Genomic DNA, 72089 nt, shown 5'->3' on the forward strand with positions numbered 1-72089 from the left:
CCAGTAATGTTAGTGACATGCAAAAAGCAGTGTGGGCATTGTTCCTTCATACTGCCTCTTCCAATGAATACCCTCAACACAGCCTGTGCCCAAAAGATTCCTGGTGCAAATATAATGCAAAAAATGACTATGATCACAAACATGGTTTGCCAGCAGCTGTGATAAATGCAATAAAACCTATTTTTCATGACGTAGTACAGCCGGAATTGTTACACAAATGTCTACACAGAAAGACGCAGAATCCTAAGAGAGCATAAACAATTTGACTTTGAAATTGATTCCTAAAAGGGTGTTTGTAAGTATAAAAACACAGCACTTTGGCATTTATGATGCAATAGCAACCTACAACCAAGGGAACAGTGTGAAGTGTGAAGTTCTGAAGGCATTAGGATTTACAGCTGGGGTGAACACTGTACGAATACTAAGAAATATTGACAGAGAAGGGATAAGAGGAGCGGAAAGAAGAGAAAGGCATATGAGGTATGATGGAACAATAGGCCATAAAAGAAGACAGAAGAGGAAGCTTTTGGAGCATGGAGAAGGAGACCCTGATAATCCATCCTATAGTGCAGGAATGTATTGAGAAACTTTGATAGCCATTTCCCATCAAGTAGAATATTTCGAATATAAGGAACATTTTCTCAAAATCCACTCTATTTGTTAGTTTATTCATAAATGTTCCTAAAGCTAAGTGATTTTAACATGGGCAGCATAGGCACATAAGATTTCACACACATATGAACATTTTTTTGCTTCCGCTGGCACTATGGCAGGTAGTGTGGCATTATTCTGCTGGAGTCCTGTCTCGATGAGGGTTGCCCTGTCTGCCCTGCACACCAGTGGGCGTGTCCGGCAAGATTTACTGAGGGATGGGCTCGCCGCCATTTGCTTTCAACTCCCAACAAGCTGTTTCTACGAGCTAACAAACGCAAAAATGGCTAATACTTTTAGTGCCCCACCAGGCTCCAGGTGTGTCAGGTTGTAATGATATCTTTAATAATGTTTCGTATGCGAAAAATAGGTGAGTGAGTAACTTGTCCCATCTCAGCGTAATTTACAGGAAAACATCTACAGTGGCTGCCTCTCGTTAATATTGTATAATTTGTTCTACACACATAAAGACTAGCGATCATTACGTAGCTTTAGGAGTTATGGAACGCAGTATCTCCATATAAACAAAATTAACGTATTTAGTATTAGAGAGAAATACCTGCCTCTTTTAATGCAATTCCAGAAGGAAAATCAGTGTGTGTCAGCGCAATAATGAAACGAACATCTGTTGCTGCACTGCAATTATTATTTACTGACTATAAAAAATGTTTTGATTGAGCAAAGAATAATATTGAGAATTCTTATGCTGTTTTTGTCACAACAACATATGCACCATCCGTCCAAATAGTTCCTAGACTGATGTTATTCCTCACGTATTAGCCACATCAGCACAGGGGCAGTTTCATCTAACAACTGTAAGGAACAGTTATTCCTTATCAAGCAGCGTTAATTTTTTGGTGTGTCAGTGTTGTTGTATCACATATCGTAATGGTGTAACATTTCTAAATCAAGTATTGAAGACATTTTCCACAAAGTTTTGAAGAAGAGAAAGGTTCGTGCTGTGTTTGCCTCCCACACCTTTACTGCCAAAAGGAAACAACACCTTGTACGCTGGCCGCGATTTTATTGAAGTATAAAACCAAGACTTTTCTGATGACACTTAGCGTTAACAGTACCAAACTACCACGAAACGACAAAGTATAGAAATTATCATGAAGTGTCCAACTTCTGACAACATGTCCGATATTCAAGCCAGTGTAATACGCGAGATGATCGACATCCCAAAGAAGAAGTTAATTCTGATAGTTTCACAGGGTAGTTTGAACGTTCTGTTCTGCTTTACTGAAGTGCGAGGGAAATGGGGTTGAAAAGGACAACGTCTGAAGCGTTAGTACCTACATTTAACTTTCTCTGTATTTTAGTGCCAGTCTCGATACTTTACGAATAGAGGTGTTTTATGTTGACATCTTTCTTACATTGCGGTTCGTATTCCCGCCATAAAATATTAAGATTTTATACGATTTCTCTAAATGCATCCAAGCACATAGCACAGCTTACGAAATAAAAGTGACTGGGACTGAAGTGTCAGTTAACTAATGAAGCACGCTGTAGCTAATAACTGAAGGATACTAAAAGAAAAATTTCACCCAAAGTTAACATAACCACTACAAACTCGCTGGGAAATATGTAGCTCATATTTCCGTCATTTTTTTGCGTTGGGAATAGTGATGCCTTGACCCTGCTGCTTTTGTATGCAATAAGACTTACCATTTATAGCACCAACTTTTGCTAGGATTGTTGACGTGTAAAGAGATGCCCAACAACACTCAGGGATCCATTCACAGCCAGCATGGATGAAGGAATGAGGCATTAATCTTCTTAGAACTGACAGACTGAGAAGTAAGGGAAGTAATCTCTGTCCTTCTAGTGGAAAGGCATATAGAATAAAACAAAACTAAGAGGGACAAGTATGCCAACGTGCAACATTTGCTTCCACAATGTCGCACCGCTTCCATGCCCCACCATTACCGTTAACCTTATAGGTACACATTATACTTATCAAGGTAAACTTTTATTTGGAGTAGAATGTGGCAGAACTTCTGTGGAATCCATGTTGGTGATGTTGAACAACATAGTGAAGTTGTCAATGTATTGTACTCGTAATTATGATGATCGTCTCACAGACGTAAAACTGTAAGATCTCCATGGTTTCCCAGAACTGCATAAGTAAAATGGTAGCTGGTTTCTCTGAGGGCACTACCGAATTCATTCCACATTCTGGTTTAATCTGCCTCGTCGACAGGATATTGCTTTCGTCCTTCTTCACTCTAGCGACAGCGTGGATAGTTATTGGCTACTGCATTCCCTCCTTACCTACAGCAGGAAGTACTTACTGACGTTGAGTAATGAGAAATGGTCGATAATTTTAATATCCAAACTGGTGGCCTTGACATCCAGCTGTGACACTGGGAAGCAGTTAGTGGTGGGCTGAAATTGTGCAGAGAGGTGCACTGTCGAAATTGCGGACTTACCATACACTTCATCAAATTGTTTGTGCCTAGCAAACATGTGCAGAATGATAGGGATTATCAGAGAGTAGAAACCTTAATATCCTCTTTCCTATGCGTCAAATATAGCGTTACACAATCGTCTCGTCATAAGAGTTTCTGGTTGCGCTTCCAAAGGGTCGTGAATTTTGGTACCACTTTGGCTGCATTCCATAAATTATAGCTTTCAGCTCGTAGTCTAACCGGCAGCATAATCACTTTTAACATTACTTTATCGTATCATTCACACACTTACTATAGTTAATCATGTTTGTCACTCTTTAAAAACTAACGAGAAGCATTTAGTGGACAAACTAAGCGGTCGCTGCAAAACAGAGTTACGAAGCCCAATTGTTACCTTCATCTATCGTTCTGATGGATGTTTTCTAATAAAGCGCAATGACAATACATACTGCTGTGTGAGGATCAATACTAACTCACTTTCTAAACAATCTTTTTCAAACACAATTATGTGCTATAAAGGGTCGCCCCATCTTGTATTGACGATTTTTGGAAAAATCAGCTTGTATGTTCACGTTAGAACAGTTAGTGGATTTATTGTTGAACGAGTGTACGAGGCGTGTTTTTTAAGAAAGTACCGTGTTGAAATTAAAGCAGTACATGCTAAGATATCTCAATAATTTTATTTTTACATGAAGGCCTCTACCTCAATCTAATTTTCTAAATAATTTCCGTCAATATTGAGGCACTTCTCATAACGTTGTACCAGTTCTTGAATACCCTTCTCATAGCAGTCTGCCGCCTGACTTGACTTGTTAACGACTGCATCACCACTGTTTTGACGTCGTCATCGTCTTGAAGACGCTGACCGCCCAGGTATTTCATCAAGTGCAGGAACAGATGGCAGTCTCTGGGCCGCAATATCGGGGCTGTACGGAGGATGATCTAGAGTTTCCCATCGAAACGATGTGACGAGATCTTTGGTCGGATTCGCCATATGTGGACGGACATTGTCTTGCAGCTAACCGATGCCCTTGCTCAACTTCCATGGACTGTTGCTTTGATTCTGGTGTGACGTAGGCCACCCATGTTTCATCGCCCGTAACAATTTGGCTTAAGAAATCATCACCGTCATAGTGGAACAGCTCAAGGAAAGTCAATGCACTGTCTAAACGTTTGGTTTTGTGCACATCCGTCAGCATTTTCGGTACCCAACGTGCGCACAATTCTCGGTAATTCAAGTGCTCGGTCACTCTAGGAGAAACATTAGGCAAGTCAACCCGCAAGGAGGAAATCGTAAAGCGTCTGTTTTCTCCCACGTTATTGTCCACTTCCCGCACCAAACTTTCATTAACGACCGAAGGACGCCCACTCCGTTGTTCATCGTGCACATTTGTGCGGCCATCTTTAAATGCTCTCACCAACTTTCTTACTATTCCATCACTCATAATGTTTTCTCCGTAAACTTCACAGATCTCACGATGAATATCGATCGCTTTTAGGCCTTTAGCTCTAAGAAATCTTATAACACCCCGTACTTCACAGTCGGCGGGACTCAAGATTATCGGAGGCATCTTAAACACTCAGTATACAACGTACACAAGGAAGAAATAGACCGTAATGGCGTCAGTGCGTAGATTAAGGTACAGGCTTTCATGTAAAAAAAAAAAATATTGAGCTATCTTAGCACGTCTTTTTTTTAATTTCCAAACGATACTTACTTAAAAAAAACACGCCTCGTAATTAATGTATTTTAAACCAGAATGTGACCTACAGACATCAAAATTACTTCGTACAGAAGTTTCACTTGAGGAAACTTGTAAATATAAGTGAAGTTAGAACTGGTCTTTAGGCATCAGTTACTTTAATCATGGACTTCGAGTCAATGAATTTAAACCAATAAAGGCCAATCGAAAACTGAAACAAGGCGCCTGGTGAAAGCTGTGCGACTCCATTTCTTACATTAAAACACAACAGTGTCATTGCTTTATGTGGTTCAACTCTCCAACCAGAAATTATTAACATTAAGATAGGGTTTAAGCCATATTAAAGAGGCGCTTCAAACGAAATAGTAATTCTCATTACAACTCACTGTCTGTGTATTAAATTAAAACCGCTCTCCACAAAATCAGAATTAACGTAAGTTTGTCACTCTACGTAATACTAAAGAACAAAGTATCTATAGCTTGCCTTGTATGACGGAAAGCAGATGAGTACACGGTGCTAAGATACTCCTGCATATACTTCACCTCTGTAATGAACTTAGTAGGCCGAAGTACCATAAAGTCTACTCTTGAACAGCATACTTGAAATAAGATGGTGTAACATTTGTAAGACCTAATAATGCCAGGAATACACAACCAAGCCAGAAATATAACAGAGACGCCTTTGATATACAGAAATTCTGGTTATTTCTTATTACCGTCAACCAAGTGCTCAGTGTCTTGTAGAACATGACCTCACTGTCAGTACCAGCACTTTACTCACTACAGACCAGGCTTTCTGCTGTATATCTCTTAGTAGACAAAAGTCGTTCCCAAAACGAGAAAAGCCAAGGCGCACCTTCCACCTAATGTCGACGCAGTCCACTGGGTCAACCTACGGCGCGTTAACTTTGTAGGGGAGATGTTTTTGGAGGAAGGACAAGGAGAACGGCTTGGTCGTTCTCAGGCCTAATGGCTTCCGCAGTTATTTTGCAGAATACTATGCGTTGCGTAATAATTATTATAAACACTCTTAGGACGAGCTGATATTATTTACATTTAGTGTTCACTTGTAGACCTATGGCCAGAAAAACGGATAAATACACAATATGAAGGCATTACAGTTTCACAAGGTGTTGATTACATCTTTCACTGTTCAAATAATTGAAATGGCTCTGTGCACTATGGGATTTAACATCTGAGGTCATCAGTCCCCTAGAACTTAGAACTACTTAAACCTAACTAACCTAAGGACATCACACACATCCATGCCCGAGGCAGGATTCGAACCCGCAACCTTAGTGGTCGCGCGGTTGCAGACTGAAGCGCCTAGAACCGCTCGGCCACATCCGGCAGGCAATCTTTCTGTGTAACCGTCATTAAATATTCATAAATCAATCAAATCACATTTTTACAAGGCCTTAAAGCAATGCGACATCACACTGTTCCGTTATAGGAGGTACTTTCTGGACTTGGTGGTCGCAGAATGTTACGAGAAAAGAAAAGACAGTAGCTTATACCGAATATAGGACAGAAACCGTAGAATATTCACTTCAACTCACCTAGATCTTTATGTCTAAGCATTCCGCCTAGTTTAGAATTATTCCCCTTCTATGTGCGATATTTTAAAACTCTTTCTAGTCAAAGCGTTCGATCTGTGAAATCGAATTGTTGCAAGTCTGAAAGAAAACAAACAACGTTTCATATTAGCCCATTATTCAACTCTAAACATTTCTCGGCCACAAAATTCCTTAATTGTAGGCCTTTATGAAATTTGTACGGTGAAAATGCTAGTGACAGAGTGGATATTCCAGCTGTTGTACTCCACTGATAAAAAACGGTTTCCTTTTATGATATTTCCGGTTGCTTCTTAAATGGTTCAAATGACACTGAGCACTATGGGACTTAACTTCTAAGGTCATCAGTCCCCTAGAACTTAGAACTACTTAAGCCTAACTAACCTAAGGACACCACACATATCCATGCCCGAGGCACGATTCTAACCTGCGACCGCAGCGGTCGCGCGGCTCCAGACTAATGCGCCTAGAACCGCTAGGCCACCCCGGCCGGCATGCTTCTGGCGTTGCTTCTTACGTTACTGTGTTTATAAAGTAATCTATTAATAGCGTCTCTTTGGCATCTCAGGAAACAATTACGTTTGCCTTTATTGTAAATTCGATATCTATTAACTGTTTTTATAGGTCCAGTGGTTTCCACTCACTGGTCTGATGACCATTTTCTGCGTGTTGTGGTAAATAAGTCTGATTCACAGTAAGAAATCTTGGTACAGATTCGCAAAAATATGATAATCGTGTTCGGAAATGTGTTTCTGCATTTGTTTTTGTTCGAACTTCAACAAATGTGGCAACAGAGCGACTGCTACGGTCAAAGGTTCGACTCCTGCCTCGGGCATGGATGTGTGTGATGCCCTTAGGTTAGTTAGGTTGAAGTAGTTCTAAGTTGTAGGGGACTGAAGACCTCAGATGTTGAGTTTCATAGCGCTCAGAGCCATTTTGAACAAATGTAGCGCCATTTGTATTTTTAATCCATGGTCACTTACCACCGATACCATATTACTCAGTTTTCGATTTGTCAATCTAGGAGACTGAGCACTGCTGGTAGAGGCGGGGTATGGGGGGAGGGGGGTGCAAGGTGTTTTATCTGCCTGAGGTCCCTATGTAGAGTGAATGCAAAAGACGTACAGCGGTATCACCCTTCATCTACATCTACATCTACATCCATACTCCGCAAGCCACCTGACAGTGTGTGGCGGAGAGTACCCTGAGTACCTCTATAGGTTCTCCCTTCTATTCCAGTCTTGTATCGTTCGTGGAAAGAAGGATTGTCGGTATGCTTCTGTGTGGGCTCTAATCTCTCTGATTTTATCCTCATGGTCTCTTCGCGAGATGTACGTAGGAGGGAGCAACATACTGCTTGACTCTTCGGTGAAGGTATGTTCTCGAAACTTCAGCAAAAGCCCGTACCGAGCTACTGAGCGTCTCTCTTGCAGAGTCTTCCACTGGAGTTTATCTATCATCTCCGTAACGCTTTCGCGATGACTAAATGATCCTGCAACGAAGCGCGCTGCTCTCCGTTGGATCTTCTCTATCTCTTCTATCAACCCTATCTGGTACGGATCCCACACTGCTGAGCAGTATTCAAGCAGTGGGCGAACAAGCGTACTGTAACCTACTTCCTTTGTTTTCGGATTGCATTTCCTTAGGATTCTTCCAATGAATCTCAGTCTGGCATCTGCTTTATCGACGATCAACTTTATATGATCATTCCATTTTAAATCACTCCTAATGCGTACTCCCAGATAATTTATGGAAATAACTGCTTCCAGTTGCTGACCTGCTATTTTGAAGCTAAATGATAAGGGATCTACCTTTCTATGTATTCGCAGCACATTACACTTGGCTACATTGAGATTCAGTTGTCATACCCTGCACCATGCGTCAGATCCCCCTGCATTTCAGTACAATTTTCCATTGTTACAACCTCCCGATACACCACAGCATCATCTGCAAAAAGCCTCAGTGAATTTACGATGTCATCCACAAGGTCATTTATGTATATTGTGAATAGCAACGGTCCTAAAACACTCCACTGCGGCACACCTGAAATCACTCTTATTTTGGAAGACTTCTCTCCATTGAGAATGACATGCTGGGTCTGTTATTTAGGAACACCTCAATCCAATCACACAATTGGTCTGATAGTCCATATGCTCTTACTTTGTTCATTAAACTACTGTGGGGAACTGCATAGAACGCCTTGCGGAAGTCAAGAAACACGGCAACTACCTGTGAATCCGTGTCTATGGCCCTCTGAGTGTCGTGGGCGAATAGCGCGAGCTGGGTTTCACACGACCGTCTTTTTCGAAGCCCATGCTGATTCCTACAGAGTAGATTTCTAGTCTCCAGAAAAGTCATTATACTCGAACTTAATATGTGTTCCAAAATTCTACAACTGATAGACGTTAGAGATATAGGTCTATAGTTCTGCACATCTGTTCGACGTCCCTTCTTGAAAACGGGGATGACCTGTGCCCTTTTCCAATCCTTTGGAACGCTACGCTCTTTCAGAGACCTACGGTACACCGCTGCAAGGAAGGGGGCAAGTTCCTTCGCGTACTCTGTGTAAACTGGTGTTTGTTGCTATTCTGGCGATCCTGGCAGTTAAGGCAGTATCTCTGTGGCATGTAACTCTCCACAGCCAGGCTAAACAATGGTCACTGAAGCAAGAACCTAAACTTATGGTTACAAAGAACTGGCGGCGCTCACCAATAGTAATGAGATATTACTCTATCACGGTTTGAATTCCAAATGGGCCATTCCACTTGTTCAACTGCTTATAATGTACTGTATACATGATAAAGTGTTTAAATGGCCAAATATCGTCACTTGGGATACGTTGTAACTTAACGATGTTATTTGATTGTGTTAATCGTAATATTCTGTTCTGGAATACGTACTGCAGAAAATACATGGTTCAGTTCTTCTTAATGAAACATAATACAGAAAGTTACCATAGGCCATTTAAGTAATACAGAGAGAGTACTCCCATAATGTGCACATGGAGAAATTACATTGGGTGTCCGGCAAGGCCCTATCACTGGCTCACTACCGTTCTCACTACATTTTAATGACCTGCTATTTTGTTTACATCTGCAAGCAGAATTAGTCATGTTCGGAGAAAATACAAGTGTTGCCGTGAAGCTGAGCAAAGCATCAACACAGAAAATGGAAAATGGCGTTCTTGTGAAAGTTACTGAATTGTTTCGGACAAATGAGCTAGCTTTAAACTTGGGAAAAACGCTGTTCTGCCAGTTTTATACTTTCAAAAATTTCTCTAATCCACTTAACCTAGTGTACCAATGATAACTAGTAAACAGGGCAGAAAATTGATAGTTCTTAAATGTGCATATTGACGAAAACTTAAACTGGAAAATCCATAAAACGTTTAAATTAGGATGCTTTTGCGAAAAGACTAAGAGCCTACATTGGCGTTGTAGAATTCAGTAAGTGGACATATTTTGGATATTTTCACCCACTGATGTCTTATGAGTTGATAAGCAAGAAGATTTCTTTGCACAAAAGAAAGTAATGAGAATTACACACCTACATTTAACAGGTACCTCTATAATCGGCTGGGAATATTAACCACAGCCTCACAGTAAATTTATTCGCACATGAAGTTTTTTGTCAACAATCACTCTCAGTCTGAGAATAACACAAGTACAGCACTAAAAGGAAAAATAATCTGTACAAACCTTCAATGAATCTAACTTTGTCGCAGAAAGGGGTGAGTTTGACAATCCATCCATGGAAGTAAAATATCTGACAGACATCAGGAGTCTTTTCAAATGTAGATTAAGATGCATCTCCTTAAGAATTCCTTCTGTGTCATAGAGGATTTCTTGAGCAGAGAAAATTATTCATTTTCAAAACATAGAAGAAGAAATCTACGACGTTTCCAGCATGCAGCCTTATAAATATTATTTTACACTTTTTTATTCAGACGAATGTAACTGGCCTGTGTTTGTTCTCTTGACACGTTCCACATCTAAATATTTATCGATATTTGATCTACAGAACAAGTAACAAGCAATTATGTAACCATTCCCAAACTCAGGAACCCAAGTATTACTAAACCTGTTGGCTGAAAACTATATCTTACCATCCATAACAAGGTCTTGAAGGTAAAGACCAGAATTTACAATGCTGGCTCTTATTTCCATGGCTAATATTTCTGAAAAAAACACATACAGATTCCCAACAGTATAACGAGAAAATGACAAGAAGTACATTCTAGAAAAAGTAAGGTGTGATGGAAAACGACTGTTAGAAGACAGTCAAGAATAATCTTACTATGCACAGCAGCTTGTATATACACTGAAGAATCAAAGGAACTGGTACACCAGCCTGATATCGTGTAGGGCCCACGCGAGAACACTGAAGTACCGTAATACGACGTGGCGTGGACTCGACTAATATCTGAAGTAGTGTTGCGGGGAAACTGACACCATGAATCCTGAAGGACTGTCCATAAATCCGTAAGGGTAGGAGGTTGGAGATCTCTTCTCCACAGCACTTTGAAAGGCATCCCAGATATGCTTAATAATGTTCATGTCCGTGGAGTTTGGTGGCCAGCGAAACAGTTCAAACTCAAAAGAGTGTTCCTGGAGCCACTCTGTAGCAATTCTGGACGTGTGGGGTGTCGCATTGTCCTGCTGGAATTGCCCAAGTCCGTCGGAATGCACAATGGACATGAATGGATGCAGGCGATTCGACAGGATGCTTACTTAAGTGTTACCTGTCAGAGTCGTATCTAGAGGTATCAGGGGTCCCAAATCACTCCAACTACACACCACCAACCCCATTACAGAGCCTCCACCAGCTTTAAAAGTACTCTGCTGGTATGCAGGATCCATGGTTTCATGAGGTAGTCTCCATACGCGTGGATGTCCATACAATTTGCAATAAGGCTCGTCCGACCAGGCATGTGTTTCCCGTCATCAACAGTCCAATGTCGTTGTTGATGGGCCCACGTGAACCGTAAAGCTTTGTGTCGTGCAGTCATCAAGGGTACACTTATTGGTTTTAGGCTTCGAAAGCGCATATCGATGATGTTTCGTTCAATGGTTCGCAAGCTGACACTTGTTGATGGCCCAGCATACTGCAACAATTTTCGGAAGCCATGCGCTTCTGTCACATTGAAAGATACTAATCTGTCGTCGTTGGTCCCGTTCTTCCAGGATCTTTCTCTGGCAGCCAGGATGTTTTAGCGTATTCCTGATATTCACGGTACACCCGTGAAATGGTCGTACGGGAAAATCACCACTTCATCGCTACCTCGGAGATGCGGTGTTCCATCGCTCGTGCTCCGACTGTAACACCATGTTCAAAATCACTCAAAATCTTGATAACCTGCCATTGTAGCAGCAGTAACCGATCTAACAAATGCGTCGGACACTTGTTGTCTTATATAGGCTTTGCCAATCGAAGTGCCGTAATCTGCCTGTTTACATATCATTGTATTTGAATACGCATGCCTATACCAGTTTCACCAGTTTCTTTGGTGCTTCATTGTAGTAGTTGAGATTGTTTCCAACAGGAAGACCGTGTTAAAGGTCTCTATGGTGCGTTAATGAAACCTTTATAGTTCAGCTAATGTAGATGAATGTAGTTGACAAATACTTCGAGAAGGAATACGCTTCTGAAATACAGAATGAAGCACCGAGAAGACATGGTCAGATATCAGTGTGAGTTTGTGAACCGACACACTACATACTAGCATGCAAACGACCCAAAATTGCATTTCTTTGCGACAGGTTGAATAGCAACCATAGGGCATTAGCTTTTTCTTCTGTATTGTGTTATTACCTGATCTGGTTTGGTATATAAAAGACGTTTACTGTACACTGCGAAGGACGCAGATATGACGTGTACTCCTGTGAGACTGAGTAAACAGTAACTGACAGGGTTTTAAAGGGGCCTTATCGTGGGCCTCTATTAGGTTTTCTGGTCTAATCGTGCACTATCCTGATTTGTGGGGCATTCGGATATCACAGAGGCTAGGTGTTGGAATACTTGGAAACTTGAGAGCAGAAATACTCGTCGTCAAGATTACGGTCTACCAAGTCTGACCAAACTAGGTAGGATCACCATATCGTGTGCCAAGCACGTCGTATTCCCTTCACATTTGCGGTTGATACACAAAACAGCCTATGGAATCCTAACGAGTATGGTGGTGACCTGGGGAGAGGTCCCACTGTTCCACTTCTTTGCAGAGGCGTGGTGTTAATGCTCCTGGGAAGACTGTGGGCCACAGTGTGCCATCGCATATGACTTCAGGTCATGCCAAGGCGTGACAAAGGGAACTCTACTGCAGAACTGTACACCACCGCCATACTGCGTCGGCATCTGTTGCCTCTCATCCGACAGCATCGTTGTGCCGCTATTTCAGTAGACAATACTCGTTCACACAACTCACATGTCTCTATGAACTGACTGCATGTTACTGAGGTTCCATGTCGATTCGTCCGCAGCTCGTGGTCTAGTCGTTAGCGTTGCTCCGTCTAGATCACGGTGTCCCGGGTTCGATTCCCATGTGTGTGTGTGTGTGAGTGTGTGTGTGTTAGTGTGTTTTTATGTGTGTGTGTTTGTGTGTGTGTGTGTGTTTGTGTGTGTGTGTGTCGAGGATTTTATCCGCCCACTTACGGGGTGCTTGTGTCGTCCTCATCATGTCATCACCTTTTGGGCAAATGGCGAGACTGGGCAGTGAAAAGATTGAGATTATGTACGAGCGCTGATAACCACTCCGTTGAGCTCTCCACAAAGCAAATATCATCATCATTACAATCATCATCATCCGTCTCGAGTAAGGTCACCGGATCTGCCCTCTATCGAAAACATATGTGATCAGTTCGGACGTCAAATGCCTCCCAGTGCCAGTTAAACAGGTGTAACAGTCGCACGCCATCTTGCCTAAGTAGAGGATACAACGGCTCTATGATATCATTCGACCCTCAGAAAGCATGCGTTTGGGATGAGGTGGTGCAACGTCGCACTGACAAGTTGGCTCATACCAACAAGTTCATTATAAATGTGACTCGATTTTGTAATCACTGAAATAACATCACTTACCCTGTCAATCCGTGAGGTTTCATTCCGTTTCCTCTTCCTCTTCTGGGTGCATCATTTTTTTTTTCTTTTGAAGAAAAGGACAAACTCATCCGACTAATGGAATAAGAATGAAATAACATGATAACGTTAGAGCTGATCAGGGCCATTCGACTGGTGAACTAAAATTATGCTCATCTAAGATTGTTATTGTGTAGTTACGGATTGTTGTTGTTGTTGTCTTCAGTCCTGAGACTGGTTTGATGCAGCTCTCCATGCTACTCTATCCTGTGCAACCTGCTTCATCTCCCAGTACCTTCTACAACCTACATCCTTCTGAATCAGCTTAGTGTACTCATCTCTCGGTCTCCCTCTACGATTTTTACCCTCCACGCTGCCCTCCAATGCTAAATTTGTGATCCCTTGATGCCTCAAAACATGTCCTACCAACCGATCCCTTCTTCTAGTCAAGTTGTGCCACAAACTTCTCTTCTCCCCAATCCTATTCAATACCTCCTCATTAGTTACGTGATCTATCCACCTTATCTTCAGTATTCTTCTGTAGCACCACATTTCGAAAGCTTCTATTCTCTTCTTGTCCAAACTAGTTATCGTCCATGTTTCACTTCCATACAGGGCTACACTCCAAACAAATACTTTCAGAAACGACTTCCTGATACATAAATCTATATTCGATGTTAACAAATTTCTCTTCTTCAGAAAAGCTTTCCTTGCCATTCCCAGTCTACATTTTATATCCTCTCTACTTCGACCATCATCAGTTATTTTACTTCCTAAATAGCAAAACTCCTTTACTACTTTAAGTGTCTCATTTCCTAATCTAATTCCCTCAGCATCACCCGATTTAATTTGACTACATTCCATTATCCTCGTTTTGCTTTTGTTGATGTTCATCTTATATCCTCCTTTCAAGACACTGTCCATTCCGTTCAACTGCTCTTCCAAGTCCTTTGCCGTCTCTGACAGAATTACAATGTCATCGGCGAACCTCAAAGTTTTTACTTCATCTCCATGAATTTTAATACCTACTCCGAATTTTTCCTTTGTTTCCTTTACTGCTTGCTCAATCAACAGATTGAATAACGTCGGGGAGAGGCTACAACCCTGTCTCACTCCTTTCCCAACCACTGCTTCCCTTTCATGCCCCTCGACTCTTATAACTGCCATCTGGTTTCTGTACAAATTGTAAATAGCCTTTCGCTCCCTGTATTTTACCCGTGCCACCTTTAGAATTTGAAAGAGAGTATTCCAGTCAACATTGTGAAAAACTTTCTCTAAGTCTACAAATGCTAGAAACGTAGATTTGCCTTTTCTTAATCTTTCTTCTAAGATAAGTCGTAAGGTCAGTATTGCCTCACGTGTTCCAACATTTCGACGGAATCCAAACTGATCCTCCCCGAGGTCCGCATCTACTAGTTTTTCCATTCGTCTGTAAAGAATTTGCATTAGTATTTTGCAGCTGTGACTTATTAAACTGATAGTTCGGTAATTTTCACATCTGTCAGCACCTGCTTTCTTTGGGATTGGAATTATTATATTCTTCTTGAAGTCTGAGGGTATTTCGCCTGTCTCATACATCTTGCTCACCAGCTGTTAGAGTTTTGTCATGACTGGCTCTCCCAAGGCCGTCAGTAGTTCTAATGGAATGTTGTCTACTCCGGGGGCCTTGTTTCGACTCAGGTCTTTCAGTGCTCTGTCAAACTCTTCACGCAGTATCGTATCTCCCATTTCGTCTTCATCTACATCCTCTTCCATTTCCATAATATTGTCCTCAAGTACATCGCCCTTGTATAAACCTTCTATATACTCCTTCCACCTTTCTGCCTTCCCTTCTTTGCTTAGAACTGGGTTGCCATCTGAGCTCTTGATATTCATACACGTGGTTCTCTTCTCTCCAAAGGTCTCTTTAATTTTACTGTAGGCAATATCTATCTTACCCCTAGTGAGATAAGCTTCTACATCCTTACATTTGTCCTCTAGCCATCCCTGTTTAGCCATTTTGCACTTCCTGTCGATTCATTTTTCAGACGTTTGTATTCCTTTTTGCCTGCTTCATTTACTGCATTTTTATATTTTGTCCTTTCATCAATTAAATTCAATATTTCTTCTGTTACCCAAGTATTTCTAACAACCCTCGTCTTTTTACCTACTTTATCCTCTGCTGCCTTCACTACTTCATCCCTCAGAGCTACCCATTCTTCTTCTACTGTATTTCTTTCTCCTATTCCTGTCAATTGTTCCCTTATGCTCTCCCTGAAACTCTGTACAACCTCTGGTTCTTTCAGTTTATCAAGGTCCCATCTCCTTAATTTACCACATTTTTGCAGTTTCTTCAGTTTTAATCTACAGGTCATAACCAATAGATTGTGGTCAGAGTCCACATCTGCCCCTGGAAATGTCTTACAACTTAAAACCTGGTTCCTAAATCTCTGTCTTACCATTATATAATCTATCTGATACCTTTTAGTATCTCCAGGATTCTTCCATGTATACAACCTTCTTTCATGATTCTTAAACCAAGTGTTGGCTATGATTAAGTTGTGCTCTGTGCAAAATTCAACTAGGCGGCTTCCTCTTTCCTTTCTTAGCCCCAATCCATATTCACCTACTATGTTTCCTTCTCTCCCTTTTCCTACACTTGAATTCCAGTCACCCATTACTATTAAATTTTCGTCTCCCTTCACTATCTGAATTTCTTTTATTTCATCGTACATTTCTTCAATTTCTTTGTAATCTGCAGAGCTAGTTGGCATATAAACTTGTACTACTGTAGTAGGTGTGGGCTTCATATCTATCTTGGCCTCAATAATGCGTTCACTATGCTGTTTGTAGTAGCTTACTCGCATTCCTATTTTCCTTTTCATTATTAAACCTACTCCTGCATTACCCCTTACTTGATTTTGTGTTTATAACGCTGTAGTCACCTGACCAGAAGTCTTGCTCCTCCTGCCACCGAATTTCACTAATTCCCACTGTATCTAACTTGAACCTATCCATTTCCCTTTTTAAATTTTCTAACCTACCTGCCCGATTAAGGAATCTGACATTCCACGCTGCGATCCATAGAACGCCAGTTTTCTTTCTCCTGATAACGACATCCTCTTGAGTAGTCCCCGCCCGGAGATCCGAATGGGGGACTATTTTACCTCCGGAATATTTTACCCAAGAGGACGCCATCATCATTTAATCATACAGTAAAGCTGCATGTCCTGGGGAAAATTACGGCTGTAGTTTCCCCTTGCTTTCAGCAGTTCGCAGTACCAGCACAGCAAGGCCGTTTTGGTTAATGTTGCAAGGCCAGATGTGTCAATCATCCAGACTGTTGCCCCTGCAACTACTGAAAAGGCTGCTGCCCCTCTTCAGGAACCCCACGTTTGTCTGGCCTCTCAACAGATACCCCTCCGTTGTGGTTACACCTACGGTACGGCCATCTGTATCGCTGAGGCATGCAAGCCTCCCCACCAACGGCAAGGTCCATGGTTCATGGGGGATTACGGATTAACAATACGAAATTTCAGTAAACCAGGCATGTTTCTGGAGCCGCAATTTTCAGTCTTGCTAGCACAGGCTGACACTGTTGGAATTCAAAGTGATAAATCGGTGAGATGCCCAATCGCAAAGGCTTTTCCTTATGAGTACATTGTTTTTGAGCGCACTAGTTTAATGTTACTCATTGTGAGCTATGAATGTATGTACATGTGTGTTTGTGTGTGTGTGTGTGTGTGTGTGTGTGTGTGTGTGTGTGTGTGTGTGTGTTTAGTGTTCGTGTATTTTAATTACAGTTCGTTCTATGGAGGGAAAGGAGAGCATTAAATCGTGCACCTTCAACAGGCAAATCCTCTCTAAAAGCAGAAAGATTGCTTTCGACTTTAACTTTTCTATGCGATGGACGGATCATGATGAACGGTGTTCAGTACGCCCTAACTCAGTGTCAATTTCGTGACTTGAACTAAGGAAGTTTGTGTACAACCTAGTAATCGGTTATTTGTACCTCAATTTCTTCTCCTGTTGTTACTCAAATAATGGTGGTCCCGAAATTTTTGTGCTAACAGAAATCGAACCTCCTACCACCTCAACCCAATGCCGTGAATCATTTGCATTTAGCAACGATACGTGTTATATTGTGGTTCAGATTTTCTTCTGAAACAGAACAACACAACAAAAGCATTGCGACGCTATTCATTACGAACCGTACTTTAGTTCGAAATCTGTTTTCTAGGTTTCATTTAATTTGGTTTGAGCCAAAGTCCATTTCAGAAGATAAGGTTACTTCATGTTATACAAACAAGACATTAGCGTGGCTTCATTAGAAAATATGCAACATAACTGAACGAGGCAGTCAACAACGTGCATTGGTCTGGTTGCACCATTACAGAAGAAGCAACGATATCTTAACGTAAACATCAGTTATTTGTATATGTAATGAAACATAAGAAAATAGTCTCAAATATTAAAGATCCCTTTTACAAACACGGATTAAATTGTAAGTACATGTGGCAACAGACCTTTTAGTGGAACTAAGAGGTAACCCAAGGAAAATATAGACCTTAATTTTTACAATAATTGTTCTTGTTTGATCGTATTTATTACATTCTAGAAGCATATGTGGAACGTATTCGTCAATGAATCAGGAATTGCAGCTTTGAGAAGGAATTAGTTTTATGAAACAAACACACATAACACTGCTGCAATATTGTATAATATTTATTATTTGTTACTCGAACCGGTTATCGGATGTTCCGCCATCATCAGGTACAAAGATAAGTATATGGTGCAGTGAAATTTTATTGGATCAATGATTTTAAACTACTGCCTGTACGTAGTACCTCCATTTCCAGAGACGGAAGTGTTTATGTCAGAATAGGAAGAAAACAAGCGAAGTTCATTCAGAGTAAATGCGATGTAAGATTATTAAACTAATATAAAATATGTGACCCATTATCTAATGGACATATGTCATTAATTCCCATAATTTCAAGACGGTTAATAAACACATGTCCATCAACCCAAGCCTAGTACTAAATAACCAGACACAGTTCCCTTACTCACTAATTCTAACTGCAAATACTACCCATAGTCTCATTCGCGCCGTGCTATAAATTACCCCTTCTTCTGACATGCCACATTTCCTTTATTTCTGTTGCTGTAAATCTCGTCGCTCTGATGGATAAAACAAATTACTTCCTATAATCACAGCGGCTTCATTCAGCTGCTTCATGTCAGTGTTATATCTTATATGTTTGTAATTTTGAATCTATAAAAGACGAAATTATTTTGTTCAGTCACATCTTGGGAATATGTCAACGAAGCTTATTGTTCAATTATATTCTCCTATGAACAACTGTAGTAATTTGTCTGTGGTTCATTATTTAATGTGTCTCGTATTTTATTTAGTTAGATAATCTTGCATCGCATTTACGCTAACATAACCTCACTTGTTTTATTCCTATTCTAACTTTAAAATTTTCATCTCTGAAAATGGAGACACTCTTTGTATGTGCACTAGTTTAAAATCCTTGATCCAATAAAATTTCATTGCACCACATACTTATCTTTGTACCTGATGATGGCGTAACAGCCGAAAACCGGTTCATGTAACAAATAATAAATATTATCCAGTATTACACCAGCGTTGTGTGTGTTTTGTCTGTAATGTACACAATATCCTATCATGGTCCGACGGAACATTCAGTCAATGGAATTGATTTTAAACAAATGTATCGTTTTTTAGTATTCGTATGCCTTGCTCTTTGTCTGTTAATGGTAACCATTTCCCATCTCGTAAGCGCTGAGCTGAAAAAATAAGGGTGGCCTGGGACCTGTTGCTGAATCACCAAATAGCATGAACCTCTGACGTTCCGGTCCGCCAACATTGTCCATTCCGTTTTTAATTGTTTGAGACACTTTTAACTTTCTGAACTCTTTGAATAAAGAGTCATTTTAGAAACAAAATTATGGCCTTGGCAGTAATGAAGTTATTCGAACTAGCGTTATCATCTGCATATATTTCACGTAATTCCGTGCAAACTAGTTTACACGTTCTTCTATCATGTTTACTGAAAAATATAGCGCTTATCATATTTACACATAACTTGAACCTCTTGCAACAGACAAATCTTACTTTTACTAGTCTGTTTCCTAATTCACCGAGCTATGTTTAATTTCGCAACTTAAATGCTGTGTTTTAGATAGTCTGGACCATGAAGTACCGAGAAACGGATGATACAAGCGATGTATGATATCAGTTTGTTTCTGCGTCTCGGCACGTTACACCACCCATGGGTAGCAGGGCGATAAGATGAACGTGCTCCCAGCACATACCGTTGTAGAGCTGATGATGCCAGCTCCAGGTACAAAAAGTGCTCGTTTCGCATCTCCAGGCCACCTTGAGGCTACAGTCGAGCGAGGTAAGTAAACTTCCAACCTCTGCTTAAGCCTTCTTCGTTTGGATGGATAAATTAGTGCACTTGCTAGTTAACAATACAAGAAACCAAATTTGTTCGAAGCTTTGTACGTGACCTTGTTGCAAGATTCTCTCGATGGATCTTCCTTCCAATTGAAGCAGTGATAACTGCGAAATTTGTAAGACAAAACCCATGTTAATGGCTCAGTGGTTAGGTGGGTAACTGTAAAACCGTAAGTCAAATGGGCTGATATCGGTCCTAGAGTTATCCTAGGTTCATTTTCTCTCATTTCTCACTTGTTTTACTTCTGGCAATGATTTGTTAATACCAACTACTCCACGTCGTACCATGTTTTGGAATTCATATTTAAATCCAGATCGCGCTATAACAGGTTGGATAAGTCAGTTCAAGGGTCATCGGGATTGAAGCCTTCATTAGGACCATCTCGCGTAAAGAGATGACATGTCGAAATGAACCTGCTTGAGCATGGTTTTACTTTACTTGCCAGTCATACTAATCCGTGTGGTTTGAAAATGAAACAATTCGAAAGCGTCCGGAATAAGTTCGCCTTGTGAAGCGTAGTCTGTGCCATAAAAAATACAGTTTTGTGTCCTAACAAAATACAATTTGCTCGGTGTTACACGTACACGACATGTTTTGAAATACTTCTATGCTGAGCTAAGTCACTGAGATAATAAATGAATTCTGGTGGCAAATTTTTAGAAACTATGATACGTGTGAGCAGTCGCAGCCAGATATCTGGCTATCGCTCTCAGTGCAGTATCCAGTGGCATAGTGCGCCAGTCACTGGTCACCAATCAGAGTCCTATTAACGCTACTGAGTTGGCTTGGCGAACACAACTATTTTTGAATATTGATACAACTTCAACCTTCTGTCCACCATGGATGTTCATACCAGATCAGTCTCCGCTACTCTCTGAAAGCTATGATTCGATTGTCTCTCGTATCATAACCTTCTGTAGCGAGATGCACTGAAGTTGTTTCACTTCTAATAGCCTCATTTTTTGACTTTATATGAAGAAACGAGAGTAAGCACGGAAGAGATAGGGTATCTGCTATTCGAAACAGAATTTCAAAGAGCTTTGGAAGAATTACCATCAAGTAGGGCATAAGGGATAGATACAATTGTACTGGAATGATGGGAAGCGGCAACAAAACGGCGAGCCACGGTGATGAGCGTAGCATGTTTGAGGCGACATTTCATCATACTTTCGAAACTACGTCATCCACGCAATTATGAGCATTACAAGAGCCGATTAGTACGAGAATTATCGCACGATCAGCGTAACAGCTAATGCATCAAAGTTGTTGAAAAGAACAATATACAGAAAAATGGAAAATAAAGTTCAGGATGTCTTAGATGACGACCAGTTTGGCTTTTGGAAAGGTAAAGTCATGAGAGAGGCAGTTCTGACGTTGCGGTTGATAATGAAAGCAAGTCTGACAAAAAATCAAGATACTTTCATTGGTTTTGTGACCTAGAAAAGATTTAGAGACTGTAAAATGGTGCATGAGATTAGAAACTCTGAGGAAAATGAAGGTAAGCTGTAAGGGAAGACGGGTAATAAATATGTACAAGATGCTAGAGACAATATGAATGGGAGACCAAGAACGAATTAATAAGGATATAAGACAGGTATATAGTCTCTCGTCCCTGTTGCTGAATACATACATCGAAGAAGCGATGACGGGTATGAAAAGAAAGGTTCAAGAGTGGGCTCAAAATTCAAGATGAAAGGATGTCAGTGATCAGATTCGTTTATGACATTGCTGTCCTCAGTGTAAGTGACGAAGAATTACAGGATCAGTTGAATTGAATACATAGTTAAAGAGCACAGAATATGGAATGTGAATAAATCCAAGAAAATTGAAAGTAATGAGAAGTAGCAGAAATTAGAGCAGAGAGGAAGCATCACAATTGGTGACCACGAAGTAGGTGTAGTTAAGGATGTCTGCTAGGCAACAAGATAGCCCATGGCGGACGGAGCAAGAAGGATATCAAGAGCTCACTGCCACTAGCAAAGATGGCATTCCTGGCCAAGAGAACTCTGCTAGTATCAAACATAGGCGTTAATTTGAAGAGAGCGTACTTTTGAAACACGGCATTGTGTGTTGGTGAAGCATGGACTGTGGGAAAACTGGAAAAGAAGAGAATCGAAACGTTTGAGATATGGTGCTACAGACGAATGTTGAAAATTTGGTGGATCGGCAAGATAAGGAACGAGGAGGTTTTCCGCAGAATCGGCGAGGAAAGGAATATATGGAAAACACTGACAGGAAACACGGCTTGGATGGTCTCTTCAGACGTCAGGAAGTAACTTCCACGGTAACAGAGGGAGCTGCAGAGGATAGAAACTGTAGAGGAAGGCAGAGACTTGATTATGTCCAGTAAACAATTCAGGACGTCAGTCACAGTGATAGTTCCAGACGAAAAGGTTGGCACAGAAGATGATTTCGTGGAGGACCTCATCAATCGGTCATAAGGCTGACGACAAGAAGCAATTCAGTTTAGAGACAAACGAAATGTCCATCCGATATCGGATATCCTCATTAAACATAGTTCACATTGCAGTAATCTGTCACGTATTTCTGTGTTTATGATGTCATATCTCCTTTACCATGTGCTGTAAATAGATTTTATTTTTAGGTACATTCACTGGTATTTGTAAATACTGTCTCCAAAACTTGTCACGAATCGAGTTAACAGTAAAGAAGCAATGAATTAAAGAGTCATATCAGATGTGACAGTTTGGCTGCATGAACAACGAAAATGTAATTATCGAAAGAAATTTTTCTCCGTTTTATCATTTTGTGTTGGTTTCCAGCGATAAAAAGTTTCTTAAAGGCTTCAAAGTGTGTGAAAAATTTGTTGCAATTCACTTTGTTCTTTCGTTCTTAAATACTGAATGAATAAAATCTGGATAGTAGCACGTGGCGTGCTTTACATTTAGCTTTTCCTATGATCGCTATGCACGAACCGCCTTTACACGCAATGTTTTAACATATTTACATTATAAAAGAACATTGTTTTGGAAATTACAATCACAAATTAATTCTTGTTAAATAACTTTATATAAAATAAGAACAATTATTTCCAAAGCGTTGAGTCAAAGAACATAGAAACACAGATGTTACATCATACATAGCAAGCACAATCGATATCAAAGCAAGTATAACACTATTATAAATGGATGCTATAAGTAGTGTAGTTCACTCTGGAAATTTACCCAATATGCTCATTGTCATCAAGTCACCCCCTAGTCGAAACTGCTGTCTTAAGACTGACTGACAATTATTCTTGGAGACAACAACTCTTTGTTTCACTTGAACAATTGTTCCAGAAAATACATCTCGTAAAATACTTTTATGAAAGCAACTTGCAAAGATCGTTTTGGAAAGTAAGTAAGCCCGGCTTAGAACAATGGTTGCTTCCTTTCAGTTGAAACACACCCAGAATTTCTGTCCTTGCCAGTGACGGTATAAACTGCCGTTCTGTATTTGATTTAGTACAACGTGTTAGCATCTCTGACTACCTGAAACTTACCTTTTCTCTGAGGTCATTCCGTTCCATACTAGTTACAATCCTCCAGCGGTTGAATCTAGTTTTATGCGGCAAGGGACAAAGGCCATTAAACAGAGGAATACCGGAGGCATATGCCCGTCGTCTAAAAAAGGCGGTGGAACACACTGGCTGCTTTGCACATTTGGAGATAAAACTTGCCTGAATGTACTGAATAGAAAGTGTTGCCCATTTTCGTCGCAATCTCTATGAAGTTTGCTCGTCGTCATGTGTTTTTTTCTTTTTCCAACAAACGTACACGTTTTACTCTGCTTGAACTCCATCAGTTGGGTACCAGTTGACTGCATAAAATCTGACTCTCGAACAATGCGCCCATCATATTTCAGATATTCTTTTCAGCCATCGGTGACTAAATGCTTTAATATGTGCGCTTCTCGTCACAAGCAGGTAAGGAAAGAATGTGTAGCATACACCCTGTCCGCCGTTTTCCGGTTGTTACAAATCATCTCTAACCTTTTCTTGTGTAGACACAAATTTTTTTACATCACAAGCGTACTGGTTACGTCATCCTGTAGTGAGCACGTGATGGTCATAGATCAATCTGAGTGGATGTTGTTATCAATTACATGTGGAGAATGTCTGTTAGTGATAAGTGACGGAAGAGTTTCTGTACCTGTTAAAGAACAATGTTAGTTTTCTTGAAACCAGTGGCAATGCCCAATTCCCTACAGACATATGTAAGCCGATCGTTGCTATGACTGCGGTAAAACTCAATTTAGCCTCCAAAGCCATCAATGTGTAAGAAAGTTTCTAAGAGTAGTACACGCCATCGAGTGAATGTAACGTTGTTATAAGTAATTCTTTCGTGAGTGGAAACTTCTGATCCGCATACACAATAGGTGTAAATAGAAAATCATGTCTTATGAATGGTGGAAGGATACGGGATATGCGTAGGTGATAACACTGCAAACTATGAAACAAGTATAAATTATGTCCGTTGATCCCACGTTGGATCCTCTGCCAGCAGAAATTCGTAATATGAATGAGGGGGAAACAATAGTTGCGAGAGGAGAATTGGGTGTGGAAGAGTAATGAGGAAAAGATAGTACGTGTGCAAATAGAGTTTCGAAGGAATAATCCGAATAGGACGAAAATCAGTATATATAATATAAATGTACATATAGACAAATGGATACAATTTCAGAAAAAGTGGATGATTTATACAAGAGAAAGAGCTTCACAAGTTTAACGAGTCAACAATACCGTGGACCGCCTCTGGAGCAAGCAGTTATTCGGATATTGATATGCTAGTTGTTAGAAGTCCTCCTCAGGGATATCGTGCCAAATTCTGCCCAACTGGCTCTTTATATCGTCAAAATCTGGTGCTGGTTCGAGGGCCCTGCCCATAATGCTCCAAAGGTTCCCAGCTGGAGAGAGAGGTCCTGTGACCTCACTGGTCTAGGTAGTGTTTGGTAAGCACGAAGCCAAGCAGCAGAAACTTTCGCAGCGTGTGGAAAAGTTAGCCCAGGATGGCCTGCTATGAAGGGAAAGAAACGGGACACAGACTATCGTCGACGTACCCCTGTACTGTAACGATGCAGTACATGACAACCAAAGTGGTCCTGCTAGGGAATGAAACGGCACCGCAGAGCATCACAGCCGATTGTCGGCCCGTATGCACTCCGTCTTCAGGCCACAAGTGGCCCATCGGGACCATCCGACTGCAGTGTCATCCTCAGCTAAGGAAGGGGCGTGTGGTCAGCACATCTCTCTCCCCTTCGTTATGATAGTTTTCTTTGACCGCAGCCGCTACTATTCGGTCGAGTAGCTCCTCAATTGGCATCACGAGGTTGAGTGCACCCCAAAAAATTGGCAACAACGCATGGCGACCCAGATGGTCACTCATCCACGTGCCGGCCACGCCCCACAGCGCTTAACTTCGGTGATCTGACGGGAACAGGTGTACCTACAGCCCCAAGACAGTTGCCACGTCGGCCTGTATGGTAGGCGATAATTAGGTTGCTGGCACACCGCATTCCGATGCGTCTCCAGACACGTATTCACTGGTGATTGGGGCTAAATTCAAAACGGTACTCATGACAGAAGACAGTTCGGCTCCATTCAATTTAGATTCCAAGCTGAATGTGCATGAGCACCGATGCAATCGGGTTTCTTGGTGTACAGACAACAGTGGCAGTCGGTCCAAGGGCGCCATGAGCTCAGCCCCCTTTCTGTGACCCGCTTACTAACGCCCCTCGTGGTCACTGAAACACCAGTGGCTACCGGATCGATCAGAACGATGAGTCCGTGCTTCTCACTGCTTCTCTCACGATTACTCCGTCCTAACGTTCTGCCGTCTCTCTAGGTCGACCACTCCCGTTTTGAAGATTTGTTCCGCCATGGTTCAGTCATTCCTGTCAACATCATTGAATAGTGGCATCGCTTCTGTTTATATGTCGAACGATTCGACGAATACTCCAACCACCTCCTTTGAGCCCAACTACATGATTCTTTCAAATGCAGTCATCTGCGCATATTGTTCACGCGCTGCCTGGGAGATGCAGGTATTGTCCAATTGAGTACACGGAATCTAATTCACGAATTTCTTATGCTCGGGCATCGTTGTCCCCTCCTTACTATCCTTGCCACCTACGCAGAGAAACTGCGCTGCAGACGCTAACTACGACTTCAACATTCTTGGAGGTTTATACACTACTGGCCATTAAAATTGCTACACCAAGAAGAAATGCTGATGAAAAACGGGTATTTATTGGACAAATATATTATACTAGAACTGACATGTGATTACTTTTCACGCAATTTGGGTGCATAGATCCTGAGAAATCAGTACCTAGAACAACCACCTCTGTCCGTAATAACGGCCTTGATACGCCTGGGCATTGAGTCATACAGAGCTTGGATGTCGTGTGCAGGTACAGCTGCCCATGCAGCTTTAATACGGTACCACAGTTCATCAAGAATAGAGACTGGCGTATTGTAACGACCCAGTTGCTCGAACACCATTGACCAGACGTTTTAAATCGAAGAGAGATCTGGACAGCGTGCTGTCTGTGACGCAGCGTCAAAGGGAAACCGGATCCATGGTCTCCGAGCTGATAGTCCATGCTGCTGCACACGTAGTCGAACTGTCGTCCAGATGGTTGTCTTGCAAACGTCCCCATCTGTTGACTCAGGGATCGAGACGTGGCTGCACGATCCGTTACAGCCATGCAGATAAGATGCCTGTCATTTCGACTGCTAGTGATACGAGGCCGTTGGGATCCAGCACGGCGTTCCGTATTACCCTCCTGAACCCACCGATTCCATATTCTGCCAACAGTTATTGGATCTCGACCAACGCGAGCAGCAATGTCGTGATACGAGAAACCGCAATCGCGATAGCCTACAATCCGACCTTTATAAAAGTCGGAAACGTGATGGTAAGCATTTCTCATTCTGACACGAGGCATCACAACAACGTTTCACCAGGCAACACTGGTCACCTGCTGTTTGTGTATGAGAAATCGGTTGGAAACTTTCCTCATGTCAGCACGTTGTTGGTGTCTCCACCGCCACCAACCTTGCGTGAATGCCCTGAAAAGCTAATCATTTGCATATAACAGCATCTTCTTCCTGTCGGTAAAATTTCGCGCCTGTAGCACGTCATCTTCGCGGTGTAGCAATTTAAATGGCCAGTAGTGTAGTTTGTTGTGAAGCATGAGATTTCTGCTAAAGGACACGTGCAGTGCCAGCAGTGTGTGATAAGAGCGGAGCTTCTCCCAACCCTCTTAACTTGCCGGCCCGCTCCAAACAAGCATGCATACACGTACGACACACACACACACAAACACACACACACACACACACACACACACACACACACACACACAAACACCTGTGTGTATTGCTCCTAGTCGCCGTGAGACTTTGCTTGCTCAACACAAAACTAGAAACACGTGTGTAGGTGCACGACTCTTCCTCAACAAGTGCTTACGTCTCATGTTCACACTGGGTGGGTCTGTTTCCGTGTTGGGCGAGCTATAGCTGCACGGTGACTACCCTCAAGGCGCTTAGGTGTAAACGCACCTTCAAAATGAAACCTTTCGAGAGGCGGTAGGGAGGGAGGATAGTGGTGGAAGGTTACCAAAGATTTTTGGTGCACATACGCAGTAAACGTAGACGGCTCAGACTTCCGCAGGAGCACTGGAATGACATCGGTCGTGTGTGCAGGTGACAGACGATGGCTCGCCTCACGCTGCTTCTGGTGGTCGCCGCGGCACTCGTGGTGAAGGCTTCGCCCTACGGTGACGACTACGGCTACGGCGGGCATCACGACGACAAAAACGATGACTGGAACGAGTTCCAGAGGTACCTGGAGCACGTTAACAGCGACGTCCGCGCGCTCGTCAAGGCCAGCGTGGACTTCCTGCGGTGGCGCGGCGTCCCCGTGAAGAGGGCTCTGGCATACGCCTTGCAAGGTGTTCGGGTCCTGCTGCGGCTGGTGAGTAGCTAACTGTGAGCCCGTGATTGAAACGGCCGTCTTGATGGTCTGACCTCTGCTGCGCGACTAATGAAACCGTAATGTTAGAATCGCCAAGGAATTCTTTGTTCCGGCGTGATAATGCGCGACTGCTTTCAAGTGAGTCCGTACGGTACGACGGATTACTTCCATCTCGATCAAGTCTATGGCAGCGTGCGAGAAGTTTTACTAGAAACTGGTTCTTGAAGTCCATCCAAAGTTAAATCCCGTGGAGCCACTAATGACATTGAGGCAGGGATTGATTGTAAAGATACATTAGCCACCTTATGATTTTCCTGGCTGGGGCAATGAATAACCAGATTATGCATACACTCAATGTGAGGGTGAATTAGCCAAGCACAATGGAATTAAGATATATTAATTTTCCCTTTCAGGCTCCAATTATAAATACCGAATTTAAAAAAAAATGCAGCAAAATATCGCTTGATATACAAATTTAGGCCACGGTCGCACCAGTGAGATAGCGCAGTCTCTCTCATCTCCAGGCGAGATAACATGACGACGTCAGACATAAAAGGCTGCTGGCGGCAGACGTCCAAGAAAACGCATCTGTAACACACTAAGATTGTCCACAAGCAGGCGGAAACGGAATGAACCAAATTCAGTTACAGACATACGCAACAAGACAGCAGATTAGTCAGGCTTTGGTGGGAACCTGAGAAAATTCAGGGCGGGAGCAGACACAAACGTTATCGAGTGCAACCAAGCCGGCAACCAAGTCGCAGGAAGTAATGACACGCGTACACAAACATATCGCAATGGTTTAACAGCGTGAATAATTAAGCCGGGCACGCCGGTATAGCAAACATAGGAAGAATCTCAGATCGACCGGCAAGCCGACGCGTGTATCCAACCCAACGCCCGAAGTCGAAACTTTATGGCAAACATTTGATTAAAATATTCAAATTCACTCTTCTCATTTAAGAAACAACACCATAATGGAAAAGAAGAATTCATTATGTATGGCACAGATTTAAATCTGCATGCACAACCACCACTCTTTAGTTTATCAAACAGTCTTTAATTGGAGAACGTACTCTTATTCGTGCTGCTTATCCTGACCCGTTTGCAACTGCCAGAAACTTTAATTCGTTCATAGGATAGCCAAGCAATAACGAGGCCAATCAGGATCTGGCATTAATTCAACAAATTAACACAATGACGATAGGCAGCTCACCGCCTCAATAAAACACATCGAATTCAGTTTAAATTAGAAACAAGGCAGCTATCTTCGGCAGGTGGCCACATTAGAGGTTCCAAACACAGGGGATTGCAAGGTGAGAGATACGTTACACATGCTCCACTACGCTCTCTCTATGTTCACTTGAGAGAAGAACCAGTCATTAGCAACTGTCGAGGTAAGAAAATACTGTCCGGCGGAACGCGCTAGCCGCTTCCTAGGGAAGACGTCGACACGCCCCACACCTTAGCCGCGGCGATACGCCCCCGGAAGAACACCATTCCGGCTCTGATTGCACAAGCTGCCAACTTTTGCACGCGTCGTAGCAGACAGAAGACGTCCACTGTTAACCAGTGTCCGCTCATAATTCCTCACTGCTCGGAGCCACACCTACTTGCTGCGCCGAAACGGCTAGCAGGCGGCGCTGCAGCTCAGACCTGAGGCGCAGCGGAAGATAGCGCAAACGTGATAACCGATGTATCGGCGGCGAGCCAAACGGCTCAAGTCGTTCAGAAATATATAACCCACTCTCAGCGCTCATTCGAGACCTAGAAGGAGCTGAAACATTAGTTTCTCACTATTGGCACTATTTAGGGCACACGGGAGCTACCGTTTATACATCGTAATCCTTATTAACGTTTAACAACTCCTGAAGTGATACAATTTATGTAAGACGCGTGGAGCTGAAAATGTCGAAGATGCCTCAAAAGTGGATGAAAAATATTGAACACGTGACGTCACCGGTTGACGTATGTCGCCGCACGTGGAGCGATTTGTCTTGTCCATCGTGCCTCGCCGGTAGTGGACAACGATACACATTAATCTGCTAGGTTCCTTTGTTTTCGAGAACCCTTTGCAGATGTGATCTGCTGTAAAAGAAGAGGTTACAAAATTATTATCCTCGCTGTAACCAAATAAAAGCTGTTCTTATTATGTGTTTCTTTCCTCTTTCCCCTTCGTTTTTTTTTTCCTTGTAACGGACTTTATTGAGTAAAGAACACGTAGGTCGTTTACTGGTAGCGATAAAATTCAGATCCTTAAAGTTATTTACTTGTGACGCAATGCTGTACGTTTTTGTTGTCCTGTACTTTACAACTAACCAGCGGAGACTACGAGGCCGGTAAACAAAATAATAAAATATTATCTGAAAGTAAACCCACAATTATCTAACGCAATGCAAAAAAAAAAATTAAAAAAAATACTGCCTGCTGGAAGTAAGGATCGAACCCTGAGACCTTCGCGCTAAATTTGCGCACGTATGCACTTAGCCGTACAAACGTAAACAGTGAGGGGAGGTCCAGATAATAAGGTGTGACAGACCAATAGGTTCCACCACTGTACGTGCGGCGAGCTACGTCATCTTGGTAACCTTCTATGTTCAAAATTTGTCATCCACCTTTGGGGTATTTCCCAACACCTGTGACGCCATGTGTCTTTTATTAAATTACTTGTTTCAGAGTTATCTACGACACTTCGGAGTTTTTTAGACGTTAATGGTAATCATACTGTAGGTTGGAATGCTGTATGTAAAAAGTCTTTTGCTGTTGTAAGCGTCTTGTCCTCTTGTAGTTTGGGCAAGCAATTGTCTTTTGATTTGTAAAAGAAGGACAGACAGTTAGACACATAAATTAATATATAAAAGAGTACACCGGATTAAGTAATCAACAAAGTAGCATTCCGATAGTTTATGGTAGGTTTTCTGTTATAAGTCGGTTAAAGCAATATAAATGTCCAGTAACAGTACCGTATTGAAGTAGACTTCAGAAACAACTTACATTTTTAATTTTCACGCGGTTAAACGAGCTACTCTCCTACTCGGTTAATAGCCTAAGATAATGTTCAAGAAAAATTAATAAATTTCACATTTTGTTTACCGTGTGTAGCCTTTAGTACCTCTACTACACTTTTGTTAGTTAAACTCTAGTCATAAGCACTACACATATTCCAACGATTGTCACTGATTAATATACTTCCTTTTGCAGTGGGGGAAAATACTAAATAAGGAAAAGGACTTCCACCACGATATTAGTTCACTGGACAACGCCAAGAAACAGGTATGTAGTGACACGTATATTTCTGGTTCACTTATAAGATAGTTGAATACTGTCTGAGAAATGTTGTCATTGAATGAAGTGTGTTGGAATGTAGAAGGCTCTTGTGAGGTTAATAACCGCTACTGTCGCAGTTCGTAGGGATTCTAGACAAGTCCAAATACGAGATAAGCAGTGCCCTCAGACTTCGTACGTTACTGGTTAACAGTCAGTCTGACAGAAATCTGAGCAGAAAAATTTTCATTTAATCTCCGGTCTTGTTTGTTGTACTAAATATCTTGTCATTTATGAGGGTCATTTATGTCTCTTCCGATGATTTTCGAATTTCCTCAAATTTTTTGTATGTGTAGTTTCCTTGTTTCATAATGCGCAGCTTCTTTTAATGTGAAATTCTCAGTCTTTGGTGAGGGTCATTTGTCTATTTTAATGAGTTTTTGGATTTCCACACTTTATTAAAGTATATTTTAAATTACTCCCTGTACTAGGTATAACGTGCAGTTTTACAATTTGGTTTCTATTTAGGGAGAAAGTATATTATACAAGAATGTGATACACGTAACTACTGGTGATATATTTTCGAGTGTCTAGCAGAGCAAGTGACTGCGTTTGCAAATACAACTTGACAATCTGCGTACCACGAAGTAACTACGGGATGGTACTGGTGTGATGGACATGGACGGCAGTACTCTGTATACTATAGGCTTGATCATAAGTATCTGACGAATTTTAGAAAATGGCTATAGGGAAACTACGATACATACAAAAAACTGCAAAAATCGGTGGATAGAGCATCTTCTCAAATTTTCTATTCGTAGACGGCAGGTCTGTCAGAATATGTAAACAAATAATTTGCTGCATATTGTCACACGAAACTTGTTAGCCCATGCAGGTAGGCAACCCAGTTATCAGATTTCGAAAAACATGCTTTTGCGTGCCTTTCCGGACAATTCGTATCAGCTATTCCAGTCTCTTGCGTGGACGCTTCCTGCATAACAATCTGTGTCCATACTTTGCACCTGTACTAAGAATTATAACATTTATGAGACATTTATTCTCAGCAATGTCTGAAGAAACAGACACTGGCGACGATTTTACAGTAGTACTAAATTTAAGAAATTCATTCGCAGTTGTGAAATTTTCCTGACGTTAAGTGTATTAGTTGTGAAGGGCTTAGTTATTGCTTACAGTTGAACATTTGTGCCCCACCGGGATTCGAAACTGGATATCCCGTTTGTTGCAAGCTGTCGCCATAGGCACTTCGGCTATCCGAGCATGCTTCCAAAATCTACCTCCATAATCCACTGTTTACGATCCCCATCATTCCCAACTTTGGTTGGTTTTCCGCTACAGAATTTCTAGGAGAGGAACGTGTTCAACCTTAGGGTTGCGACTGTCATTTTGCTCGTCGAGGCTTGTAATACATATTTTGAACAATGTCTGAAGAAACAAACGTTGGGAAGATTTTCCTGCTACTAAATTTGGGAAACGACGATTTTAATACTAACGTTGAATGTGTTTGTTTCCTTAACCATCGGCCCGGAATCATACTGACTGGCAATGTGGTCGTTGATGGTGTTGCACGTGAAGGCTTAGGTCGGTCCCGGAAGAATGCCCCGATAGCTGATGTGGTTAAGGCGACAGCTCGCGACAAGCAGTAAATCCGGGTCTGAACCAAAGTGCGCCACAAATTGTCATTTGTCACCAACAGGTAATATCTTCATTCCTAATGCAGCTAAAGTCATAAATACTCCGAAGTCACGAATATATTTAAGAGGTGATGTACCCACTGATGTGCGTCTGTATGTTACATGTCTAGAGATTTCACGCAGCCGTCTCCTGAAACCCCGGAAGTATTTATGAATAAAGCTGTATAGTGCTGGAACAGTGATGGACGCGCGTTACGGGTGTGCCACATTCTCCCTCGGTTTGTTGGCATCTGGTGCCCTGTGGACTGCTTCCAAGTACTTCTTGTTACTTGGATATATTTCTTGATACAGTACAGTGCTGGCGCCTTGCCAGAGACGCAACGCTGTTTAATGAGTTTTCAGTGTGGGTTGTACTCAAGAAGATTGGCAACAGGCAATTTACTTAAAGAGAACTGACCTGCAACTAGGTCGGCATTACAGGCTGAATAGTGAGTAAAATCCTAGAAAAGTCGATGCCTCCTGATAGACTACTTCACCGAAAGCAATACAAACACGGGTAACGGCCTTGCCGCAGTCGATACACCGGTTTTCGTGAGGTCACCGAAGTTAAGCGCTGTCAGGCGTGGCAGGCACTTGGATGGCTGACCATCCAGCCGCCATGGGCTGTTGCTATTTTTCTGGCCGCTCTCAGCCTCGTGATGTCAATTGAGGAGCTACTGGACCGAATAGTAGCGGGAGAGCAGTGTGCTGACCACATGCCCCTCCTATCCGCCTCCTCAACTGAGGATGACACGGCGGTCGGATGGTCCCGATGTGCCACTTGTGGCCTGAAGACGGAGTGCTTATACAAACACCCCGTTTGAAGGCCTGAGATGTCATCGGGCGTTATGGACAGCTCCAACTGTTCCAAGCCATTCGCAGCAAAGACCACTGCATCATGACAGTTGTAGAGTTTCAAGTCGTCCCACAGAAGAGTTCAAGTTACAATGACTGTCTGAGACTGTTCGCTTCACGGAATGTTCTAGGATTCACCTCTGCACAGTGATATTGACAACACCGTTCGATTCGCTGCACTAGTTCTTCAACCGGATAAACTGAAGTGCTGTTCGCTTTTGATATGACCTCTGACAGAAAAATCGAAAGAATGTGTTCAGGTTAGATGGCTAATCCAGAGACTGCTCTTCCTCCGTTTTGGTGTGTTAAACGTCGTCTTACAGCAGCAACTAAGTGAGCCTGTAACCCGTCATTACGTACCACAATCATCAGACATACAATGAGGCTAAAATCTGAATCCACTTAAACGGAAAGGCTACATTTGACAAACATTTATACTAACTGGAACAATATTTCATACTGAAATCAGTAGAGGCTCGTGACCATAGTTAAGCAAATATCTCGCAAACTGTAGTTTACTGACGAGTGTTTACTGGCCTTCACTTGACTTTTCTGATCTGTTTACCAATTTCCCCTTTAAGGAAACTAGTGAGCCTACAAAGCGTAACTGATGTTCCACAAAAAACTAGCACAGCAGAAACCACAGAGCCCGTAGAAATGCATGAGCTCGTGCTAGCCTGCAATTATTTAATTTAAAACATTTAATATGAAGATGTTTTATCAGAAACGTGGCATTGTAGTCGCAAATAGCTTCGTTGGCACGTTAATTGACATTTTTATTAATGACTTGTAAGTTAAATTTTTTAATAAATTTTCAGATTGTAAAGAACATTTCAAGTACGACAAATGTTACGTAGATGTCATGTTAAAAGAAAGCCCTAATAACACAGACGTCTTCACACTACGATTCTGTTACATGTATCTAAAAATTAACTTCGCTAACGAAATAGAAAAAAATAACTTCTTTAACATTTTTAGCTTAACCATCTCCAAAATAGCCAATAGGTGTACCATCGATATTTACGGAAAAACGACATGCACAGTCACCATCATTAACGCCAAATTTTGCCACCTGCTGCAGTATAAGTGGTCTTTTTTTACTTCCATGCTTCAGAATTTGCCCATCTGCCATTAGATAATCATGGAACTAGTAAGGAACTAAATATAATTAAACAAACAGTAGAGTCAAATTGGTACATAGAAAGCTTTGCCACACGACTGTGCTTTGCACAGAAAACAAGCAAGAAAACAAGAGCAATGCATACATTTACGACCACCGAACTTTTTCCGATGACATATTTCGAACATATTTCTCTACAGTTAGAGCAGAAAGTAAAAATACGACCGATAGACAGCGATTTTCATATAAATAACATTGTAAAAATGAAGCGCAGGAATAAGTGACAAACGGAAAGAATTTTTAATTTAGGTGCCTATAGAAAACCACGATACAATGCAGCTATTGTGAGAAATTTTACCTAGGGCAGAATTTTTACTTTCAAGGAACACGCTCATCCATTAAACAGCACTGTACTTGGACTGCAGTTGACTGCTCGAAAACATTCAACAACAAACATGGTCTACAATATACAGATTGTACACACTGCCCCTGAAGGACGTCTATTGAATCTTTTGGAAGAGACAGAGTTGTGGAAACGGGAAACACCACCCCTTAAAAACTTCTTAATTCATATGGTGAATTTATGTCCAATGCCTTTTTTGCTATATTTTAGGTGTTGTAAGTATTATACCTCGGTAAGTCTCTGCTCTTTCCCTTGAGACCCATGTTGTTCTTGCTTCTGCTTCGGCGAGCCCTTTTATGAAGAACTTATTCATTCACTTATTTATACATCGCGCAAGTCACAGACCATTCCTGGACGCTACCTTTTATTATTTTAAACGTAGGTGATTGTCACTTCTCTTTAGCTTTGGTGCTTTTGTTTAATTCATTTCTAATTCTCTCCATTTTTATTGCGTCTTGACGCCATCCGCCAACTATTCCTCGGATCCGTTATGGTGTTCCTGCTGTAGCCTTATCAGTTGACAAGCTGCTATCAACCAATTTTGTTGCAATGCACATGGCAAATGCTTGCATTTGCATCCAGCTACGCTATAGAATTTAAAGCAATTTTTCCCATTTGACTCTTGTTATATCTCTGCCTACCTTTCAGTTTCATTTCAATGTATTCAATTTAGGTGTATGTAGACGTAGTCTAAGATGACATTTCTGACTCTGTATTAAGCCGTTACGAACTGTATTCCTTCCCTGAATGACACCTAGCGGCCATACCCCTCCCCGTTACCCCCCCCCCCCCCCTCACTTTACGGGAGATATGTCGTTATTGTTTATCATGATGTTACCCTATGTGACAATGCCACACATGTCTACATATTTTAGCTGATTTCCCTGTTAACTTCCTGAAAACAAGTATGCCTGCTAACTTTCCGGTTTATATATATTACGAAACAGATATTACAGTTGATAACCTACATTATCTACATTTTTTTATAACTTACGCACATTTCTGTATTTAGATCAATATGACTGAAAGCGCCTACTGAACAAATATTTGCGACCATTGAACTGTTATTGCATTCTCAAATAAGTCCACACATATTAATTTTATAAATTCAAAAGGCTTTTTCTTGCTGCAAGCAAAAGGCATTTGTATGTATAATATGAATATCTACTACATCTTAATTTTCCGACTGATTTATTTCTTTCAGGCACGTCACTCAGCACCCTGGGCGGATAAAGAAATAAAGGAAGCAGAGAAAAAGTTCCCTGACCTGGTTAACTGCCTCAAGGAAGTTGTAAGTACATCTTTCGAACTATCAGTGGGCGAACAGGTCACTGCAAATATGAATAATATGCACTTTCTCTCGGTCTCTTCGTCTCTGTCTTTCTCCCTCTCTCTCTCTCTCTCTCTCCCTCTCTGTCTGTCTCTCCTCTCTCTCTCCCTCTGTAACTCATCAGTCCTCAGTCCATGAGTCTCTCCAATTATCTGATGCTTACTGCCTTCCATCTATTCCCATCTTGTGACAGTCTTGTCAATTACATGCATTTAAGAGATCCGTATATCTACGACATCTGTTTTGCATTTTCTGTTCATTGTCAAACATTAAGAATGTTCCCTTCCCCAATACCTGTATTTCCTGCGTTGAGTTAACTGTTCTTGATGGATGGCGAGGCAGATAGCACACTAACCAGACCTTCTGCCAGAGTCTGCGCTTGTTCTTAATCATCTACAACCTTTTTACCTTTAAGATTCTACAGTTTCAGTCTTTCGCAATTAAGTGTGTTGTGTTGGCATAAGAGCCAACACCGTGTTACGAGAGGAGGCCGAAATGCACGAGGCTTAGTTCACGCAGGGTGGCGTGAGGAGGGAAGAACTATACTGACGTGAGGTCTGGAACATGACAAGGAATGAGTATTCAGAAAGCGGACGTATTTAGTTTGATACTTAACTTTAATCCATTAATGATGAACGTTGCTCTTGACGGTACATGATTCACAATATTATCTGTTCAGAAGACATTCGTAGTAACTAAATATGGCGCCTTGCTAGGTCGTAGCAAATGGCGTAGCTGAAGGCTATGCTAAACTGTCGTCTCTGCAAATAAGAGCGTATGTAGTCAATGATCCATCGCTAGCAAAGTCGTCTCTACAACTGGGGCGAGTGCTAGGTAGTCTCTCTAGACTAGACCTGCCGTGTGGCGGCGCTCGGTCTGCAATCACTGATAGTGGCGACACGCGGGTCCGACGTATACTAACGGACCGCGGCCGATTTAAAGGCTGCCACCTAGCAAGTGTGGTGTCTGGTGGTCACACCACAAAATGATTATGGCGTTGTATTAATTAGTGGCAGATATGCCACCCCCCCCCCCCTTCCATAAACCACTGACCTTGCCGTCAGTGGGTAGGTTTGCGTGCCTCAGCGATACACATAGCCGTACCGTAGGTGCAACCGCAACGGATAGGGATCTGCTGAGAGGCCAGACAAAGATCAGTTTGGATTCCGTAGAAATACTGGAACACGTGAGGCAATACTGACCCTACGACTTACCTTAGCAGAAAGATTAAGGAAAGGCAAACCTACGTTTCTAGCATTTGTAGCGTTAGAGAAAGCTTTTGACAATATTCACTGGAATACCCTCTTTCAAATTCTGAAGGTGGCAGGGGTAAAATACAGGGATCGAAAGGCTATTTATAATTTGTTTAGAAGCCAGGTAGCAGTTGTAAGAGTCGAGGGGTATGGAAGGGAAGCAGTGGGTGGGAAGGGAGTGAGACTGAGTTGTAGCCTATCCCAAATGTTATTCAATCTGTATATTGAGCAAGCATTAAAGAAAACAAAAAGAAAAATTCGGAGTAGGAATTAAAACCCATGGAGAAGAAATAAAAACATTGAAGTTCGCTTATGACATTGTAATTCTTTGGGAGACAGCAAAAGACCTGGAAGAGCAGTTGTACAGAATAGACAGTGTCTTGAAAAGAGTACATAAGGTGAACATCAATAAAAGCAAAACGAGGATAATGGAATGTAGTCGAATTAAATCAGGTCATGCTGAGGGAATAAGAATAGGAAATGAGACACTTAAAGTAGTAAATGAGTTTTGCTATTTGGGGAGCAAAATAACTGATGATGGACCAAGTAGAGAGGATATAAAATGTATACTGGCAATGGCAAGGGAAGCGTTTCTGAAGAAGAGAAATTTGTTAACTTCGAATATAGGTTTAATTGTCAGGGAGTCTTTTCTGAAAGTATTTGTATGGAGTGTAGCCATGTATGGAAGTGAAACAAGGACAATAAATAGTCTGGCCAAGAAGAGAATAGAAGTTTTAGAAATGTGGTGCTACAGAAGAATGCTGAAGATTAGATGGGTACATCACATAACTAAAGACGATGGACTGAACAGAATTGGGGAGAAGAGAAATTTGTGGCACGACTTGACTAGAAGAAGGAATGGGTTGAAAGGACGTTTTTTGAGGCATGAAGAGATCACCAATTTAGTAATGGTTCTAATGGCTCTGAGCACTATGGGACTCAACTGCTATGGTCATCAGTACCCTAGAACTTACAGCTACTTAAACCTAACTAACCTAAGGACATCACACACACATCCATGCCCGAGGCAGGATTCGAACCAGCGACCAATTTAGTATTGGAGGGCAGTGTGGAGGGTAACTATCGCAGAGGGAGACCAAGAGATGAATGCTCTAAGCAGATTCAGAAGGATTAGGGTAGCAGTAGATACTGGGAGATGACAAAGCTTTCACAGGATAGAGTAACACGGAGAGCTGCATCAAACCAGTCTCTGGACTGACCACAACAACAGCAATATCCTACTACTCACTCACATTACTGTCACTGTAAGTGTAGGGAACTGCTTATTAGCTATAACCGTGTCAATTTATTACGCTTAGCAAACGTTACAAGCAATATTTCCAGTTCCATTCCGATGGCCACGATACGTCCAACACACCTGGTGGGGGCTTTCTTTCACTTTGAGCCGGCACTGGGCCTACGTCTCACAACGAAATTTAACAGCTCCTGTTTGCTCCGAATGATTCCGTGTTATTTCGTACCCCAAACTGATATCTTTTTCTTGAAGCGACTTTCGACACTCCATTTGTAATTGGAGTCGCGACTGCTGAAAATGATCTAGTGGGGTTAATAGCAAATAATTACGTTCATGATTATCAGTGCTCACAAGATTCATTTTACTGGATGAATTTACTTTTCAATTCCTATACATTTACTTTACTCAAAGAGCTATACTCAATATACGCTGTTGATACAGGGTTTAATGTATTGAATGGATTTGTGCAGTGAAACAAGACTTTACTCTTAATTTTGAAATACACTTTTAAAATGTATTTCATCATTTAACAGTTGGTGTAACATTCACAGTTACGTAACGACCATGCCATATGCATTGCATCTAAACCTAGAATTACACATTAGCCAATTGCCACGCTAAAAAGCTGTAGCAGAACTCTGGAATCCCTCTACTAACGTGATATAATGTCGAGTTAGTACGAACAAAAATGCGTCAGCTGAACAGCAATAAAAGTATGAAGCTATGCAGTTTAATTTCTTTTATAATACAAAACCTTACGTGATAATCATTTTAGCTATATTTCATTAAAAAGAATAAAAAACGAATTGCAAATGAAATACGTTTTGAAACTGAAGCTATTGGAAAGTCACACATAATTATTTCCAAGACAAGTACAACTGTTATGGTCATTACATTGTATGACTGGTTTTAGAAACATATATAATTTTACTAGCCATTAAATTCTGTAACCGAAGAATTAACGATGTATTCCAAACAGCTTTAATATATTGTACAGCAATTAAACGTTTAAAACTTGAGATACAAGCTCCACAAAACTCAATGTCGAGTCTAGCAACAATAAAAACTGTAGAAAATGTCGAGAAACGCTTATGGTCGTCTCTAGGCGCATTTCTTCATGTGACTCTAAAATCAGTCACTAGAATGAAATGCCGACCAAAAAACACCAAACATCATTTGTTCCTAGGTACATTATCCTCTAGGTTCGACACATTGCAAATTGTAAAGCAATCATCAATTTGCTAACAGAAGTGTGGGGTGAGACATCTACGAAGAGGCTTGCACAGGACAGACTCGTATTGAGAGGGGCTGAATGCTCAGAAGAGCACTAAAGGGACTGAGCAATGTAGAGGATCCTGTGTCGATGTCTCCTCATTTGTAACCCAGCCTTAAAGAGGTTGTCAGCACTGGTTCTCGTTTGCAGGTGACCGGCCTAGTGAAGACCGTCACAGGCATTCTCGGTGGCCTCGGCGACCACGGTGGCCATGGTGACCACGATGGCGACGGCGGCCACGGCGGCCACGACGGCTGGGACCACGGCGGCCACGGCGGCCACGGGCTGGCCGACGGCCTGCCTCTGGGGAAGGGCGGGCACGGCCCAGTTGGCGGTCTGGAGATTCCGGGCAATCTCGCCGGCAAAGGACACGGCGCCGCCGGTTTCGACGTAGGTGGCCTACTGGGACGGTGAGCTGGACTGTGTCACATCATGACCATAATCTACACATGAAGACTGTATCATACTGAAATAATTGTCAAATACATGTCGATTTGTTGTGACAATGATTTTGTTCTTTCCAACTACCTGCAAATCTGCTACCATTCCCGTCTGCAGTTTATCAGTACCATGCCTGGATTCTATTTTCATCAGCACTTAGCAGGTGGTGAATTTTCACTTCACGTCAGGAAAATACGAAACAGGAAGTTGTCTTTCAGTATCAATGATAAGGAAGTGACTCGGATGTGGTAGGGGATGCTAGGTCAGCTGTATAACACTACCGTCTGTCTGCTATTTGCTACTGCTGTTGTACCATAACCTTAAAGCAGGTTGTGAAATAAAACAATCTTATTAAATCAATTATGGTATGACGCATCAGAGCAGTGTTACCCTCTGAGAGGAATTTTGTTGTGTTGACCGTGTTGTACCTAACGGAGGTGGCTTATCGGAAGTGAAAGTCAGAATTACGGAAATATTTGAACAGTAACAAACAAAATTTTGCCTATCTGCACTGTTTAACGGGTAAAGAAAACGGTCGCCAGCCTAACTAGGCAAGAGAATGATAAACATTCTTGTTCAAGATAGAGTTATTAGTAACTTTAACGGATAAACACAACCTATACTTTGTCACACGCGAGTGCAGTGAACTCTTGACACATACGTATGTTTTAAGATTGAAGCTAACAACTAGAGCAGCAGAAACTATTTGCAAAATTCTAACGGATACCGAAATACACTATTACTTTCAGGGCTTACACGAACTGAATGGTCTTTATAACGTTATTATTACTATTCACTACAGAATCATTAATGGATATAGGTTAAGTCTCTCTCAGTTAAATACTTTACTATTTAAAACGAAAGTTAATTGGAATCCACCAACAGGTTGCTCCTCACTATCATTTGAATAAAGAAATAATGTTTTTCATAATTAGTGGTCTTCCCATTGCTTGTTATCTATCATTAACACAATAGCCGAACTGTGGATCCTGTTATATTATTAATATCCACATCCAATACGCAAGAGAGAAACACTTAGCAAACATGAGTATATAACGTTCCACACTGCAGTTTTCCACTTTTACTACATTGAGACACAAAATTAACATATATGTAAGATACTCACTCACCTTCTGCGATTTACAACAGGCAGTAATGTGATCATTTACTAAGGAAAACTTTATAAGCCTCAGTCTTAAGAACTTTTAATTTGAAGTTGGCAACACACATTAATAAGCAGTTTTACTAGGAAAATTTTTTTCAGCAAGCATCGTTAACTTTAATTCATTCCCTTGCCGCTTTAACTTTCTTTTTACTATGTTCAAGAAGCATCAATAAGCAAAACACAGGGCTTTAATGTTCTTTCAGTAAGGACACTTGGAAATCACTGAAGTTCAAACGGAGAGGAACCTGAGAGGTGTTATGATAAGGAGAAAAATCAAGGTAGGTATATAAATACAGTTATAAATTACCTTATATTTAAGCACACTAACACATCCATTTAGCTGATCCTTCACTGTACATTGCAAGAGTGCTTCATTACAGTGATTGCGCAATGTGGTGGCGATTGCATTTCGGTAGGTGGAATTGCAGGTAGAATTGCTGGACTCTCTCATTTCTTGGTAGCGGTGATAGATACAAATTCCAGAATAGTTCCAGCTATTTATCCATCCATCCGAGGCAATGGAAAGTAGCAGAAAAAGCCTCTCTCGAAACCAGTACAATATGCATGTTTACATGGCAGTGCACAGTTTGGTATCTCGTCCACGGCTCGTAGCTCGTCCCCGACTGCCTCTTGTTCCACCTTTTTTTACCAAGGTCAACCACAATTTGCGCGCGTTACACAGTTCTGTTCCCGAGGGGAACTACAACACCTTTTACATACAAACTAACTAAGAACCCTAAGTGAGGATCTGCAGTTTACATAACAGCAAAAAAATACGATTAATAAAACAGAACATTTGCACATATTGACATTTCTACCAAAAATTATTCACACAAAATTACAATTATATACAGTAAGTTTTGTTCCCTCCAAAGGGGACAAAGAATTTAAATGACAGATATACTACATTGGATAGAATCAAATCAAGACATCAAAGTTTTTACAAAGAAAGGAGTATACAGTTCTGTGTTATCTATTCAATCAAATACGTTTACAGAAGCGTAATGATGTAATATTAAATGAAACAAAAGGCAAAATAAATCATTGGAATATTAGAGCTATGGTGTTACAGCTGGTAGGATGAAGCGTGTCTTTCAGAAAACTGATTAATGATAAACTGCAACAAAACCCAATGCATACAGTGCCTTACACGAAATGATTGAACAATGGAAACTTTACTGTCTCCAGTTCGTCAAACAATCAGCGAAGTAGATCATGCTAATTTCTTATGGCTGAAGATATACGGAGGGGTTTCCTTAAAGTATAATCTTTAAGAAATTGTAATGCCAATTAATAGTACTGTATTCACTATAGGAACAATCTCGACTATCTCTGACACTGAACACTGAAACGAGGAAAGACTTTTCTTGGCTTACTCTCACCCATATTTTATTCCTCACACTTTCGGTAAATTCTGAGCACTCCTGAAGGATATTGTAAGCCCTGAAAAGGGCGGTCGTATAGATCTGCCGTGTCACTCACAGAACCTCGTATAGATCGTTGTTCAGGCTATTGACTTGTCACAGATACACGAGGATACTCTCAAATATATCTCCACTTCCTCCCCTCCACCACGCCACACCCCATAACTAAAAGTTTGTGTGACAGTTTCATCCCACCCAGGCAAAATGATACAGTACACATTATGCTGATTACTCTACTGGCCATTAAAATTGCTACACCACGAAGATGACGTGCTACAGACGCGAAATGTAACCGGCAGGAAGAGGATGCTGTGATATGCAAATGATTAGCTTTTCAGAGCATTCACAAAAGGTTAGCGCCGGTGGCGACGCCTACAACGTGCTGATATGAGGAAAATTTCCAACCGATTTCTCATACACAAACAGCAGTTGATCGGCGTTGCGTGCTGAATCGTGGTTGTGATTCGTCGTGTAAGGAGGAGAAATGCGTACCATCAGGTTTCCGACTTTGGTTAAGGTCGGATTGTAGCCCATGGCGAATGGGGTTTATCGTATCGCGACATTGCTCCTCGCGGTTGTCGAGATCCAATGACTGTTAACAGAATATGGAATCGATGTGTTCAGGAGGGTAATACGGAACGCCATGCTGGATCCCAACGGCCTCGTATCACTAGCAGTCGAGATGACAAGCATCTTATCCGCATGGCTATAACGGATCGTGCAGCAACGTCCCGATCCTTGAGTCAACAGATGGGGACGTTTGCAAGACAACAACGATCTGCACGAACAGGTCGACGATGTTTGTAACAGCATGGACTATCAGCTCAGAGGCCATGGCTGCGGTTACCCTTGACGCTGCATCATAGACAGGAGCGTCTGCGATGGTGTACTCAACGACGAACCTGGGTGCACGAATGGCAAAATGTCTTTTTTTCGGAAGAATCCAGGTTCTGTTTACAGCATCACGATGGTCGCATCAGTGTTTGGCGGCATAGCGGTGAACGCACATTGTAAGCGTGTATTCGTCATCGCCATACTGGCGTATCACCCGGCGTGATGGTGTAGTGTGCCGTTGGTTACACGTCTCGGTGACCCCTTGTTCACATTGAAGGAACTTTGAACAGTGGACGTTACATTTCAGATGTGTTACGACCCGTGGCTCTACCCTTCATTCGATCCCTGTGTAACTGTAATTCCTGCCTTCTTGAGGCAGTTGAAGATAATAGCTAAGCAAACATGAAAAGAAGTATGCAGGAGAGTAAAAGCATCGAGGAGAGCATTTAATAAACTATAAAGCGTTTTCAAAACGAAGATTTCCCATTGTTTGATGCTTAAAGTGTGTAATGACTATGTAAGGAATTCGTTATTTCGGTCTTTTTGTGCAGCGACAAACAGCACTTATTGTAGGTTGAGTGCGGACCAGCATGAGTACAGATAGTAATTGCAGCATTAGAGATGGCCTGGATGAAACAGGGGCAGTACCTACACAGATATGTGTAAGCTTCGTGGACGTCCTGCAGCGCCATGATCAGCCCTGCATTGAGCTACGTGAACACTGAGTTGAGTAGGCTGCTGCTGCCTGAACTAAAATCTCACCTGAGTGCAGTTCCTGTCCCTATAATTGAGAGATGCGTATATACTATCCACGGCCTACACCTAAACATGAGAATGGAAGGTGGGCTAAGTTTCTTACAGAAAATGTACGGAGTGCCCCATCACACGAACCAAAACCTCTGTTGTTACTGGTGTCAGAGAGGTACCTTTTTTAGGCTAGATTTAGGATTCACACAACCTGTTTAGTAAGAAGTCAAAATAACAGAATAAAAAAACTGCACAGAAAAGTAAGGTTAGCTTCTTTCATGAAAATATTAGAGGGTTGAGTAATAAGGTAGAACCGTTTCTTTGCCTACCTCAGCTCTTCATAAGCACAGGGTTAGATAAGGTACATATGAAGGATTACATTCCAGCATCCTACTCTTGCAGTTTAATATGGGGATAGGAGGAGCTGTTATCCATATTAAGACGGTACACTAGTTAAAAAACAGTGAGATAACTAAATTTCTTAGTGATCAGCACAGGAATATATGTTTATTAATACTGAGAAAGAGTTTACTTTTAACAGTGACTGTATGTAGAACCAAATGGGAAATTTTAAACTATTTATGAGGAATCTGGATTCCTTACTGTGCTACCTCTCAGCCACCAGCAAACGGTTCAAGGTCTGTGGTAACGTCAATGTACATTTTGTAAAGAATTCTGATAAGAAAAATGATCTCGGTGCTTTATTTGAAGCCTAAAATTTTACCTCAATAATTAAATTTCCAACATGGATTGTTACAGAAGCTATGACCCTAGCTGATAGTTTTTTCGTTGGTGAAGCTCAAAGCATGCAATTAGCTGTTGGCCTAGTAACAAATGCCCTCTCCAATCGTTATAAACTGTTAGTTAGGATAAATAAAATAGTACCGCACAGATTGATAATCCTCATTTAGAATAATTAATGACTACTGGACAATTGTTAAGAATATTTTATAAGAGATGTCTTAAGATGAAATTTTTGATGAAGGAAATGTTGACATAAGATACAGTCAAATCCATGATTGATACGTGGTACTTACTGGAATTAAAGGAAACGTGGAGGGAATGACCCACCAATATAACTTTCTTTCCACACAACCTGTTTATTTAACAAATTATAGACTGTGTTTTACAGATAATAGAAGCACTTAACCATAAAATATTCTTTAACAAAATGAAAAAAATTTGCAAAATTCTTTCGACCTTTAACCTTTAGTTGGATAAGCGTTAAATCTTTGCAAAAGAAATCTGAACTACTGAATTGCAAAACAGCAAACAATATGACAGTGATTACAGGACGGTCGGACCTGCAGCCCACCCGTTATCTGGTGAAACAGCGGTGTTTACTACCGCGCTGGACACAGTCTGTCTTATTAACTAACCTTCTGCAGCATACGAAAACTGTACAAGCACCAATGATGACAAGACTGATTTAATCACTCAAAACAGATGACTTAACTTTTAATTTGAAAGCTGTACGTCGAAAGGTTTGGGGTTAAGATGCGCACCTGTGCTTATAGGTTTACTTCAAAGTAAGCAAACCTCTTAAATTCAATCGGCAACAAAGGTGCGACTGGATCCCAACCCGTCCCTTCGGACAATTTTATTTTGACTAAAGCCCTGGTGACAGTTGTTTGTTAATAGTTTCAAAGTTCAACTGATTGTCAGTTACTAAGACCGCTCTGAAGGAACTCTCTCGGCGGAAACACAATATCCAGCTAAAATACACCAATAATGACTCGGTCTTTCAAACACAGAAACGAACAGCTTAGTGCAACAGATTGTTCAGATTATAACTAATGGCTGAGAAATGCGACTAAAATCAAAGAACTGATTCGGTTAACTGCTAAATCTGACCACAAGGGCCGTCTTTTGTTTAACGGCAACCTGTCCCTTAGTACAATTGTTCCTGCTGTATTTACGACCAAGAGCTGATTAATTACAAAATTAATGATCGGGTACAAACCCGAAAGGAAATTTTTCAAACGACAACTAGTGCCTTAATACAATTCTACTGCCTATATTTACGACCAAAAAGCCGACCGAGTAAAACTCTGAGGGTGGGGTTCAAATCTGAAAATAATAAGGAGGGCAGGTAGACAATGAAACAAATCACCATGACAATTACAGAATGTTACTCCCCTTGATCAGCAAGCAGTTCCATGGATCCACGATGCGTCGCAGCGGTTACTGAGTGGTGCCGATGAAAGCCAGGTAGAAGAGGGCAGCCAGGCCACGAGTGGTCGTCCGGCACGAATGTTGCCAACCAGCCGACGGGATGTCGGTGTGCTGCTTGTAGCCGACGCTGAGCCCGGTGAAGTCCTCCGGTATCTTCGCTCTGCACAGGCCCTCCTTGCAGAACTCGTGACTTTGGCCGCTCGGACCTCGTGATCATCTCTCGTTGCGATGCTACAGCCAATCCCCAAACTTTGTGCTCGCACTCGGGTCAGCGAACCTCGTATACATATCGGCAAGCAAAGACCATCTAAGGAAATCCTTCAACGCCATGCTCTCCGCCTCGCCTATCGCATCCATCTCCCCTCCCCCATGCGGATCCTGTACGATCTCATTCCGTTCCCCCACCTCCTCCTTTTCCTTGAAAGGATACAGATCCTATACACCTCCCAAAAACTCGACCCTCCTCACCCACTTGTCTCGCCCATCCTCTCCCACCAACGCCCGCTGCCGCGCCTGTATTCCCACGTCCCACCCGGTCTCCATCTCTCCACCCTCCTTACCCTCTTCCAATATGGCTTCCACCAGCTCCCCCTCCCTGATGATGTCCTCCTCCCCATCATCTACCCCTCCTATCAACTTTGATCGTCCGCGCCCCCGCTTCCTGTGTCCTCTCCTTTAGGCAACCTCCCTCCCTTCTCTTTTCTTTTCCCCTGCCCCCATCCTCCACCCCTCTTCCTCCAGGCTCCCTCCTTTTCCTCCCCTCCCTCTCTCTCCCTTGCCCATGGCACCTGCTCTCCCCTCTCCCTCTCCCAACACCCACTCCTCCTCTATTGGCAGGTCCCCGGACACGTACACAGTTAGTGAACATTCGCGCGCCAGAGATCGTCGCCTCGCGGTTCTGTATGTACCGTCGTTTTGTGCTTAAGTGGTTCAGTGTTATTCGTTTTGTGCACCTGCGTTCACGTGTGACAATTTTCGTCTATGTCTGTGTCCAAGTGTCTGAACAACTTATATCTTGTACCCTACGCCCGTGAACGGCTCCATGTATTTTAAAAAGTGTTTGTCTCCATTTATATGTCCGCCGTATTTTTATCTCACATTGTCATCATTCTATCTTGTATGTTCCTCTACGGCCGAAGAGTGGCGTAGTATGCTGCTGCAGTCCTGCCTGTAAACAGGTTTGAAAATAACAATAAAGAAAAAAAAACATCTAAGGACACAACCAACAGATACCAACTCTTCCTCCTAGATATTTGCAATGGGGCCGCAAGAGGGATTGTCGATACTACACCTGAGCCAGTGGCGCCAGACAGAACAGTGTACTAACTCAATGGCACATCGGTTAAATGATAAATTAATATTTTTATATGAAAATTGCTTTTCTTATAATCTAATTAGCAAGGACTTTAAAGAGCCACGTAAAAATAGCTTGGATCACTACAGGAAATTAAGTACTTTGTGAGAGGAAAAGTGAAATACATCTGGAAACGTATCTGTTGGCAACAATAGGTAGATCTCTTGCATTAGTTTGTCGCTACAAAACTGCTCTAAATTACTAAGAAAAGTTATTGAAAAGTCTAGGAACATGCACAAAATATCAGAAATGAGTAATTCGCGCAATAGACATAAGGCTATGTGGAACGTAGTCAAACTAGGAAAAGGCAACCACCCACACAGGATAACATCACCACCGAAATTATGAGTCACCGGTAGCAAACACATAGAGCGGTCCCGAAATAAGTAAACACTCTTTGATAGGTAATATCTATAGAACAAAATGACATGTCGTAGCTACTTCGCGCGGTTTGGCACTCCACTGTTTTCTCAACAGATCTTGGCGCCAGTTTTTCAGCAGATGGCAGTGCAGCAACGTATGAAGGCACTACTGCAGAATGGGGTACAACCAATCGGCTTCAGCTACTGACGTCAGAAGTTACCAGAAATTATGCATTGCACAGATTTAACAGCAAGACGAATGTTGAGAAACAAAGAAATGCAGGACAGAGAAAACCGATTGTAGACTATCACGTACATCCACACTTCGAGCATAATGTTATGTTTATCGTTTCTTTTAGTCCTATTCTTCAGTTGATCTTCATAGGTCAACTGAAGAATGGGATACTAGCGCAAAAAAGAAAGTGAGGTTGGGATATAAATTTTACAAGTTTTGCTTTTTTCGCCTCCGCCAGTATTAACGTCCTACTGTTCAGTCGATACTAGTATGTATTCAGCTCAAGAACGGGGTGGTACCTCTGTAGTTCAGCTGGGGTACGGGATGCCTATGTTAGGTATTTAGGTCTTTTCGTCTTTGTTAGCACTTGTATCCTATTCTTCAGTTGATGTATATGGGTCAAATGAAGTACGGGATACAAATTTTTCGTACGACGCTCTTTTCCTCTTCGATAGAACTAGCATGGACTGAAAAATATCGTAGTAATACTAGCTCTTGCGAAGGCGAAAGAAAGCGGCAACTGTAAAATTAGTATTCCTTGCTGCATTTGACGAACCCTGCTTCAAGTCTTCCATATTCATAGGAATAAATAAATCCATATGTACAAAAGAAAATAAAAAACTGTCCGGAATGAAAAACAGTTCCTGCAGAACATTTCAGACTAACTAAGAATGAAGTATTGAACTGGTGTTGGAAGTAAGGAAATACGATGGAAGTTCAGTGGCAATGGCGTAATGTGTATTGAACTAAGCCATCAACACCCACAACAATTTATCGTATTAGGGATGAATTTGAAGCCGACTTCACTGTTCAGGATGTGTATAAGGAAAGGTCTGGCCAAACAAAAACATCAACAAGTCCAGCTTCCGGCTTTGCTGTGTTGCAACATTTTACTAGGTCTGTTCTGGCGTAACCACAAGCGCCGAAACGATGAAGACGACCGAAAGACAAGAGAAGGTGGAGAGGAAATGTCGGCCAATGGTGCGTGGAATTGGACCGCGCCGTGCCAGCAGCGACATCTGAAAGAAGTGAGTACAAGGGCCACTGCTGCCAGCCTCGGGGCTCAGATTGGCCCCCGTCTGCAACGGACATTAGTACTACGCTGTCAGATGGTTTTGATCCGTATCAAGTACTTACTAGGAGTTTGTGTATTGCAAAAACTTTACTTTTTTCATGTCGCTATCGATATTTGCTGCAATCGAAGTTAAATATTGTCAATTTTCTTTTTAGAAATAAAACTACTATGTTATTTGTTTGTACTGTTGTATAGCATTCTGAAAATGCAGCATCCTCTAGGCACCCAATAATCAACCAGTCGGCTATATCTCAAAAATCGGTGACTCAGGGTACACTTGAAAGTGGGGTAAGCCAATCAAGCGTACGGCGACTTCTGAAGGCTGCAAAGTGGAAATTGTACATTCCAGTGTCACTGCACTCCATTCTTCTATCTCCCGTACAGAAGAATGGATTAATGCGAGTGGTTTGGAGGCGTGCTTCGAGAGGAACAGTTTGGCCTGGTCTGATGAGGGGCAAGTGAAGCTGAATGGTACTGTATCCCACAAAATACTGGGCTCCTGAAAATCCTCACGTTCAAGTTGATAAACGTGTTAATCTACCGGGTGTTAATATGTGGTGTGGTTCAAATGGCTCTGAGCACTATGGGACTTAACTTCTGAGGTCATCAGTCCCCTAGAACTTAGAACTACTTAAACCTAACTAACGTAAGGACATCACACACCCATCCATACCCGAAGCAGGATTCGAACCTGTGACCCTAGCGGTAGCGCGGTTCCAGACTGTAGCGCCTAGAACCGCTCGGTCAGCCCGGCTGGCCTGTGGTGTGGTCCATCACCGCATGGTTTGATATGCCTACTCCTCTTTGGAAGTACTGTAACTGGTGAGGTGTATCTTCATGTAATGCAAATATCGATTTCACCTGGCATCTCGAGAGATGTTTGGAAATGAAAGGTTTTACCTACAACTAGATGGCACTCCTCCTCACTACCATAGATATGTCAGAGCCTACTTGGATGGAATTGTACCTGGACGATGGATAAGACGACGAGGAGCTGTTGATTTCCCACCACGGTGTCCAGACCCTACACCCGTTGGCTTCTACTTATTGGTGGACCTTGAAAAATGAAACTTATCAACGGAAGCCAGTTACACCGAACGAGCTACGAGAAACCGTAGAGGCGTCCTGTGTGGCTGTCCCACACGCAACGCTGACAGACGTAGTTCGCTCAACAGTTTACCAAGGGTGACGTTGTTCGGCTGCTAATGGGGTCACTTCCGAACACATAAAGTAACCATCTCACGGTGCAAGAATTATAACGGTATGTCATTTTGTTCCATTAATATTGACCATCAAAGAGTGTCTTCATTTTTCCGGGCCCCTCTGTAAAATGCTCATTTCTTAAATATTCTAAAAACTATAGGGGCAAACACCTCAAGAGAAAAATCGCAATGCTATGTTGGAGAAGCCACTCTCACAAAACTGAGTCATTTGACTATGTCACTTCTTCTGAAATAAAGAAAATTACGTATAATATCGAAAATAAAAGCTTATCTGCATTAAACGGCGTTTCCAATTAAGTAATTAAGATTTTTTCCAATACAAGGAGCACTGTCTTACCTGATATCTGTAATGCACCGCAAACGCAAAGTATTTTCTCAGAGAAACTGCAGTTTGTCATTGTTAAACTCCTCTTTAGAAAGGTGATAGGACAATGTAAATAGCTATCGACCTGTTTCACTAGTGACATCATTTTCCAATATGTTTCAGAAGGAGATGTATTCTGGAATAGCATTTCATCTCAGCGGCAATAATATTCTTAGCAAATCACCGTTTGAATTTCAGGAGTGTTGCTCTGCCAAGAATACCATTCACATGTCCGCTCAGTAAACCTTACAATCATTAAATAACAAAATATCCCCACCTGGTATTTTCTGCGACCCATCTAAAGCATTTGCCTGTGTGAATAACAAGATTCTCCTGGACAAACTGAAGATTTATGGGTTGCTGGTATAGCCCAACAATAAATAATTTAATATCTAACCAAAGGAATGCAGACTGTTGCAATTAGTGCAAATAACTTACAGTAATGCAGCCGGATGACATCGTTGACAACTACATTCCCGTAAGTTATTTGAACATTGTATACGCCTGGAGAAACTTAATACGTACTTAGTAATTCAACCACTATAGTCCGGAGTATGGGGTACCCCACGGCTCAATCTTAAGAGTGATATTGTTATATACATAAATAATCTTTTGCCTAATATACAACAAGCAGAATTAAGTCACTTTTAGGAAGACATTAGCATTATAATCAATCCAAGCATACATAAATCAACATAATAACTGCGAAGAAAGTTCTTAAAATTATCATTGACTGGTTTTGTGAAAATGGTCTCACCCCAGTTTTAAAAAGACAAGAGATATTTAATTCTGAATGTCCTGACGTACTGCACCAGTAATAAGTGTAAAACGTAGTGGAGAAATAATAAGTATAGCGGAACCTTCGAAATTCTTAGGTGATATTGATGTGAGTATAAACAGAGAAGAAGCACTTTTTAGAACTCGCAAAACATCTTATTTCAACCACAGTCGCAGATGTTGCAGAGAGAGAAATCAGTAACTGGACATTTTCATTCAGTTATGTCATTCGGAACAGTGTTTTGGGTAAACTTATTTTTAAGAAAGAAAGTCTTCATTGTTCAGAAACATTCTGTAAGAATAATATATGGCAATCATCCACGATCATTGAGGAAATGTCTGTTTATGGACTTGGGTAATCTGACTCCTGCTTGACACTATATTTGTTCTCTTATGTAGCTTGCTTACTCGTAATTAACCAGTTCAGTTCAAAATGAACAATGATGTACAAAATTACAATATCAAAAGGGAAACCGACAACATTATTCCACATTAAGGTTGCCTTTACCTCAAAAGGGGTGCGCAGTGCTGGAAGTAGAATTTTTCATATCTGACCAGTGATAAGTAGACAGATGGCAAAGTACACGTTTATCTTGGCAAGTCCTTCTATTCCATAGAATAATTTATTTTATCGTAATGTGTGAAAGTTTTGGGTAAGAATTACTATCTCACAAATGCATATTTAATGATAATAAATTAACAAATAAACTGAGAGAAAATAGATCTTATGAATGTTCCGCTTGTAGCCATATTTATAAATTAATTTGATGTGTCAGTATAATTTGAGTCGTTCCACATCATTATGACATATTGTGAAAATGATCCATGGAACGGAAAACTAAGTAGCTAACTAACCAACTTACAAAGAACGAGGACAAATCGTTGCACAACAATCTGAACAAATCAATTCCTAGCCGATGGAGAGAAGCATGTGAAAAACTACCAGGAAAGATGCAAAATGGAAGAAATTGATCAGGGATTAGACTGGTATCGGAGACAAGATAAGGAGGAGATGAAAATGAAATGGGTGAACATTGTAGCTAAGTGAATATAACTACAGGCAACAGGCACACATAATTTTTCTTTTAGATTCCAACTGATAACCGAATGACGACGGAATGAAAGATGGGTAAACGACGTTAGATAAGCTCTACATACCGCTAGGCTGCACTTAAATGAGGACTACCATGGTCGATAGATCGACAGCAGGTCTTTATTCAGCAAAGTACAGTAAATCGGTTATGACAACAGTATCAAACGCTCCGCCGTAAAAATGTGTCGGGGCAAGATGGAAAATAATCGTAGTAAGAAAAAAAATTGCAACATTACATTGGTAGCTTTTGAGAAGTGCAGATACTGTGGCGATGGCACCACGCAGTCATGTGATCCTCGAGCGTTGGCGTAATTCATGGTACTGAAGTGGTGGGTATGTGTCGGATGTACTGAACCAACTGGCTAATATGGGTCAACGTGGAGACGTGAGAGACCGACAAAAAGAGCCGTCATGTTTCGATGTTCCAAAGTCGATAGTATAAATGAAGTTCGCTGATTTGTTTTTGTATGCGGACTCTCAAACGTGTCTACAAGGCATGCTGTACCGCACGGAGCCATGTATCACAGCTTAAGAACAACTGTCGTAGAACGATCCTAGCCGACAGGGACTAGAGGCGAGTGCCCTGCTTTCTCAGTCAGTTTCAGACCAAACGGTAACTTCGACTCTCGGAGGAAGCAAGTCCATTTCAGTCAGTTTCAGAACTAGCACTGCAAAGGGAGTTACATATAGTGGACATTTGGAGTCAAGTTCCTAGCAAGAGACAATTGCCACAGAGGCAGGTAGAACCGTACATCTTCAACAGGAAATACAACGTAAGTTACGGATCGATTGCAACGTTCTGCCACAGATGCGGAGCATTGCGCATGTACAATCGGACCGTTACATCTGATGATAGAAGTGGAATGACACAACGGGGGCAGAGGTTGTAGCCTTCTGACACCATTTGAGCTGGTACCAGAATGGTCGCGTTGGTTTCAGTGCCAGCTTACTCGGAAGTGACGCCAAAATGACGTGTCTCTCCATTCGACCACGAAATTCGCCGACATTCGAGCCAGTAATGCACGAGTGACACTACTACTTCCGTGTATGGGTGGACCCACGAAAAATCCGATATATTCGACAAGAAGAATTAGTATATACTAAATATTTGCGACAAGCACTTATATAAGTGTCACTGACAGGAATTGGGGAAAGAAATACAGTAGAAGAAGAATGGATAGCTTTGAGGGATGAAGTAGTGAAGGCAGCAGAGGATCAAGTAGGTAAAAAGACGAGGGCGAGTAGAAATCCTTAGGTAACAGAAAAAATATTGAATTTAATTGATGAAAGGAGAAAATATAAAATTGCAGTAAATGAAGCAGGCAAAAAGGAATACAGACGTCTCAAAAATGAGATCGACAGGTAGTGCAAAATGGCTAAGCAGGGATGGCTAAAGGACAAATGTAAGGATGCAGTGGCTTATCTCACTAGTGGTAATATAGATACTGCCTACAAGAAAATTAAAGAGACGTTTGGAGATAAGAGAACCACTTGTTTGAACATCAAGAGCTCAGATGGAAACCCAGTTCTAAGCAAAGAAGGGAAAGCAGAAAGGTGGAAGGAGTATATAGAGGGTCTATAAAAGGGCGATGTACTTGAGGACAATATTATGGAAATGGAAGAGGATGTAGATGAAGACGAAATGGGAGATACTATACTGCGTGTAGAGTTTGACAGAGCACTGAAAGACCTGAGTCGAAACAAGGCCCCCGAAGTAGACAACATTCCATTGGAACTACTGACGGCCTTGGGAGAGCCAGTCCTGACAAAACTCTACCATCTGGTGAGCAAGATGTATGAGACAGGCGAAATACCCTCAGACGTCAAGAAGAATATAATAATTGCAATTCCAAAGAAAGCAGGTGTTGACAAATGTGAAAATTGTCGAACTATCAGTTTAATAAGTCACAGCTGCAAAATACTAACGCGAATTCCTTACAGGCGAATGGAAAAACTAGTACAGGCCGACCTCGAGGAAGATCAGTTTGGATTCCGTAGAAATGTTGGAACACGTGAGGCAAAACTGACCCTACGACTTATCTTAGAAGCTAGATTAAGGAAGGGCAAACCTGCGTTACTAGCATTGTAGACTTAGAGAACGCTTTTGATAATGTTGACTGGAATACTCTCCTTCAAATTCTGAAGGTGGCACGGGTAAAATACAGGGAGCGAAAGGCTATTTACAATTTGTACAGAAACCAGATGGCAATTATAAGAGTCGAGGACATGAAAGGGAAGCAGTGGTTGGGAAGGGAGTGAGACAGGGTTGTAGCCTCTCCCCGATGTTATTCAATCTGTATATTGAGCAAGCAGTAAAGGAAACAAAAGAAAAATACGGAATAGGTATTAAAATCCATGGAGAAGAAATAAAAACTTTGAGGTTCGCCGATGACATCGTAATTCTTTCAGAGACAGCAAAGGACTTGGAAGAGCAGTTGAACGGAATGGATAGTGTCTTGAAAGGAGGATATAAGATGAACATCAACAAAAGCAAAACGAGGGTAATGGAATGTAGTCGAATTAAGTCGGGTGATGCTGAGGGAATTAGATTAGGAAATGAGAAACTTAAAGTAGTAAAGGAGTTTTGCTATTCGGGGAGCAAAATAACTGATGATGGTCGAAGTAGAGAGGATATAAAATGTTGACTGGCAATGGCAAGGAAAGCGTTTCTGAAGAAGAGAAATTTGTTGACATCGGGTATAGATTTAAGTGTCAGGAAGTCATTTCTGAAAGTATTTGTATGGAGTGTAGCCATGTATAGAAGTGAAACTTGGACGATAAATAGTTTGGACTAGAAGACAATAGAAGCTTTCGAAATGTGGTGCTACAGAAGATTGCTGAAGATTAGATGGGTAAATCACATAACTAATAAGGAAGTATTGAATAAGATTGCGGAGAAGAGACGTTTGTGGCACAACTTGACCAGAAGAAGGGATAGGTTGGTAGGACATGTTCTGAGGCATCAAGGGATCACCAATTTAGTATTGGAGGGCAGCGTAGAGGGTAAAAATCGTAGAGGGAGAGCAAGAGATGACTACACTAAGCAGATTCAGAAGGACGTGGGTTGCAGCGGGTTCTGGGAGATGAAGAAGCTTGCACAGGATAGTGTAGCATGGAGAGCTGCATCAAACGAGTCTCAGGACTGAAGACCACAACAACAACAACAACAAGTGTCACTGCAGAGAGCGAAACGATCGATTTGAGCTGTGCTCTTACGTTCCTGCCTGACCAAATTGTGGGAAATCGGGAAAAATTCGGAAGTAAACAACAAAGTCCAGTTGCAGGTATTATTGAAATGAACAGTTTACTGTTTAGCTGCTTTACAATTGAAGATGCTATTGTTGGTAATTCTGTGTTGCATATTGTGTAAGAGTACTAAACGTTCAGAGGATTTTTGTACTAACAGAGTGTGCTTTTGCTAGTTGCTGAAACTGTTTGCTTACGTCAGCCAAGTTCCAAATTCATTCTTAAAAATATGACCACTAAAACCAAACCAAGCACATTTCCCGTCTAATAAGATTCTTGTGACGTAGAACATTACAACTGCAGGGAACAACGGCCTGGTGCCAGTCTCTCTACTGGACGCCACTTTGGAGAACTTTTTGTCCATAAGCTATCGGCGCATTTTATTTTAATTTTTTAAAGACCTCCTAAATCTCCTCATAGCCGTTCCTCGCTCTCTCCAACGGTACCTTCGTTGGCGATCTTCATTATTGTAGAATGAGAGGATGTGAGCGTCATATTCCAACATACAAGGTGGTACATAAACCTTCTTGCCTTTACAAACATCAAAGTAAATTCGTTAAAAATGGTAAAGAAGGATTCCACAGCTTGAAATATTCATCGAATGCCGAATGCAAGAGATGTGGGCAGCTAATGTTCCTTTGAAACTGATCGGTTCAGATATATAACAATTAAAATGAAAATGAAAGTGTTTACTGTGCGACCTTCAAAATTTCTTGCTTTAAGAACCACGGTGTTTCTGAAAGAGAAGTGAAGGGGGCCCTACAGCCCATGCCCGCTGTTCTGCTCTTCATGTACTTGGACTAAAACGAAAACAGAATTTAAAGAGCATCTCAGAGAGAAGAAAAGCAAACTGTGACTCCGAGCACTATGGGACTCAACATCTAAGGTCATCAGTCCCCTACAACGTAGAACTATTTAAACCTAACTAACCTAAGGACATCACACACATCCACGCCCGAGGCAGGATTCGAACCTGCGACCGTAGCAGATGCGCGGTTCCGGACTAAAGCGCCTAGAACCGGTTGGCCACCGCGGCCGGCAAAAGCAAACTGTCAAGGTACCTCCTAATACATACAGATAGACAACGTGAGAATTCAATAACTTTTTTGCTGCATTAGGAATCAATTGTTGGACGCTTAAGAAGTGAAAACAAATGAAAATAAAAATCAGGTTCCAACCCTTCAAATGAAACGAGAAAAAGCCACTGTGATGTTGTCACCACCTGTATTCCTTTTCATCCAGTTGTTGGATATTGGCGTAACGTAAATAATATTTCCCCTAGAAGCAAAGAAGGAAATATCATAAGCCTGTAGAATTAAAACAAAAATAATGCAACTAAATTGAAGTATAGCTTTCCACGTTCAAGTACGTAATTATCTGTGAACATCAGAGAAAAAGAATGTCTAATTTTGAGATACTGGATAATCAAATCAGTTAATCTATCTCGGGCCTTGAAGTTACGTCAGAAAAGGAGAATAAATTGTCAGTTCACTTCGTCAGTGGCACTTAACTAAGGTATCAATGCTTGAGAACAATTAAAAGAAAAAGCGTCTTGAACTGAAAACAGAGATATATTGGAAGCACAGAGAATGAACGAAATTGTGTCTCCTTTTGTTCGTGATATGAAACGAATGGTAAGTTATCGTTTAGCTAATGCAGATAGGCAAGAATGCGTTCTGTGCACAGAAACATTCAAATGTTTTGCAAATGTCTCTTTGCACTTCTTATGTTGTTGAGCAACGGAATTTTCAAACTACAGACGCTCCAGCTGCTGAAGTACAGTAGACGGTCTGTGATACACTCACTTTATGAGATAAAAAAAGGTATAATGGCAGCAGGGATTCTCGTCATGTTGGCACAAGATACACGAGCCGAAAGGCCTGAGATTAATAAGATGCAGTTTGACGTTTGCCGGTATGGTTCGATTTACTATTCTGCACCAAGTCGCTCTTGCTTCGAAGGATAAGAACGGAGCATGGATCTTTTGCCAGGCATTTTCCACTCGTCGGGAACTTACACTACTGGCCATTAAAATTGCTACAGCATGAAGATGACGTGCTACAGACGCGATATTTAAAAGACAGGAAGGAGATGCTGTGATATGAAAATGATTAGCTTTTCAGGGCATTCACACAAGGCTGGCGCCGGTAGCGACACCTACAACGTGCTGACATGAGGAAAGTTTCCAACCGATTTCTCATACACAAACAGCAGCTGACCGGCGTTGCATGATGAAACGTTGTTGTGATGCCTCGTGTAAGGAGGAGAAATACGTACCGTCACGTCTCCGACTTTGATAAAGGTCAGATTGTAGCCTATCGCGATTACGGTTTATCGTATCGCGACACTGCTGCTCGCGTTGGTCGAGATCCAATGACTGTAAGCAGATTATTGGAATAGGTGGGTTCAGGACGGTAATACGGAACACCGTGCTGGATCCCAACGGCCTCGTATCACTAGCAGTTGAGATGACAGGCGTCTTATCCGATGGCTGTAACAGATCGTGCAGCCACGTCTCGATCTCTGAGTCAACAGACGGGAACGTTTGCAAGACAACAACCATCTGCACGAACAGTTCGACGACGTTTGCAGCTGCATGGACTACCAGTTCGGAGACCATGGCTGCGGTTACCCTTGACGCTGAATCACAGACAGGAGCGTCTGCGATGGTGCACTCAACGACGAACCTGGGTGCACGAATGGCAAAACGTCACTTTTTCGGATGAATCCATGTTTTGTTTATACCATAGTGCTGGTCTCATCCGTGTTTGGCGACATCGGGGTGAACGCACATTGGAAGTGTGTATTCGTCATCGTCATACTGGCCTATCACCCGGCGTGATGTTATTTGGGTGCCATTGGTTACACGTCTCGGTCACCTCTTGTTCGCACTGACGGCACTTTGAACAGTGGACGTTACATTTCAGATGTGTGACGACCCGTGGCTCTACCCTTCATTCGATCCCTGCGAAATCCTACATTTCAGCAGGATAATGCACGACCGCATGTTGCAGGTCCTGTGCGGGCCTTTCTGCATACTGAAAATGTTCATCTGCTGCCCTGGCCAGAATATTCTCCAGATCTCTCACCAACTGAAAACGTCTGGTCAATGGTGGCCGAGCAACTTGCTCGTCTCAATACGCCAGTCACTACTCTTGATGAACTGTGGCTTCGTGTTGAAGCTGCATGGGCAACTGTACATGTACACTCCATCCAAGCTCTGTTTGACATAATGTCCAGGCTTATGAAGGCCGTTATTACGGCCAGAGGTGGTTGTTCTGGGTACTGATTTCTTAGGATCTATGCACCAAATTGCGTGAAAATGTAATCACATTTCAGTTCTAGTGTAACATATTTATCCAATGAATACCCGTTTATCATCTGCATTTCTTCTTGGTGTAGCAATTGTAATGGCCAGTAGTGTATTTTCTATTGAATTTTGAGACGACTTCCCTCTCAACCCTTCCTACAATGTTTACTCTGTACGGGTTTCTTGTATCAGAGCCTCCTCTCAAAGGCAAACATGACCATCTCAGTATTTCCTTCAATAAATGAGGCGGTATGGAATGGATGATGTTTATACAACAAAGTTACAGTCGGTCTGTACGAGTAGTTTCCGATTTCCTATGAAACACTAAAGTAGGCATTTGTTTCAAGAATCTATCAGTCGGAGTTCGCCATCCTCTGGGGGTTGTGTGCAAACTGTGTACGCTTACTTTGAACGTATCTTTCAGACACACGAGGCAATAGCCCGCCTTTACGACGGTGTGGGCCAACTCCTTTCGGACCTTGTAAGTAGGCTGTTTAGGTTCTTATATTGGTAACGCCGCCGCCACGTAGCGCTCTGTATGAAAATCACTGGCTGTGCCGTGTGCGGTCTGTGGCTGGTTTGCATTTTTGTCTGCCATTGTAGTGTTGGGCAGCGGCAGCTGGATGTTAGCGGCGCGTAGTGTTGCGCAGTTGGAGGTGAGCCGCCAGCAGTGGTGGACGTGGGGAGAGACATGGCGGAGTTTTGAAATTTGTAAGACTGGATGTCATGAACTGCTATATATATTATGACTATTAAGGTAAATACATTGTTTGTTCTCTATTAAAATCTTTCATTCGGTAACTATGCCTATCAGTAGTTAGTGCCTTCAGTAGTTTGAATCTTTTATTTAGCTGGCAGTAGTGGCACTCGCTGTATTGCAGTAGCTTGAGTAACGAAGATTTTTGGTAAGGTAAGTGATTTGTGAAAGGTATAGGTTAATGTTAGTCAGGGCCATTCTTTTGTAGGGATTATTGAAAGTCAGATTGCGTTGCGCTAAAAATATTGTGTGTCAGTTTAAGCACAATCTTGTATAATTTTTCTAAGGGGTCGTTTCAACCTGTAACATCTGTGACAGATACTGGACCTCCACAGCCAGAAAAGTGATAACAAATTTTGATCTCTGTTCCATTGTGAGGATGCGGGACGCATTCCACTTCGCGAAGGCAGGAATCTCATGCGAGACTGCCGGCCATTTATTAACAGTTGTCTTACTAAATTCGCTTGATAGCGAACGCCAAATACCTTACATTCGTCTTTCACGGTGAACCAAGGGCCACTAAACCTTGCTTTTCGTTGTACACTCACGGTTAGAAGTAGCGCCGTTTTCCTCGGATGTGTTAAAGGCACCGGACGTACGCTCAGAAGTAATGACCATTCCATGTCTGTTGTCCGTAAAGGTGGGAGTGGAAACGAATATGGCAAGGCCGTCGACATGGCCTGATAGACGTGGAACGTATCTCTTATTTGAATTCCATTACGCTAAAGCGTGAGTTCGCGTGTGAAAGGCTCCAGTGAGACGACGAAAAGCGCCATAGAGAGAAGAAACCCTGGTTTCAGCGAACGTTCAAGATGTACCTGGTCAGATAAGAGGCCATTAAATGATACGGCAGAAACAAGAATTGATGAGAAAATCTAATTCTTGCACTAACTGCCGAATATATAAGGGCACTCAAAGGAAAAGCGAAGAGCCCTCACAACGGGACCATGGAATAGTTTCATTCGAAAGTAATAACCACACGTGTTAAGATACGTAGCTACCGGAAGATACTAAGATTTATTCCTGTTTCGTAGAACGCAGTCGGCCGCTGACGGATGCACAGTCGCACTCACTCTTGAATTTCCTCCCAGGACTGAAACCAACGTCCTCCCATGTACGGAGGGTGTTGCAGTGTTTCTTAATCAAATCATTTAAGCGCTACATTCCTTCGATTGGCATTGTGAGGGTGAGAATTAACGTGCAACAGGAAGATTACGTCCGGCAACATTCCGGGTGTTTTGACTTTGTGGCGCGCTGCACTTTCTACAAACTGTCTTCATAATGCAGTCCCTTGGTTGTGGTTCCACGATCGAGAAAGTAGACGAGCAGAGGGTCCGTGCAGTTGAAGAAGAAGGTCATAATTAGCCTACAGGAACTTGTGTGAACAGCTTTGCATAGCTACGGCAGCGGATATGGGGTATATTTCCACTGCAGGCTTTGTCGTTTGCCCTCGGAGGGCCGGAATGCTGTCGGACTTGATCACCTCATTGGACTAAAACGCCCGACTCCACACTGCCAATCGGATGAAAGCTACGTTTCAGCGATTTGCTTGGGAAACACTGCAACATCCTCCGTACAGCCCAGACATTTTACCGTGTCATTTGCACGTTCTAAGCGACGTGAATAAAGACATGCGTGGACTTCCCTTTGAGTCGGGCGACGAAGTGCACGAATGTGTGGAGTTGTGAGTCCATCAGCGGCCAACCGCGATCTACGACCCAGGAATTGATCGTCCCGTCTCCAAATGGGATAAATGTAAGACGCCTAAGGTGGTTGCTTTTGACTGGAACCATCCCATGATCCTACAGTGGCTATTCTTCAGTTTTCATTTGTCTGACCATCATATTTATGGTTCATCCTGTCAAACTGTTTGCCAGAGTCAACATAGAAGATTCCCAGTAACGTAGCGGTATCTGTAGAATACCCAACGCAATCCTGATAAGACAACAAAGTATTGTGAATATTCCAAATGTGAAAGAGCAAAATTTCGGTTCACCTACGATTTTCCTCATTATTGTCTTACCCTATGGGTACCTCGTCACAAAGGCCAAAAAGAAGACGATCGTTCATGTATAGTAATCAGCTGATTAAACCATAAAGGGAGAATATTTAGCATTACAACAACACTATTACGTTTTGAATATTACTACAGAAACTAGCAGTTGAGCCACAGAAGTGGAAGGCCGTCACAGCACACTTACATGTCGTTATATCGACTGTAGCTTCGGGGGCTGTTCAGACAAGATGAAGCATACTAGACTGGGCACCGCAGTATTGCAACCATATCGGTAAATAGATACTTTCAGGGCAAAGCAAAACGTTGCCTAACACCGAGGACACGGGTTAGTTTTATTGAATCATGTTGGAAACATCAATTACGCCAGGTACGAACATAAATAGTCATTAATTTGAGTGCAGGGATCAGGAGTCCAGCAGCAGGAGTAGATAGACCAGGCACCATGGGACAGCACGCACCGCTACCAGAACGGGCTTCCACTGTCCGCCCTTGTGCTAGTGCCACGTCCTCCTCCTTTAACTCGATAGTCGTCTGCCGTCAAACTATCCCTGGTCCACTTCCGGTAGCTGCCAGATTCTGCCCTGGAGAGCACCAGTTCGATACCCGTGCAGATCTGCCGGCCACCCTTCTGTTAGTGCAGGCGCCTAGGCTCCACACGTATCCACTCGCTGGGGACAGTTCCACTATCTGGCAACACAACTGCAAAGCGCCTGGCAGTTGTCAGTGCTATTATCGCCATCCTCTGGCAGCCGTTTCCTAACAACGAGGCCACACAACAGTATGCGAGACGTTAACGACACAGAGCGCGCTAACCCTCGGCTCACTGCCACCACACGCCGCCTCTCCACGTACTCGGGAGTGGCCTAGTTCTCGACTCTCCCAGTGCGCTACAATTATAGACAAATGAGAGTTAGCAAAATGTTTTTGTGGTGTGCGTACTGTAAGACCTTCGGTACACACACCATCAGATTATTTGACTTGTCGTTCTAACGAAATAGGCGAGTGTCATCAAAATGTCTCATGGTCTTATCGTGGCGTGTTTATCTTCTGCCATTAGGTCAGACGATAGAAATGCCACTTGCACGCTTGGAGTAGCAGATTGACGGTGACCAACTTGAAACAGAACTTGATTACTTTTCACACACATTTATTAAAATAATAAAAATCATATATATTACATTACTTGATTCTGAATGCTGTTTACATTTGACAATCTGAAGTTCCTTTGGTCTTGGTACATTACTCTTATTCTCACATATCTCTGATACTTGACAAAGTGTCTATACATTTCTCTTCATTGCTTTGTACAGGAATATGATATCGTATTAGGCGCAAGCTGAAACTTGACTATAGGCTGGTACAGACTAAAGCAGACTAATGCAGACTGACTAATCGGAGGTCTGTACACTCGTTATAATACCTCGAGCCTTCAGGTATCACTGCGAGGAGAAAAGGTTCGACATTAGCAGCAATCTCATTGGCTGCGTTACAGATTAATACGCGGATCGGTGGAAGCAGGATTTGGTCCGTCTCTATGGCAGCGCCATCTCGTAGTGCGGAGACGGACGAGCGTAGCGCCTGCGCTGTTGTGCTTAGCGGGGCGCGCTCTAGTGGGAAATTTGTGTACCCGCTGACTACGCAGAACTATCTACACAACAGTTTAAAATATTTCATTCCGTCTACTTTAGCTATCAATAGAAAACTGCCACGACCTCCACGCGCCACAATGACCCATCCCCACACACTAGAAGTTCTACACACCTGAACGACTTCAGGTGGTGTTAGAAGTGTTGGTGTCGAGGTTACAGAACTTCTGTGGATGAGATGTCAGAAGATCTGGATTCCGTTCTCTGCGACGTGATAGCTGCTACCTGTACTTGTCACGTATGTCAGAAATGTGGATCATTTGTAGCAGGAAGAATATCGAGTCTATATTAAATTTCTTGCCATGTTCTTTATAACATTTCCTCTATTATTGTTGCAACCGCATTGGTGATACGATGTAGGAATATTGTCCACTTTGATAGCATACAGGAGGTCCTTCACGAATCACCACATGAAGAAAAGAAGTGGCGTAATGTCGGTTGGACGTGGTGACCAGGCAATGGGTCCTCCGCGCCCGATTCAACAACTGGGAGATTTCCTATCAGGAACTTGCGAACAACCGTTGACCAATACGGCGGTGCTCCATCTTGTTGAAAAATATGTTTGGTTTGCAAGTCTTTTATCTGAGGGTACATAAACTGCTCCAACATGTCCAGATACACTGACCCATTCAGTGTTTGCTCAGCAAAGAAGATCGGTGCAACAATCCTGTCGTGCATTATCCCACACCAGGTGTTTAGTTTAGGGCTATCACGAACATGTTAAACGACAACATGCGGATTTTGCGAACCCCAAATCACACCATTATGCCTATTAACCCTTCCTGATCGATGAAAGGTTGCCTCATCTGAGAATAAACATCTTTCCAGGAAGCTGGCATCCATATCAATACGCTGCAGCATATCTGCAGCAAATTGTTGTCAGTGTCGTTTGTCGTTCGGCGTCAGATTTTGCAGAATTTGCACTTTGTAAGCATACATACGAAGACGCCGATGAAGTACACGATGCAATGTTGATCGAGGTACATCAAGTTGCCTAGATGCTTGACGAATTGACTTACGTGGGCTTCTGAGAAACGTGTGTCTGATGTTCTCCACTGTCTCATATGAAACTCTGTAACGTGCACAGCCACAATGTTTCAGAACACTTCCTGTTGCCAGAAACTTTCTGTACCATTCCTTAATTGTTTTCACATCAGGTGGATCAATTTAATACACATGACGGTACTTTCTTTGCACAGTAATCGACGATTATGTTTCTGCAAACCACACTACTGCTAGTTCACACTACTGTGGAGCCGCCATTTTCAGTTCATGCGACCACGCTGCACTCTGCTGACGATATTTGGCACTTCTGACGCGTGAATATAAATTCTTTGAGATGCTCTACAATGTGGTGCATTTTTCCATGTCATATCTACTTAGTTTTTTCTGTCTTGGGTCCTTCAAACCAGGTAGGTTTGAGTGGGACACCCTGTACTCCCGTGCACAGGAGAAGTGGAATCTAGGCAACAGATTCATAGTAGCTTAAAGTTACTTACAGCAAAACGGTAGGTCGGGCAGATTTATAAAAGTGTCGTTGGAACTGTAGGGGACACTGTTTACAGCCAGTAAGATGTTCTGAGTATGACTTGGGTGTAAGATGTTCTCAGTATAACTAGGGTGTTGTATAGCTTGTACAGAAACAGTATTGGTAGAGTGTCTTACATGCCACCGGTACTGCCATATTGTTAGACAGTGTACAAAGTCCAGATGGCTAATGATTAGACATAAAGTGTAAGTTACTGTATGGTAATTTTATATGTGCCAGTAGCATGGGAAGGTACTGTACTGTACCTTGTTGTGTATGGAGGGTAAGTTGTTGTATGGTAATTGTAAGACTATCAGTTTTGTGAAATTATACTGAGTTTATTGTAAATGGACGGTAAGTGTTCCACAACGGCAGAGTCCAGAACAGATGGTTTCATCCAGCAGGACACGATGCACTTTTTAATTCATAGGGCAACGCAGTTGAGAGCAAACGAAATGGAGTTATTAGGGCAAATCGCGGCTAAGGACAGTACATAATATTAGTCGATGAATCTGATCCTCAGACAGATCCAGTCACCTCCAACCTAATTACTTCCTATTTCTGGTAAGTTTTGGATGACCTGAAGGCATCAGGAAAGGTAGGATGCTGGTTGTTCAGTTGCTGCATGTAGCGAAATTACAGTTGACTGCGGGGACAAGCCGTTTGTCAGGTGTTCTGTAGGATAAGGAATGCACAGGCATTTAAGGGGAGCCGGAACGATCCGTCTCCAACCAGCCGGAGTGGCTGTGCGGTTCTAGGCGCTACAGTATGGAACCGAGCGACCGCTACGGTCGCAGGTTCGAATCTCGCCTGGGGCATCGATGTGTGTGATGTCCTTAGGTTAGTTAGGTTTAATTAGATCTACCTTCCAGGCGACTGATGACCTCAGAAGTTAAGTCGCATAGTGCTCAGAGCCATTTGAACCATTTGATCCGTCTCCTCCATGTAAATTTTAGTAAATAGAAGGAACATTTTTTCTAAAACCATTGAACATATTTGCTCTGAAACTTGGCCAACACGGTCAGTGAATATTTCTCTACAACGCTGTAATGCCATGTTAAGAAATATTTATTGGTTTTTGTTTTACAATATTTTTTAAACAGATGCTTATATTTCTCTAAAATTTAGCACTTTTCCTTCTATAACTCTTGAATTATATCATTTTTTACATTTTGTTATAAAAATGAAGGAAAAGAAGTAAAAAATGTTGTGTATAAATTTCATTGATATACTGTTAGCAGTTTTTCAGAAAATTTTCCTCAAAGACGAAAATTTTAAAGTTACGGGAAATGACTTCCAAAGTTTTTAATACTTCCCGCCCCATATGATGGATTATCAGCATCTTCTTCTTTTTCCAGTGTTAGTTTCCTTTTCACTGGTTTTTTCTTCCCTTCTTCTGCATGTTGTAGGCTTTTATCTCTTCTTCCTGCATCTCTTAATCTTTCTTCATCAGTTAGGCACATTGTGTCCTGATTGGAAACCTAAGCGTTTCACCTCATCACATTTCATAATGGTTCCTTCATTGTATGTTGCCACAGCACCATACACTCCCAAATTCAATGTTTTAGCCGGCCGGGGTGGCCGAGAGGTTCTAGGCGCTACAGCCTGGAACCGCGCGACCGCTACCGTCGCAGGTTCGAATCCTGCCTGGGGCACGGATATGTGTGACGTCCTTATGTTACTGAGGTTTAAGTAGTTCTAAGTTCTAGGGGACTGATGACCTTATAAGTTAAATCCCACAGTGCTCAGAGCCATTTGAACAATTTTGCAATTTTTTTATGTGTACAACACTCTTTTGGGAATTCTAATCCAAATTAAATTATTTACACTTTCATTTGGATTTTGTGTTTTCCCATATAAAAACTTTTCCAATAAACTTGGTTGTGATAAATCTCTGAATATGGGCTTTATTACGTCAATTACAGCATTTGGCAGACTGTTTTATGGGCATATTCTTTTCCTCATTGTTATTTACACCATGAGTTATCACCTGTGGGGCACAGTGAACGTTGCGGGTGCTGCAGTATGCAGTATGAAAAAATAATGCCAATTCTGCTCTCCTCATATGCTCAATGCTTCTTATATTTTGCCTAATTGCACACCCATAATACCTCTGCAATCTATCAATTGCTTCATCTGTCAATCGTCCTCTTCTTCCAAGGGTCTTACCATCACTAAGCTTCTGGGATCCTAATGTCTGCTTTAGTTTGCGCAAGCGGCCCTCATGCACTTCTGCACATGTCCAATGCACTCTTGTCTTTTAATGTGAATTTCATTACCATAAGGTTTGAGTTCTCTACAGTTTTATATCGCTTAGAATCACCATCTCCTAGATAGTTAGTGTATCGTACATTATACCACTCCTGTGACCTGCAAAAAAATTGCTTTCACTCCCTCTACTTCCATCGCTCCACTCCTGCCATGAAAATTTTCTTCACAACTTTCTCTACGTTCGTCCTTGGTATTGCCCTTACATCTACAACGTTTTGAGAGAATAGCAACATCAATTACTTTGCACTGTCTCCACTGCTATCCGCCACAGCTCCATTTAGAGATTTATGACCTCTACGTTGCCATGGTCCATCTAAAGCAATAGTTAAATCTCTCCAATCCCCATTAACTGTCACATCTTCTTCAATTGCTTTCTTCATTGTTGCTTTAGCAGAAGATCCCACCAATTCATTATAAAATCCAAACTTGCTTGGTGGTTTTGTCAAGTTCATAATTCCACATAACATTGTCCCTGCAGCACTGCCCTTGCCAATGCTACTCAAGCCATACACTAGCCTAACTTTTATATCATACACCTTCCTTCCACTATTACCACTACGAGGAATACTGTTAGAATTAGAAAACGAATCTTCTGTGGCACATTTGTTACACTTCACAAACATTTTACATGCCAAACCAAAGTGTGAAGTTATTTTCAATTCCAGTCCTCTTTCTTTGCAAACTTGGCATAATACGTAATGTTTCAAAATATCAGAGAGCAAGGAAATGATAATTATTTCATTCATATCATTACTGTCACTTTCATAATTTTCTAAATTTTCTTGCTGGAAGAAGTTCTATCACATTCATTTGGAGTAGTCGGTGAAGTAGTCTGAGCAACATCTCCCTTCGAAACAACAAAATATTTCTTTTTCCACTCATTGTGCCTTTTCTTAAACACTCGATTGCTGAAACGGGGTATATTGATAACCACAAACCAAATACGTGAAACAGGTACGAGAAAAAATCGTCGAATACGCGAAACACAACAGCTAAACAACACAAAGCAAACTCCACAAGTCAACACACATGGCGTAGCGTTTATGTTTACCGATATGAACGGTCACTTGCCACAGAGATAAGACCATACAACGTTGGAAAACAAAGCACTGTCTAATTCCGCAAAGATATCCTGCTTGCAGCCAGAGAGCGGCGCCGTCACAGGTGACACACCCAGTCGCTATAACCGTTTACGCAGCGCGTCAAATGTGCAGCGATAAAAAACACACTTAGAATTCATCCTGAAGGGTGAAAGTTGATTTGTTTTATTCAGAAAACTCCAGATAATTTTATAATGGAAAAAACCAAGAAACGTTAATTTTGTCATTTTCATCGTTCCGTCTCCTCTTAAACAGATAAAGCGATGCCTCCTGCAGCGGCATATAAAAAGACTAGTACGAGATTTTCCACGAGCGGCTTACTAGTGTGATGAAGACACACAGTTATTTAATGGCAGGTTTCGCACACGGAATTCGTAATGTCAGTGACAAAACAGACAAATTTGAATGGGCGATGACGCAAATAAGATTTAATTCCAGGAATCTGAACACACAGCGCTTGACGCAATCTTGAGGGGCTTGTCACCAAATATATCTAGACTAGATCGAAGGGATATCCAAGGACACTTGTACACTGCTGTCAGGTGAACTGTGAAATTTGAAGAAAGTGATATAGTAAATGGGGGTGTAGGAGAAAGAAAGAGTATGTTCCACTAAAGTGAAGTGTTTTAGGTTTGAATGGCAAGAGTGTATTCAGATGCAATGTAGGCTGCCTCAGTGACGTAAGGGTGGTGTGGATGGACACCATCGACGGGGTTATTGGAGTAATGGTGTGAGTAGACAGGGTGTGCATTTACCGTCGATCTGCTGAACAGGTACGTAGTATATATCATTGAGTGATAAAGGTCACAGCATAGCAACAGCCACGTATATAGATGGCTGTGGTATTGAATGCATAAAATATAATACGGCAATAGATTGACGAAGCTGTCATTTGTACGCAGGTGAATCACGAAAGAAGGTTGCAGAGGTGATTATATAGGTGCACGACGAGAATTAAGACTCTGAATACGTAATGTTGGTTGAAATTGACTCCTGGGACACGCATTTATCGTTAGAGAATTGAATGTGCCTAGACCCACAGTGTCGATAGCGTGCTGAGGATACCAAATTATAGGATCGGCCTCTCACCACGGCCAACGCAGTATCCAACGGCCTTCACTTAACGACCGACAACAGCGGCATTTGCCTAGAGTTGTCATTGATAACAGAAAAGCAAAACTGCCTGAAATAGCTGAAGAAATCCATGCTGGAGGCACGACGAACGTATCAGGTAGGGCAGTGTGGCGAAATATGGCGCTACTTGGCTGTGGCAGCGGACGACCCGTGCGAGTGCTTTTGCTAACAGCACGATATCGCCTGCAACGCCTCTAATGGGCCCGTGACCATATCGGTTGGAACCATAGACGACTGGCAGACCGTGGCCTGGTCACATGAGCAGGACACCATGAATCCGTGGATCCAAGCTGCCAACACGGAACTGCGCGACGCAGCTTGGTGATGGCTCCATAATGGTGTGGGCTATGTTAACATGGCTTGCATGGGACCGATCATTGATTGGAAATGCCAGAATGAGATTTTCCCTCTGCAGCGGAGTGTGCGCCGATGTGAAACTTCCTGGCAGATTAAAACTGTGTGCCGGGCCGAGACTCGAACTCGGGACCTTTGCCTTTCGCGGGCAAGTGCTCTACCAGCTGAGCCACCAAAGCACGACTCAAGCCCCGTCCTCACAGCTTTACTTCTGCCACTACCTCGTCTCCAACCTTCCAAACTTTACAGACGCTCTCCTGCGAACCTCCCAGAACTAGCACTCCTGAAAGAAAGGATATTGCGACGTGGCTTAGCCACAGCCTGGGGGATGTTTCCAGAATGAGATTTTCACTCTGCAGCGGAGTGTGCGCTGATATCAAACTTCCTGCCAGGAATCCTTTCTTTCAGTAGTGCTACTTCTGTAAGGTTCGCAGGAGAACTTCTGTAAGGTTTGGAAGGTAGGAGACGAGGTACTGGCAGAAGTAAAGCTGTGAGGATGGGGCGTGAGTCGTGCTTGGGTAGCTCAGTTGGTAGAGCACTTGCCCGCGAAAGCCAAACGTTCCGAGTTCTATTGGAAGTGGTTGTAAGCAGCTATCTGGAGGCTATCTGCAGCCATTCATAGACTTCATGTTCTCAAACGACGATGGAACTTTTATGGATGACAGTGTGCAATTTCAGCAGGCCACGTTTGTTCACAATAGGTTTTAAGAACATTCTGGACAATTCGAATGAATGACTTCGCCATCCAGATCACCCGACATAAATCCCATAGAACATTTGTGGGACATAATCTAGAGGCCAGTTCATACACAAAATTTTGCCCCACCACCACTTTCTCCATTGTGGATTGCTATAGTGGCAGCGTGGCTCAATATTTCTGCAGTTGACTTACTACGACTTGTTTTGTGCATGCCACGTCTAGATGCTACAGTACACTGAGCAAAAGGAGGTCCGACACTATATTAGGAGGTATCCCATGATTTTTGTCACTTCATTGTAGTGGTTTGGTGAGAGGTTGGGAACGTAAATGTTTGACACAGTGGTGTATGTGTCAGTCGTAAGTCGTGATCCCATGAGTCAGAAGCGGCTATAATTTTCATAGGGTTGGGAACAATGCTGTGAAGCCTTTGCATTCAGAATAGTTTCATTTTATCGTT

The 72089-nt window shown here is 42.1% G+C and overlaps 1 protein-coding gene across 1 annotated transcript; it reads left to right on the forward strand.

Annotated features, from left to right (window-relative positions):
* Positions 1-19784: 19784 nt before the first annotated feature.
* Positions 19785-40809, forward strand: LOC126266745 (uncharacterized). The gene is made up of 5 exons (XM_049971247.1): positions 19785-19817; positions 27586-27856; positions 31058-31129; positions 36394-36480; positions 40451-40809. Exons 2-5 carry the CDS (start codon positions 27596-27598, stop codon positions 40712-40714), a joined length of 684 nt encoding a protein of 227 aa, XP_049827204.1. The 5' UTR covers positions 19785-19817; positions 27586-27595; the 3' UTR covers positions 40715-40809.
* The last annotated feature ends 31280 nt before the right edge of the window (positions 40810-72089 follow it).

Source organism: Schistocerca gregaria, chromosome 4 (assembly GCF_023897955.1).
Source record: "Schistocerca gregaria isolate iqSchGreg1 chromosome 4, iqSchGreg1.2, whole genome shotgun sequence".
Lineage (NCBI taxonomy): Eukaryota > Metazoa > Arthropoda > Insecta > Orthoptera > Acrididae > Schistocerca > Schistocerca gregaria.

Coding starts and splice junctions, on each gene's coding strand:
- LOC126266745 (XM_049971247.1), top strand. CDS start 27,596: ATGGCTCGCCTCACGCTGCTTCTGGTGGTCGCCGCGGCACTCGTGGTG. Junction 31,130..36,393: donor TGGACAACGCCAAGAAACAG/GTATGTAGTGAC, acceptor TATTTCTTTCAG/GCACGTCACTCAGCACCCTG. Junction 36,481..40,450: donor TTAACTGCCTCAAGGAAGTT/GTAAGTACATCT, acceptor TCTCGTTTGCAG/GTGACCGGCCTAGTGAAGAC.